The 72089-nt window shown below is 43.4% G+C and overlaps 1 protein-coding gene across 1 annotated transcript; it reads left to right on the top strand.

Annotated features, from left to right (window-relative positions):
- Positions 1-13701: 13701 nt before the first annotated feature.
- Positions 13702-48845, top strand: LOC310945913 (ubiquitin-associated domain-containing protein 1-like; the record flags this gene model as incomplete). Its single annotated transcript, XM_083912174.1, is given in 8 exon segments — positions 13702-13970; positions 16188-16273; positions 22822-22930; positions 46153-46212; positions 46214-46412; positions 46940-47026; positions 47284-47422; positions 48730-48845. Coding segments are annotated over 8 exon segments (1065 nt in total).
- Positions 48846-72089: the final 23244 nt, after the last annotated feature.

The following is a 72089-nucleotide window of genomic DNA, read 5'->3' as shown; positions in this document are numbered from 1 at the left end:
CAGACTCCTCTATAAACTCCTGAATTTCCTCCAGAATCTCTTCTTCAGGCTCGTCTACAAACTCCTGAATTTCCTCCAGAATCTCTTCCTCAGACTCCTCTAGAAACTCCTGAATTTCCTCCAGAATCTCTTCTTCAGGCTCGTCTACAAAATCCTGAATTTCCTCCAGAATCTCTTCTTCAGGCTCATCATCAAACTCCTGACTTTCCTCCAGAATCTCTTCCTCAGGCTCATGTTCAAACTCCTGAATTTCCTCCAGAATCACTTCCTCAGACTCGCCTGCAAACTCCTGAATTTCCTCCAGAATCTCTTCCTCAAACTCGTCTTCAAACTCCTGAATTTCCTCAGTGTCTGGTTCAAAATCCTCAGAATAGACCTCATCACCCTCTTTCAGTGACTCCTCAGCTTTCTCTTGAACCTCCTCTATGATTTCCTCCTCAATCTCCTCTTCGATCTCCTCTTCAATCTCCTCTTCAACAGAATCGTCCTCAGAGGGAGTATTCTGTGGGCACCATGAAAAGCCCATGTAGTGCTGGGAGAAAGCTCCTCCTGATCTAGCTTTGTCCATTTTCTTTTTCTCAAGAAATGACTGCACGTTATTGATATTGTGATTTCAATGTAGCTGAGATAAATCCTAGCCTTTTAGATACCTGCAATTGCTACAACTGTCCTGTGAATGTATGTCTTCAACATGTAGCTAAGAAGGGAACTGTGACATCATACCAGCAGAGAACTGTGACATCATAAATGCAGAGAATGTTCCTTTGTTCTGATTTGACTGACAGATTCCAACACACACACACACACACACACACACACCCCTGCATCCATTACTTTATTTTTTGTTTATTTTTTCATGTATTTATTTTATACTACTACAAATAATAAGAATAATAATACTCATTATTAATACAATTAAAATATTTAATACTTATTTGATGTCTTCACTATATTGGTGCATCTCAATGTAAAAACAATAACAATATTATTGTTTTTATTATTATTATTTTCATCATTATCATTTATTAATTTGATATCCTATACAATGCAACTTTATATTATGTTACGTACATACTATAGTGCCAGCACTACATCATATTAAATCTGATATTCCGTTATACTGCTGAACTATACTATACTATGTTATACTATATTGTCTATTATTTATTATATTATTACATATATTATCATTATAAGATATATATTTCTAATAATACAACAATCCACAACAAAAAGACTGCCAAAACACACTTTAATTTACATTCTCAGTTTATAATTGTATTTCAGTTATATACTTTTATATGTGGTCATTAGAAAATAATACAAAATGTTGGCAAAGAATACAAATTAGTGTTGGCTCTAACAAAACCAGTGAACTGCTTCAATTTCTGATGCTTTTCATTTCATCACTAGATGGCAGCATTGGTCAATGTCACAAGACAATACAGCACTACAACAAAACAATGGAAAGCTGGATCTATAGGCCTATTGTGATGTTTAAAGTTAACTGAAGAAATAAAGGAGGAAGGAAAGCTGCTCGTCTGTCGGCTTTAGTCAATTTGTCCAATTTATATTTTAGCCAGAGGCTAGTAGGGTAAAATCAAAACCAAGCAGATTATTCTGCCCTTGTAATACGTGTGCAGCCTTGTACAGCTAGACAGATAGTTAACACACTATCTACGGAAGAAAAGGATGCTGGAGAAGTATCTTCATTTGAGGATGGCTGTTTCATCTTTTTAGTTCTTTTCTCCTAATTTTTATTTCCTTCAGAACATTGATATTCTTTTTTGTAAGAAGACAAAGATTTAACCGAGTCTCATGGTGGAGTCAACTTTAACTGAAATGTCGCTGTTTTCAGCTGCTTACGTCAGACTAGTCCGTCACTGAAAAGTGTCCCACTTGAGACAAAACCTAAAGCTCCGCAGGGCAGAACACTCCTTGCCTGGTATGCTATTATACCACTTTCATTACCTTTTATTTTTTAAGCATCAATGAACCAAAAACAATAATCAAAGAAGAATAATCAGTGTTATATACCATCTCTGTTCTACATTCAATTGTCCATCAACTAAGAGTCCTTAGACAGAAGAAAAAACAGTTCTGAATGACTTGTATATTTGGCTTATCCTCCACTTTCGGCGTTTGTGGAGAGTCACCAAATATTCCTGTCCATCGTTTCCAAAAGCTGTCTGCTAGACTTTGGACTTGTCTCCACTGATTTTTGTGCAGATTAATTTGACTGAAGTCCCCAGGAGGAGCTGCGACTGAATTGATCTTTTGAGTGAGGATCATCGCAGGTGTCAAAATAGTTTGCATTTCCGGGTCAGTTGTCACCGGAATCAGAGGTCTGGCATTTAAAATGTCCATGACTTCTGCCATCAATGTGGTCAGCACTTCGTGTGTGAAACGGCTTCTGCAGAGCGCAGTAATATTCCATCTAGACTCCGTTGTGCAACTCCTATCAGTATCTTATATGAGAAGAAAGTGGAGGGTTGAAAGTCCATGTACCAACCCTGGTTGTCAAGGTAGCTTTTCAGCTCTGGATCATCGGTGACCCGCAGGTATGCTACAGCTGCGATGGCCTGTGTGGAAGCATCTGCAAAGACACAGAGTGCTCGTCTTTTGGAGAAATAGGAACATACCTTCTCTCGATGAGTCATATTCTTTGGACGACAGCTCTCTGACTAGGGCTTTCCCCTGTACAGTGATCGGAGACACAAAGCCTTTGTAAGGCTTTGAACTGTTGACAGGATGCCTCTTTATGTGAAAGGTTTCTCTTCCCTGGATACTTGGAAACCGAAGGTGTCACTCTGCAAGTTCCAAATCAGCCCAAGGCTCCGTTGCAGTCGCAGTGGATCGGCTCCAAAGTCAAGATCCTTTAAGTCTTTGGCAAGATCATCTAAAGAAAACGATTCCATTACTGTGCTACTATTGGAAGCGATTTTGTGAAGCCTTAGGTTGGACCGTGCAAACATTTCTTGAGTTCTGTGCCAGTGATCAATAGCTTCTTTTTCTGGTCATCTAACACTGAGTATGTCAGAATAGCTTTTTCTGGATGGTATGCAGGGTAGATTTTCACTAGACTTATCATGCAGCAGGATTTGGCCAGATTTTTGTGCATTTGGACGTTTTTACAGGAGTTGTCTCATGTGCTTCTTCCCCCTCGTCTTGTTTCGTTAAAACTTCGGTGTCCCATGTTGCAGGACCTGGATGTAGAGCCGATATGTGAGTGCTGCTACCACATTCTTGGCACATCACTTCTTTTTTACAGTCTCTAGCTCTATGATTGGTCGCTCCACAACACTTGAAGCAGATATTGTTCTCTTTCAGGTAAATTTTATGCTCCTATATAGGCTTACTTCGGAACGTGTGGCACTTCCTCAATGGATGAGGCTTTTTGTGTAAGGGGCACTGACGGTCTGGATTATCCAAGCTCCTTTCATCATAGTCTGTAGGAGTCATCGTCGCTTCATAAGACACTGCAGTCTTTTTCACAGACACCGGAGACTCTCCACTTTATTGAGATTAAAGTTGTTAGCCTGGGGTATCATGCACATATCTTGAAAAGAAAGTGTAGCAGGACGCAGTCATTTGGCCTGTGACATCACGCAGGAGGCGGCCCCAGCCAATTGCGGTGGGTGAAGGCCGCATAAAAGGGGGTGGAGAGTACCTGTCTTCCTCTTGCTTGCCTGGGGCCAGGCCACGTCATTTCCTGGTGTCCGTCACTTCCGCCCCTCTGTTAGCAGAGGCTCGCTTGGGTGTTGCTGCTGGCTGCATGCTGATCACCGCTTGTTTTTTTGTGTGTTTGTTTACAGGTTGTTTTCGTGTAGCGCCGAACTCTCCCCACGCTGTATTGTCCACGACTGCCTGACCGGTATGTAGTAGAGTGACAGTAGCTTCCTCCTTCAGCCACTTGTAAGTTTCTCATGTTTGTTTATTATTGTAGGCTAAAGATGTCTATGTAGAGGCTTAGCGCCGGCTAATCTGACCACTAAACCACTGCTGCTTTGCCTGGTTTGAGCTGTGTGCCTGGCTGGAGCTGCTTGCCTCGCTGGAGCTGCTTTGCCTTTCTTGAAGTTACCGTGTCTCGCCGAACCTCCTTGGCGTTTAGACACCGCTTATTGCTGCAGATCGATCGCTTGCTGTACCACCTTTTGCTGCTGTGCTTGAGCTCCCATTGCCGCCTCGGCCGTCTCGGCCCCCGCCTGCTCTGTTAGGCTTTGACTGTTGGGCTGGCTGGGTGTCTTCGGTGCTGCCCGTCGCTGCCTGGGCGTACCTGTGGTTCAGCAACGCTGTCGCTTCATTTATTTGTGTGTGTGTGTGTGTGTGTGTGTGTGTGTGTGTTCTGTTATCTTGTGTTTGTTTAGTAGTTGTTTGCTGTATGTTCATTATTATAATTTTCTTTTCTTTTGCAACCCATAGATTTGGTTAGTCATTATTTCTTTTTGAGGGTTGTGATTTTGTATATTTTGGGTAAGCAATTTGATTTGCTATTGTGCCTAATTATTGTGTGTATATATTGTAAATTCAAGTTTATTCATTTCTTTTCTTAATAGCTATTATATTGTTTTCTTTGTCCCTAAACTGTTTCTCTGGTGTCCCCCCCCTTTCAGGTGCTGAGCCTACGGTGGTGGATTGGTGTCTGGTGGTGGTGCCCTTCCCTTTTTTTGTGTTGTCTTCACTGGCTGAGTATTCACGTTATCCTTATTTTGCTGCACGTGTGGTGTTCCTGGTATCCCCGTTTTGTTGACCCAATCTTACACTAGTAGGTCTCAGCCCTGATTGGTTTAATTTAATTTCCCCATAGTGAATGATTTCGTTTAACCCTTTTTTTAAATAACAGAATAATAATAAAATAATATTTTTATATCAGTGAACTACTGTCTCTGCCTCATTTTGTTATGGACCTGAATGCCTTCTTATTTCAAGTTAGTTCACTTAAAGTCCCTGGGTGAACCTCCCAGGGTGGCGTTGTCTGGCAACAATTATTTGATGTTCTAAACACCTTTACTGTAAACTAAAATCATCTCCTCGCGCCGCCACAAAAGCAAGAGGTGGGTAAGAGACTTGGTTATCCTCTTTGTACTTTGCTCCTTTGTTAATCCACTTTTCTTGGAAGCTGAAAGGAAGGTTTTTCCACAATAGGATTCACTCTGCGTGATGTATCAATACGCTAAACCTGGTAGGTATCCTTCTGCTTTTGCATATTCCAGTTCAAGTAAGAGGTCTCCAAGTTCTCTTAATTTCATATTGTCTCTATTTGAGATTTGGGGAAATTTTCAAAACTTCTTTAAAAATGCATGTTCAACCGCTTCCGGAGATCCAAATGTCTCTTCTAGTCTTTGCCAAACCATGCTTAGCCCTGCGGATGTGTTGTGGCTGTGTATGGCTCGAATTCTTTTTGCATGTTCTGCGGACTCTGGTCCAAGCCATTTCACTAGCAGATCTAGCTCCTCTTTTGGAGTTAAGACTAGTTTGTTGACAGCGCTGTTAAAGGAAGATTTCCATGCCTAGTAATTTTCTGGATGGTCATCAAACTTCGTTAGACCGGATGTGATGATCTCTCATCGTATGAAGTATTTTGTGATGTCTGGCATGACCTGTAGCTGTCGTGAAGAGTTTTCAGTGTCCCACTTTTGGACTGGGTTAGTTTGGTTCAGGTTAGTTGAATTAGCATATGGATCTATATGTTTGATTTTTTGCGCACACTTGTGAGGGATGTAGTCTGGTGAGTATTGTTTGGTACTCACTGTTTTCCGGAAATTCACATCCTTGTGAGTGTTGGGCAGGTCCGTGTCATTACTCTCATCTCTGCGGTTATCCACATTTTGACTTTCTCTCTACTTTTGGGTTTGCCGGAGGCTCAGGCATCTTGCTGGACACCGCTCTCTGCTCTGATACATCAAGACTGTGCTGCTGCCCATACTCACTAGTTTGCTGTGTTGCATCAAGAGGGGTGAACGGTAGGTCGATGTCTTGATGAGACTGGATGTCTAGATTTTCCAAGGCGGCCACATATATCTGCTTTTGTAGAACGTGCATTTAAGCTTTGAATGCCGCTTCTTCGACCGTGATCGCTGCTTCTTTTTCAGCAAGAGGCTTCAGTGCGTGCGGCTTCAGCTTTTGCCTGGGCCTTGACTGCACCTGAGTTTGCTGATGCCTTACTTGTGCGTCAAGAGGACCTGGTGCTTGTACACTTTGATCTAGTCTTTAAGGACCGTGTTTCTTGTACATTTTGTAGGTCGTCCATCGTTTCAACTGATGGGTTAGTAGCGATTTAGCAGTTGAACAGCTCTGTAATGAACCCGATGTGTGACTGTCCTTACTATTCTGCCCTTGCAATACATGTGCAGCCTTGTACAGCTAGACAGATAGTTAAAACACTATCTACGGAAGAAAAGGATTCTGGAGAAGTTTTTCTTCGTTTGAGGATTGCTGTTTAATCTTTTTAGTTCTTGTCTCCTAATTTTTATTTCTTCCAGAACATTGATGTTCTTTTTTGTAAGAAGACAAAGATTTAACCGAGGCTCGTAGTGGAGTCAACTTTAACTGAAATGTCGCTGTTTTCCATTGCTTACGTCAGACTTGTCAGTCACTGAAAAGTGTCCCACCGGAAACACAACGTAAAGCTCCGCAGGGCAGAACACAGATTCATAATGTGGCAAGGAGGAGGTGAAAAGAAAAGAAAACTAATACTAAGAGCTCGACAACGCCACCCTGGGAATTTCCCCCAGATAATTATTTTCTTACAGAAGGCACACAGGTGCGTAGTTACTTAAAGGCCAGAGATGTGGTTCAAAGTTTTAAAAAGTATTTTATTTTAATATATTCTTAAAAATCAATAAACTCATTCACACAAAAAAAAAACCTAATCAGGGCTGAGGCCGAAGTGGATGGACGAAGGCTAGTGCAGGAGAGGAATCCACCAAAATAAAGAAACAAGCACACGTGGCAGACACACTCTCAGTGATGAAAAACCCACTCCAAGGGACACAGCAAAACAAGACAAGGGAGGATTCCACCACCAGGTCACCAGCAGCTGAAAAGGGAGGAAACAAATTAGTGGGGTTGCACACACACACAAAAAGAAAGAAAACCTAACAAAACAATAACAGACAGACCCCTTACCTAAAATCACAATATATCAATAAACAAGATTTACAACATAGAATTACAAAATAGATTTACATAAACAGAATTCAAAATGAACTCAAACACACACACTCAAAAATAATGAAACAGGATCCAAACACACTCATTCAACATAAGGGGCACCAGTCCCCAGTAAAACAGATAGTCGTGCCCTGCAGCGTGCGGCCGACCAATTGTCCTGTACAAGCCGACGTGGCGACACTTCTGATGACCGCAGGACAGCGCCGTACGGCATGCAGAAGCAGCAAATATGAACGATATGCGGAAAGCAGCAGCGGCCCAAGGAGGTGGCTACAGTTACACCTAATTAAGGAAATCCATCATTAGCATTGGCTAAGTAAGTTAAAATGATGGTTATGCATTAACGTATAGGCTACATACCTTTTTTTAGGAGCACAGACACTCACACACTCACGAGAGAAGGGGGGGAGAAAGGACTCCAGGCAGCCGCCAGCATTTACCTGTGACCACACTAGCATTAGCCACCTAGTAGCATCAACCACAACAGAGAGAGAGAGAGATTACACTTACCACCGCCAAACAATCACAGTGGCGCACACGGATAGGAAGCACAAAGCATCACACGATCGCCCTTCAACACAACACAAATGCCTAAAACATAATGATTGAAATGAGACGAGCAGCGAGGTGAAGCAACGTGCGGCCATACCTGTCGGGCACACATCCGCCGACCCGGAAATGACGCAGATGACAATGGGAGCGCAGAGGACGAACCGGCGGGTGGATTACCCCTTTTGTACTGGCCCACCCCAATGCATAGCGGAAATGAGTGGAAACAATAGTAACCAAATGTAAACAAAAAAAGGCAAGAGCAGAAACAAGACAACATGCTTATCCTGCGACAATAACATAACGCAGTATAGCGTCTACCATTAATTCAATAAAATGACAGTGATATTGAGAACAGCCAAAACTGTATCTCTTGTGTTTTTAGGACAGGAGCTGGTGCAGCAGGCAGCAGCTTTCCCTCGCGGTGGTCCCCCTTCTCACTCCCTCCTTAAGCTTGGAATGGCATTGGGTTATTTGGTTTGTAGTGATTATCTTTCTTTTTTGGCTTGAGTCGTTTTAAGCCTCGCTAAAGCCTAGCTCTGTGCCTGTTATGTTTATCTTTAATGTGATTATTGTGGTTTTTGATTTGACACTTCACTTGTTTTTGGGTTCTTAACTTTGATCATTTATTGCAAATAAACTTGATACTTTTCGAAGTCTGTCTCTCGTTCGCTACATAAATTGTGTAATGAATCTACAGGGCCAAGGGTGTGTTTCTTCAAGTGCAATTCCCCAGGTGGCGTTGTCGAGCAACTTTCCCCCTCTCTCCCCATTCCTCCACACATAGATAGTAGGTTATATTGCATGTCATTGTGCAAGTGCAGCTATTTAATTAGCATAACAGAGCTAACACGTTGTGTTCCAAAATCCTCTGTTGATACAGATGATCAAGGAGCAAACCATACCACTCCTAGTAACACCACTAAACAAATGACCGCAGTGGAGGTTGAAATGACAGAGTTAGCATCCTAATCCTGACAACTAGCCTCCGAGGAGAAGTGAGAGCCAGCGGTTAGCTGTCAGTCGAGAGGCCACGCCCTAATTATTCATAAACTTTGCCCTCCAATAAAATAAAAACTAGCCTTATACAAAAGTAATCACCCCCCTCAGTGTTGTCATGGAGATATCACCTAAACATACGGATTAGAATGTTTTTGTACCAGGCCTTAATTTGGTTTATTTATGCTGTGAAAATGGCCTGTTTAACATGGGGGTCAATGAGAAATTGCTCTATTATGAAACCGGCCCCTAGTGGACACTCAGAGAACTGCATTTTTTTGCCCTTTCTTACTGAATCAACCAGAAAGTCGCTGTTGTGGGGGCTTGATGTAAATACGCCGCCATGTTAGTGATGCAGTAAAATGAGTCTGTTTAAACAGATAAAAGCAATGAAGAAATGATTTAAAGAAATAAGCGTCTACTATGTACAGGCAGAGCAGACAGATGCATTTCAATCAGCTAAGAGACAACATGAACAACAAGTGAGTGACCTGCTGTCAGGATGATTAACAATCAATGAAGCAGTTTTTATCCAGGAAGTTATTATTATTATTTGATGGACTTAGATAAACTTTTGCGTCAAGGCCATTAGGTAAAAGATGTAAGTCTACAGGCGCATAAGATGTTTGATACCTGAAGTATGATTTTGTGAGGGGAAGAATAAATCCTTCTGCTGTGAAGTTAACACCAGCTCGTGTGTGTCTCTGTTATTTTCACTACAGGAAAAATAACTTGTTGCTTTCCCTGAGCGCCAAGTAAGGGAGGTAACAATTTTCGGGGCTCGTCCGGGATTAGCGCCTCCTGGTGGACGGTGCTAATTATTGAAGAACTGCGGGATCCTGAGTTCCTGTTTCTGAGCCAGCGGACTAAGTGACGGACTTCAGGTATCCAGAGATGGCCGCTCTACGAGAACTGCAATGGGATATTCAACAACAAATACATCAGCTTGCCAGCTCTGCCAACACAGGCCTACTCTACAATCTCAGAATAGCATGCCAAGGTGAGGTGGACGAAGAGGTGCCAGGCGTGGAATTGACCAATGTGGAACTCTTTGACTTTATTGTTGACTTTTTGAGAAGTAAACAACTGAGGAGTCTTGAGGACCTAGGGATGGCTTGCCTGCTTGCCTTGCATGACCTCAGTGATGAGCTGCAAGCGACTCAGGGTGCACTCACACTGTCCTTCCGCACCGCGGGCTTTAGGATACTTGTCCCCACTCCCTCTCCCCCCGCGCCCCAGGCCCGTTTGTACTCACACTGCCTGGGCCTCATGCAAATGCTTCTTGCTGTCCATACGTCATCACGCTGTAACACGTCACACGCATGGATTGACGTCATCGCGATGCGTCGCTTTGTTTACAATTCTTTCCATAGACCTCCGAGTTTTTGTGCGTCTTGTCCGACTGTTTTTTGATATTTTCATCGACCAAATCTGCAGTAAACACTCCACCTCCGCCTATTTTCTATGCCCGAACAGGACAACATAAAGGACGTCAGAACCGCCGTAGGCCTCATGCTCGTGCTCGTACACGTGCGCACGCTCGTGCTCGTACATGTGCAAACGGGCTCTACAAAAGCCCACCTCTCTCAGGCCGGCCGTGGACAGCCCGCTGTCCGCAGTTATGCGCAGAGCGGGTGCACTCACACTGGTCAAACCGGTTTTGGCCCGGTGTGGAAGGACAGTGTGAGTGAGCTCTCAGACAACTGATGGACATGATCAAGCACCTAATGAGGAGGACACTGATCTAACACCAGAGCCTGAACCAGTAGTAATGGTACCAGTGATGAGTATGACAGTACCTATACCTGTAGGTGCTGATCAGGTAACTGGTTTGGTAAAATTGACAGATGTTGTTGCATTATTGCCGCGTAGAGAATACAAGATTCATGGTGGTCAAATGTCTGATTTAGATTCTGATTTGAGTTTTAACAATCTGTGTAAACAAATTGATGAAGGGCTAGCTGAAAGGTTCACAGAGTCTGAGATAATTAGAACAGTGCTCAAGATAATTAAGCCTGGTACTTTTAAAGACATGCTCATTACTAAAGATGGCCTAATTGTAAGCGAACTTAAGCGTTTTCTCAGGGCACACCTCAGAGACAAAAGCAGTACAGAATTGTTTTAGGAGCTGAGCAACGCAAAACAATATGACCGAGAAAGCCCACAACAGTTTATGTACAGGCTAATGGGTTTAAAACAACGTGTACTGTTTGCTTCTAAACACAGTGCAGGATGTCAGTATGACAGTAAACTAGTGCAGGGAGTGTTCCTCCATTCACTTTACCAGGGGATGAACGAGAAATGCTCACACATCAGACAAGATATCAAACCACACCTCTCAAACATGAGTATCACTGATGACTTCATTCTAGAGATGATAACACGGTCAGTCAGTGAGGACACAGAAAGACAAAACAACTTAGGACAGACACAAACAAAAAGCAGTCAGTGTAAACGAAGCACAGCAGGACAGGGACAAACAGAATGCTGTCCAGATGCAGGCGGATGTCTGCACGGAATCGTGCTGCAATACATGAGCTGACAGTACAAGTCTCATCTTTAGCCAGAAGTCTAGAGAAAGGTCTCACACCAGTTGCGAGTGTAGCACTAGAAAACACCTGTGCCACACCATCACACCCAAAACAATCAGCTAAGCCAGAAACTGAAAGCAGATGCCAGCAGTGTATTGGACAAAGAAATGACAGCTGCACTCACTGTTTTCAATGTGGACAAGAGGGGCACAGAGCAATTGGTTGTCTCCTGAAAAACAGCTTGTCGGTAAACCGAGCGAGGTCACTGGGGAGGGAGTGACCCGAGCAAGTGAAGAGTCTCTTGTCACCATAAACTCATGTCTTAAAGATAAACAACAACCAGCAACCCAGTCACACGGACAACACCACACAGCAAAAGGGAAACGCGTAGCTAATTTTATTGGTGGTAGATGTATGCTCACTTGTCATCTAAATGGGGTCAAAGTTCAGATGTTGCTGGATAGTGGAGCGCAGGTTAGCATGGTGGGGAAGTCTTGGGTGGATCAAACCCTACCAAATGACAAAATTCAATCCCTTGAAAGCCGACTGTCAGACATCCTACTCCAAATCAAAGCCGCTAATGGGACAGTTGTACCATTTGATGGGTGGATTGAAGTCCTGTTGGAGATAAAAAGTCAAAAACACGGGAGAGTAGCAATTCATGTCCCCATTTTAGTGAGTGGAAGCGTGTGACTAACCCACTCCTGGGTTTTAATGTGATTGAGCAGATCATCATGGAAAACGATGAACAGCCGAATTGTATCGGCATACTGGACTTGCTGTCGGAGGCAATGAGTGTCCGGAAGCATACTGTTTGAAACTCTTGTCTCTGCTCTTAATGAAATGTCATTTCAGGCAGAACCATCAATTCCTGTACTGAAAGTTGGGAAGAAAGGACATTGTTCAAAGCGGCCAAATCTTTGAGGTGAATTGTCGTCTCAGGATGTTGCCAGAGGGAGGGCCCATGTTATTTGAGCCAGCCTGGGAAAGCAGCTTACCAGTTGGATTGGAGCTGTTTTCTGCCCTTGTTGATGTTCCAACCGGTGCTTCAAAAACTGTGAGAGTCCCATTTCAGAATCCCACACAGCACGACATATTCCTACCACCAAAAACAGTATTGGGCTTCATTGAAGAGGTTATGGGCATCAAACCAGTGAGTGTTCTCCCAGCTTCCAAGACACCAACTAACCAGGCTGGTGCTACTCACCTATGCTCAATACAAATAAGTGCCACTGCTGCTGACCATGACAATGGGAACAAAGAAGCCCACATAGTTCCCCGTCAATGGCATCCCCCAGTAGCTTTAGACCACCTTACCGAGTGTGAGCAGGAAGTGTTACGCCAAATTCTTTTTGAAGAATCTAACGTGTTCACTCAAGAGGAGGGGGACATTGGCTGTATTCCTGACTTGAAGTTGAAAATCAACACAATAGATGACAACCCGGGCAGAAAATGTTGTAACTTTATTCCAAAACCCTTGTATAAGAAGGTCAAGGAGTATGTGCAAAATCTTCTGGACAGAGGCTGGGCCAGAAAATCTGTGTCAGCTAATTCCTCCCCAGTGGTGTGCGTGCACAAGAAGGACCACAGCCTGCACTTATGTGTAGACTTTCGTGAGCTCAACCATAACCATACCCGACATCCCTTACCACGGATACAGGATCTGTTGGACAACTTGGGAGGCAACATGTGGTTTTCCATCCTGGATCAGGACAGTGCCTACCATCAGGGTTTTGTAAGTGAGGAATCAAGATACCTAACAGCCTTTAGCAACCTTCTGGGGCTCTATGAATGGGTGCGAAGCCCATTTGGACTGACGAATGCACCAGCGGCATTTCAGCGATGCATGGAGGGAGTATTAGAGGGCATTAGAGATGAGTGCTGTGTACCATATTTGGATGATATACTTTGCTACTCCAAAACTATTGATGAACACGTGGACCACCTCAGACAAGTTCTCTGCCAGATGAGGCAGCACGGATGCCGGATGAGGCATCAAGCTCCGTCCTGCAAAATGTGAGCTCTTTAAGAGGAAGATCCGCTACATTGGGCGTATGGTGTCAGGTGAAGGAATCCAGATAGGTCAGAAGGATCTGGAAGCGGTGATTGCTCTGAAGGAGAAGAAACCCTGCACAGTTGGAGAGGTCCGGACGCTGCTTGGATTTTTAAACTATTACCGGGCATTCATCCAAGAATTTTCACGAATGGCAAGGCCCTTGTTTGAACTCCTCCAGAGCCAAGCAGAGGTGAGTAATACCACCAAAACCCAGAGCAGCAAGGGTAAGGGTCGAGTGAAGAAGAGCGATTAAGGACAACTTTCCTCCCGCACACCTATTATTTGGACTATGGAACATCAGAGTGTGGTATTAAGGTTTGTGGAGATGTTGACTACCCACCCCCCCTATCCTAGCCTGCCCAAACTCTGGTCTTCCATTCGTATTGCACACAGATGCATCAAATGCAGGCCTGGGTGCCTTATTATATCAACGCCAAGGAAAACAAACTGCGTGTCATTGGGTATGGGTCTAGAGCATTAACACCTGCCGAGAGGAACTACCACCTTCACTCTGGTAAACTTGAGTTTCTGGCACTCAAATGGGCCATATGTGACAAATTCCGAGATTATCTGTATTACGCCCCAACCTTCACGGTCTATACAGATAATAGTCCCCCGACCTATATCCTGAGTATCCCAAGGTTAAATGCTGTGGGGCACAGGTGGGTTGGCAAGTAAGCAGATTTTCATTTTGATATCAAGTATAGGCCAGGGAAAATGAACGCAGATGCTGATATGTTGTCCAGGTGGCCATTGAACCTTCAACATCAAATGAGTGAGCATACAGAAATAGTGCCGCCAGAGGTGGTGTCTGCAGTGTGGCAGGGAAGCAAAGCAGTCCAAGACAATGATGTTCCTTGGGTGGCTGCATTGCAGCTGAATTGTGAAGATGAAAATGCTGGGATGCCAGATAGTGTCTCTAATGTCGTACCCAAAGACATCAGGGTTGCTCAATAAGAAGATCCAGCAATCAAAGAAGTTGTGTCCTTGAAACTCAATGTATGGAATCCCAATGAAAGAGCCATGCAGAGAGAGACAAGAAGATTGCTCTATGAGTGGAACAAGCTTAAAGTGGATAATGGGATACTCTACCGCAAAACGGAGCAACACAGACAATTGGTCCTCCCTGAAAAACTAAAACCTGTGGTGCTGAAGAATTCACATGATGACATGGGGCATGTAGGGGCTGACAAGGTGACCCATCTTGCCCGTGAAAGGTTTTATTGGCCCAACAAGACGTCGAGGACTATGTGACAAAGAGATGTGTTTGCATCAAACAAAAACGTCCCAATGTTCCTCAGAAGGTCCCAATGGGATCCATCATGACCAGTGCACAGTTTAAGTTAGTCTGTATTGACTCCTTACACCTGGAGCCAAGTAAGGGAGGGTACGAGTATTTCCTTGTTATAGTCGACCACTTCACGCGCTTTGCTCAGGCGTACCCAATGAAGAACAAATCAGGAAAGACAGGAGCTGAAAAGATATTTCAGGACTTTATCCCTCGTTTTGGGTACCCTGAGAAGCTTCATCACTACCAAGGACCTGAGTTTGAGAATAACCTGTTCCAAAGACTACAACAACTGTCAGGAATTGCTCATTCACGCACAACGCCTTACCATTGTTGTGGAAATGGATTCTTCAATAAAGATCAACAAACAGGATCAGCTTTTTCTCCGTGGTTTATTTTGCCAAAGCATTTTCTTCTGCAGACAAAAATACGTTCATCCCCACATCCTCACAAGTTAGAGTCTAGCAGGGAATGACGATTTGCCAAATATCGCACAGTCTTTTAGTTAGAGGGACAGGACGCCAATAGCCTTGGTTGGGTGACGTCTTTAGACCAAACAAAAACATGCCTTAGACATTACAATTCTGAACATTCTGAACCTCTCTCATCACAAGGTCTCTAACACAGGGTACAGATGCACAAATGTGCCAATATATCATCATGAGTTAGTTATTTGCATTATCCATTAAGAATGTGAGACAGAGGAGACACTGAACTGCATCTGACCTGACAAAACTATGATTATGAATTACAAATATCCAAAATTCCCACAACACCATCCACAGTGCAACCCAGTGGAAAGATTAAACACTCTTTCAAATGCTGCGCACCCTACAAGAGGAAAAGAAGAGTGAATGAAAAGATCATCTGCCTCATATTGTGCATGCCTACAACTGCACGAGGCATGACGCCACCGGATACTCTCCGTTCTTTCTTTTGTATGGTAGAGCACCAAATCTATCTATCGATTTGTTCTTTAGCCCAAGAAGATAGAGTGAGGCCCACAAATATCAGACATTTGCACAGCAGTGGGCAGAAAGGATGCAAGCAGCTTATCAAATCGCTGCTGATAACAGCCACAAGTCTTCAGCTAAAGGCAAGAAACAGTACGACAGAGGTGTGAGAGGTGTTACTCTTCAGCCAAGCGACAGGGTACTGGTGAAAAATCTGTCAGAGAGGGGAGGTCCAGGCAAGCTGCGCTCCTATTGGGAGACAATTGTACATCGTGTGGTGGAAAGATTGGGGGATGGACCAGTTTATAAAATACAGCCAGAGAGAGGAAGCAAGTCCCTGCGTGTACTCCACAGAAACCTGCTCCTGCCAGTGAATGACCTACCTCTTGAAGAAGAATTTCCCTTGGACAAAAAGACAAGACAGAAGAGACAGAGACAACCTGAACAAGACAACAACAGACAGATGGAGATAGTTCTGATGATGAAGAAGAGTATACCTACCATCATGACATCCGGGGCAGATTCCCATGCTATGGACTGGTAAAGCCTCAGCAACAAGGACCTACCATGCCACAACAGGGTCCTCGAAATCCACCTAAGCTCTGTGCAACAGCGAGATAATTCTGTCCTTCTGTCAGGCAAGAAGCTGAGAGTACTGAGGAGGCTCATGATATGCCGAAGTTAGGGGAGAGAGGTCCCGATCAAGTGGAAGAGATTGATGATGGTAGCATAGGAGAAAGAGACAATGTGAGAAGATCCCGGCGAAGAGGAAGACAAACAGAATGATTCACTTACGATAGTCTAGGTCAGCCATCATTCCCGCATTGGAGTGTAGATGTGAACACCCTCTTACCCAGCCAACCACTCACACTGACTCAAGGTTGTGTACCCTTCCCCTACCCCACCCAGTCCCAGCCATACTGCTATTATTTCTACACTTGATTACACTTGATTACACTAGCTAACAAATGTCAGGAGTCATTCCTTTAAGTGGGGGAGGGACCCAAACTGGCTGAAAGTTTGGGTCGATGAAATGCGCTGTTAAACTTAACATCGACATGGAACGTGCACTCGAAGTCTAAATATCAGTTGTGAAACGGATTGATGTGACATTGTCTTTCAAAAGGCTGTTGATGTGTGTGTAAACGGTCTCGTAAAGCTGAGGGAGACTTACATCCGTTAGGTATTTACATTCGGGGGGTTTGGGGGGGCATAGCGTGGCTCCAGGATTAACATTAACCGTCGAACTCTGTGTCTTCCACCACAGAAAGAGGCTGCTCATCAAGTCCAATGAATTCCATAAGCTTTGTTGTTATATCCCTCCACCTTTTACTGTCCCTGCTGTAAGACTCCAGGCGTCTAAACGCTTCACTCACGGTGAGCTGAGTGACGGCTGTCTTTGGGGTTGTTTTGCCCGGGCTTGTTTCTCATACTTGCCGTATTCTGTTGTTTGGCGCGTTCTCAAATGTTGGATGAGGTTAGTTGTGTTAAATTGTCGTTGTTGGTTACCACCTCTTGCAAACAGCAAGTTTAAATCTTTTTGGAAACTGTGAAAAAATTCCAGACCGGAGAACTCATGCTGCAACTGCCAGCCTCATTCATGAGCGCGGAAAAACAGTCGCAGGTAATTTACGTCAGGGGTATAAAATAGCCCACCGATCAACCTGTTTAGGGTCCATATCGGCCGATAACGATTGGCTGCCGATCAATCGGAGCATCCCTACTTCTCACTACTTAATTTGCCCTCCCATGTTCAAACAAACACTGATCACATGCAGCTAGTTTTGCTGTGTAGAGAGAACGACACACAGAATTTGGCCATGCCATTTTCTCAGAGTTGCTAGCCGACTTTAAAGTACTGGAGGATGACGGGATTACAATGGCAGATGAAACTATTGTTAAAGGGACTCTTTACTGCATTGCTGGAGTCAACTTGGGCTCACATTGCATTGCTGGATTTACTGAAAATTTCAGTTTCTCACAATATTTCTGCAGATACTGTCTCATTTCTCAGAAAATTTTATTAAGCATCCAAGGAGACACTGGTCCAGGCAAGGAAGAAGGAAGAGATCCATCTAACCCTTGCCCCTTCATATTCATTTTGTCAAAATAGTTTTTCAAGGGTCGACCGGTAGCTGAGTGGTTAGACCAGTCGCCCCATGTAAAGAGGATGAAGGTCCTTGAGGCTGCGGCCACGGGGTTCGACTTCAATCTGCTGCCCTTTGCTGCATGTCCCCCCCCCCTTTTTTTCTCACCCCATTTCCTGTCCGTCATATATAATAAAGTCTTGAACCCCGAACCCCCCCAAAAAATACCTTTTCAAAAACCACATATTCATCTTGACCAAACACTCTTTAAAGGACTTGCTTTTTTCATTCTGCGGCAGATTGCGCTATTAAAGTTGCGCATTTCATGAGAGAAGTTGTCAGTCTCATTTCTTATAAAGCATAATGTGACCATGTATAGATAGATACTCTAATACAGGGCTATTTAATTGGCGGCCATGGGCCAACTCCGGCCCCCAAGGTCTCTGGGAAAAAGTAGTTCATGGACATAGTGGCCGATGTTGACTGCTGTTCTCTCTAGCATCTCAGCACTACTCTCTCAGCCCGTGAAATACCAGTGCTCTGGGGGACACAACGCTCCGAGTTTCTCTGCACGCTTCCAACTACGCCCTTCTTCGTGGGTTTCTGAATCCTCTTGGCAACAGCTCGCCATGCTCGCCACCCTATTGCTGTTCTTGCAGTAGTTTCAGTCTAGTTAAATCTGTGGTATTTTGTAGAACTTTAACTTTGTATTTTGTTTTTTCCCTGTTTTTTTTTAAGTAACGAAGAGTCATTGAAGATGGATCAAAACTAGCTCTATAATGTTTCCGGTTCGAAGGACCCTGAAAGTAACAGCAAATAGTAATATTTGTCTCGTTTGACAGACACACCACCAAAATATGTTGAAGTATGCGACTAGATAGACTGTAAAAGACCAGGGGGCGAAGGTTAGCCCAGCATTGCAGCCCTTGTTAACCTTTGGGAAGAGCACCGCTAAGCCCTCTCCGCTGATTTCAAGCCTCCATGTCAACGCTTGAAGCAAAGCTAAACCACGCTACAGGGTCCGACCATGCTCAGAAGATAGGCTTCCTCGAGGTAAATGCAAATTTACAAGGCAAGCGCCTGCTAACACTGGAGACCTCCTGTGTGTATTTCTGATCAGAAATCCATGGTGCCTTATCAGACATATCCTCTTTCTCTGGCCTGTCTTTGCCTTATCTCTGTTCCTTGGCCCAGCTACGAACTACTTCTCCACTCTCAGGACCGTTTGGAGGAACCTCAAACTCATTGAAGAGTGAACAAAATGATGTCAATGTCATTAAATGAAGAACCATGTAAGACTTATTTATGTTAGACAAACAGACACTGTCAAAAAGTGAAATCTATCTGTTAACTAATGGAGAAAAGACTTTAGTTTAGTTTAAGTTTATTGCACCCTGACTCTAATTCAAGACCCCCCGCAATTCCTCACAGAAAACTTTGACACTTTTTACGACTCTGAGAAACCTACTGACCTGATCTGATAAGAAGACCTGAGACTCACACTTTAATATGTTCTTAAAGAAAACTATTATAGGAAGTATAAACCGTCTTTATAATGTGTATTTTGTTGATCTGTAAAGAAATTAGTCTTGTTTGAAACGACTCTGGACGTTCTATGATCAAGATTGCCAAAGTTACAGAAATGTGGTGATTTTTAACCTAATCATGTAAGTAATGACATTAAGGATCCACCAAGGATTATATTTTAAGTTTGTCCCAGTCTGTATTGTAGGAGTTTTACACACAATACGTTAGTCAAATCAGAAGGACCTGACAGAGTATATATTGTGTAATTCAAATTCTACAGGAGGCTTTCTGGAGTCAGCAGAGTCTTTTGTAGTTTAGTGCGCCAGCAGGCATTTATTAGCAGGAGGACATCGGATAATAACAGACGTCTGGAGAAATGTTCTATTCTCTTATCTAGAGCATCTGTGTACAACACAGTACCCGTGACCAGAGGCAAGAAGTTTCAGATCTTTATTCTATCTGCTCAAGCATATAAACTTGTTACAAAGGCGTGGTTATGTGTCCGCTTGTGCGTGCATATGTTTATTTCAGAAGTAGCAGTCCTCCAGCCTCCATCTTCCTCCCTGCGCGTCGGAGTATCCTCTGTATAGCAGGAGTCTTCTTCTTTATCTGTGAAGAAAGCACAGCACGTACAGCAATTTCCCTAATGTCAACTAACTTTGCCAGGTGCATATTTGCAACATGGCTAGTTCATTGTCTTTGTGATCTTGACTGACTGACTGTTCCTGTGCTTTTTTCGTGTGTCACCCTTTCTTTTTTTCACAGAAGAAATAGACAGCAGTGGTGATTTAAACATGGATTGAGAACAACAACAGAGCCGAGCTTGGCGAGCTGTTGCCAAGAGGATTCAGAAACCCACAAAGAAGAGTGTAGCAAGAGCGTTGTGGCCACCTTCCTACAAGGAGCGCATGGAGCAAGTCTCCCAGCGTGCTGGTACTTGACGCACTGAGACGGTAGCGCTTAGATGGATACGAGAAAGGACAGCGGTCATGAATTGCTGTTTCACACAGCAATCTACTCAAAGGGCCACTAAATATTCCCTCGGGGGCCAGATCCGGCTGGGGGCCGCCAATTGAATAGCCCTGCTGTATATAATCATTGAGGATTTTATAACACATTATCAAAATATATTTAGACTACTGTCATAGAATGATTATTTTAACATATGAATATATTATTATTTTATGTTATTGTGTCACTGAGAACATTCCCCACAGGATTATTAACTAAGGGCGCACTCACACTGTCCATCCGTACCGGTTGGACCAGCGTGAGTGCAACCATACCGCGCCTAGTTGCGGCACGCTAGTCGGCCACGGACCGTTTGGGAGAGGTGGGTTTTTGTAAAGCACGTTTGCACATGTATGAGCATGAGCGTGCGCACGTGTACGAGCACGGGGCCTATGGCGGTTCTGATGTCATTTTATGTGCGCCTGTTTGGACATAGAAAAAAAGAAGGACGGACCATGAGCGGACATTAAAAACAATGCCGGCGAAAGTTTCATGTCGTTGTGATGCGGAGGTGGAGTGATTACTGCAGATTTGGTCGGATAAAAATAATCCAAAACAGTCGGACAAGACGCACAATAACTCAGAGGTCTATGGAAAGATTTGTAAACAAAGAGACGCATCGCAATGCCGTCAATCAAAGCGTGTGACCTGTTACTGCGTGATGACGTATAGGCAGGCAAGAAGCATTCGCACGAGGCCCAGGCAGTGTGAGTACAAACGGGCCTGGCCCACGAGGGAAGAGGGAGGGGGGGACAAGTACCCTAAAGCACGGGGCACGGTACAGACTGACAGTGTGAGTGCGCCCTAAGAGAAAGCTAATGTTATGCGTTACTGTGTTCATTCACTGTTTAAATTCCTATACATTGCCCAATTTGTTTGAAAACTGATCTCTTGTCTTTACAGACAAAGGAAAGAGGGTGTGTCTCCCACTTTAGGCAGGAAGATGAATGCATCTCATTATTTAGGCCCCAGCTTTGGACTTAAAGATAGCAAGCCCAAGCTGTCTCTACAGATTTCTAGAAGATTTCCTGAGATGATTTTGTTAGACTTCTCACTCCTTCTTAGTCTTGTCTATTGTACAGTCTTTTATTTTGTAACATCTATCTAGTTTTTCTTGTTTTTATTTTTATAATTAACTTTCTGCCTCACTTTCATTAATCAGTCAAACGTCCTCTTAAGTTAGCTTAGTTTATCTTGGCCGAAGAAATCAACCTTTAGTCAACAGCTCAAAGTTACTCTTTTGAAGCTTATATCAAAATCCCGTTTTCACCTAGAGCACGCAAGAAGACACCAACTGACACTCTCATTCATCTAACTCATAGCTGTCAAAGCTGAAGAATCCAGAAAGACTCTTTTTGGCTTAGAGCTTAAGATGTAGGGTTCACAACGAAAGTGACCCTTAACACTGAATATCCATTGCCATGGTGAAGCGTCCCTTATCGAGAGGGTGTCGAATGCCGCTTGATTGGCCTGCACCTGGGAGATACCCAGTGTTCTGCACGTCGGGGAAAATGCTCTGAAGCTGTGAAATACACCTCTTTCCTCTTGGATCCCCCTTCTACAAACCTGAGTTGGTGAGATGACGCTGTTGGTTATTTAATGAGCAGATCTGGTGACCACTGGCCATTTGATATTAAACTTTACTTTCCATAAAGGTGTGATTAGAAATTGCATTTCATAACTTAGCTTTGCCATGCCCATTCGTTTTCTGTGTTATTCTCATGTGTCATTTCATGTCATAATCTATCATGTATATTACGTTTCTAAATATATCTCTTTTTTTGTAGTAAAACCCCCCAAACCCCAGCTGTTTTCTGTGAGCTTTCATTCTGTTTTGCAAAGATTTGAGGTCACTGTTTTACAAGAACAAACGTTTTCAGATTGAGATTGATAGAAATTGATTAATACAATTAATTGATCAATTTAACTGATAAGAGAAACTGATAGAAAAGTATTCTTTTAATTCTTGCAGGTGACTAGGTTTCCATTGGGCTTAGTCAACATTACCTGTCTATTTGGTGGTGGTGGCCCTTTTTGACGAGGAATAATTTATTAGCCTAATTAATACTTAATAAGGTAATTTAATATAATACATGTAGTTCTTTATTCTTATCCTACACACGCTAGCGGCAAGCAATACTAAAATGTTAGCTAGAGTTAGCGACCTTGAGTCCCGGAGTCCGCGAAATAATATCAGGGTGGTCAGTCTACTCGGGTCAGTGGAGGTTGAAGAATTGTTTAGCCAACCTCAGCTCACATTGGGCAAGAGGCGGAGTACAGCCTGGTCAAGTTGGCAGTGTACTACAACACAAACTCATTCACATCCAAGGGCAGAACATTGCCTGTTCTGGACATTGGTTGAGAGTTGATGATAACATGCAAATGCAGAAAAGCCACTGCTGGCTGCTGTGAAGCAGTGTGTGTGAAATATTGTATGTTCTGTCTTTATATACTGTTTTAGTTCATGCCATAAATCTTGACGAGCTGAACTTCATTTAGAATATGTCTTTTATATATCTGAGCCTTATTTGGATATCGATTGTTGCCGGGAAAATAGATCCTGATGTTTATTGTTGTAGATGTTTCACACTTATTGCCAATCTTCTTAGTTTTAGTTCTCTGATCTCTTTGTTTCTGCATCTTGTAGCGATGTTGGATGAAGATGAAGAGGATCGGGTGGATGAAACAGCCCTTCAGCAACTCACAGAGATGGGTTTCCCTGAGAGCAGAGCCATCAAAGCTCTAAGATTGAACCAGTAAGTCTCAGTTTAATAACAACGCACTCACAACTGATGTTGTGCCAAACTATTTTGAATATTTACAGCATTTATCTAGAAAATAAACCTCTTTTCTCATCTTATCCTTTTTTTTCTGCAGCATGTCAATCACCCAGGCAATGGAGTGGCTTATCGAGCATGTAGATGACCCTTCTGTAGACACACCTATACCCGGCCAGGACTCTTCTGCGGCAGCAGGAGCTGCGGCTGCCACACCAGGCCCCTCATCTTCGGCCTCCATTCCTAATCTTCTCCGCAGCCTCTCCAGCCAGTCGAGCACAGAAGAGATCGTCAGGCAGGACGAGCTCACAGAGATCTTCAAGAGGATCCGCAGGAAACGGGAGTTCAGACCAGACTCAAGAGTGGGTGGCTTTATCCTGTCTGAACTTTGATACTTTGACTATTACTTTGTTTTCTGTACCTCATCTCAGAGATTTCCATTGGTCTTTATTTGGTAGGAAGATGCTATTTAACAGCCCATATACAGACAGGTCAGATGCAACTGTGATGACTGAAGGAATTCAGTCTGTAATTTCTTCATCTAGCATACAGCATGCAGGAATGGGAATGATAAGTAGATACAGAGAATACTGAAATGTTTAGTAATAGGTTTTTTTTTTATATAACATTGGTTGTGTTCACACAACCTTCTCACTTCCCTGATTTTAGAGCTCAATGGATGGTTTGTCTTTCTTCCCCCTTCATCTTGTTTTTATCAAAGTAACTGCTTGTAATTGAGAGGCTGGTGGTCCAAGAGCACATTGACATAAACACACATAAACACACACTGACAGAGACAGACACACTTCCAGTAACTATGATAATATCTATAGTAAAATAAATCATGTCTGTCATGACTATATGAATTGAATTGAATTGAATTGAAACAATTGAATTGTTTGTTAAACGTGTTGAAAACAGGATTTTAGACACATTACCTCTCTCTCCATTAACGCCTCTCTCGGTTTAAAGCGGAGAACATTTGTCGTGGAGCTTCTTCAAGAATATTTATTTGACTTTCTTGCCTTTTTCGACGAAAGCTGTACACTAAATTGTTTGTGTATTAGTCATGTTTTTACAAGAAAATTATAAATCAGGCCTGTGTGTTTATGTCAACGTGCTCTTGAATGTCATATTATCATGTTGCGCTCATTTAGCACTTCACTTCACCTCTATGAATATCACTCACTGCAGCACTGAGGAAGTTAAAAGAAGGGTTTGTGTTTCGTCTGAAAAGGCTTTTTAATGGGATGTTAAATGAAGCTGAGCTGAATCAACTTTTATTTGAATGATGAAATGTGCGCTTCATGCTGCGAAGGTGCAAGTATTTTCATACACACAAAGGAAATAATAGAATTTGAGACTTTTCTTTTCTTTTGAGAGCAATGAACATTAATGCTGTCAAACCAAACCAAAATGACACTATATAACCTGCCTTGTCATTAGTTGTACCCATTGAAAAATACCCTGTATTTCTGTGCAATAGCAAGGACTTCTGTCGACCTGTAAAGAAATATGATGGATTTGAGTGTTAGAGATGTATGGACTGCAATGGGTAGTGTGTTCTACAATATTTTTCTTTGCATCAAGTACTTAAAATCTCGAGCAACAAGAAGGCGAGCTTAGCCTCTCCTTGTTGTACCGAGAGTTTAAAATAGTGTGGAGGGAGTTGTGTTTTGCCAAGCTTTTGAGTGTTTTTATTCAATATTTAAAAAGTGGTATCGATGTGACTTTCTGCTCAGGGAGGCTGAGATTGTTTTTCTAAAGCTGTCATGATGGCAAACCTCTGCTCACCCCCTTCTAGTTTGGCATTTGAAAATGGCTTTAACTAATCTGTCTAGGACTTTATGAATAGGAGCACTACAAGACATGGTTTCGTAAATGCAATATTTAAAAATATTTAAATGTTTTTAGAGCAAAGTGTCTGTTTGAACTATGTATTATTACATTATTTATATCAAAGCCAAACTAGTAACTTGTGCTTATTTATAACATTTTTAGCAAACCTCAAAGCTAATCTACAAATGTGAAGAAAAAAAAATAGACGATTCAAATGTTGTTTTTACAAACCACTGTAAAATGTGCTTATGGACTGGTAGGTCTCAGTATGACTTAACGTAGTCCAATGTTTGGATGAAGAAGGATTTCGGCACACGTCTCTGGAAGTCCCTCTGCACACTTTCTGCACTGCAGTGGACCTTCATCCTGGCCACAGTGACCAGTTGTCTCTCCACCTCCATGCTTTGCATTAGTATGCACACAGACAAAACTATGCCATAATATCTTGAAACAAACATTGGGAGATTGTTTAAAGAAAAAAAAGGACCACAGGAAATGCAGACACCTTTCAAAATGGTCAACAGAAAAGAAATAAAATGAACTAAGGCGGAATTGTTGGGTCACAGGTTTTTGTTTCCACTCAGCTTTCATGCAGGACGGTCCCCGATTAACAACCTATGCAATATACTCTCACAGTCTGTTCATTCAGACAGCCTCATGGCTACTGGCATTTAAATCACCATTGCATTAAAGTTATTCTTTGTGGCTGTAATCTTTGGATTGTGTGTCTTTCTTTAAGTTGATGCAAACATTAGAAAAAAAACATTAGACAGGTTCCATGTTTGGCAGTGTACGACTAAATAGAAAATCTGGTAGACATTTGAATCATCCCGCTCTGACTGTAAGGTGGATATGAAACATATTGTGTTATGATAAGCAAGGAGGTTGTTTTTGGAGCGCACAAAGCTCTGGTGTGTGAACTCTCACTCAGCTGCAGGTTTGTATTTTATGTTATTTTATCAGCTGACCTTCAGGAGAGTCGACCACAATATATATAGCCTGCACGCCAGGTGTTGTCAGGATATGAAAGGATTTTGTTTCTATTTGCACTGTTTTGTCATGTTTATAATGTTTACGATTTAAATTTGATTCAAGTGAACTGTTATATATTTGTTTACTACTTTACTACTACTTTTTTATGTATCTCAAGGTTGGCTTACTGAAAGCTACATTTTTATTGAAATGTCAGTTGAGTCTGGAACAAATGGATATTCATCTCAACCCTCAGCCAAAGTATTGTAGCACTTCCTTGCCAATTACAGAAGGAATAAAAGGTCATAGTAAGATTTTGGCAATAGAAAATGGGAATGCTCATCTATAGAACTACATTAGAGAAAAATATCTCACCACTAGGTCCATTTAGTCAATTTAGGTTTCATCATTTCGTTCTGCAAAAAAAAGTCCGACATTTATTCTTGACATTGGAAACATTTTCAACATGAGCAAAAACCTCCATCTGCTAATAAAGTTCATGGGATATGAATAAAAGCTAAAATGACCTTGAGGTAAAATGCTCACTCAACTCTACCTTTCTTACTTTTTTATCCCCAAAGCAATTTCATTCAAAAGCAACTGGACTTGGTTATTTATCTAGGAAGACATTCCAGCTCTCATCTAAGAGGCATCTTCAGTTCATGACCAAGTCCAGTTGCTTTTGACTGAAATTGCTTCAAGGAAAACGATGACCTGGACGAATAAGAACATTCACCTTTCTTACTTTTTTCTGCTTGCATCTTAATTTGGAAATACTTAACAAGCATTTTTGTCTTTTTTTTATTTTTATTTAATGCATTTTATTGACAATGATACTCGATGAGATTGAGGTTTGACAGCCCACAGTCTCTCTCAAGTTGATTTACTACTTCAAGTAGTCAAGACGTTGGGTCTTCACGATCCAGTCAACTCCACTTGACTTGCCTGATTCTCAGACAGTAGCTTAGGACTTGCATCCATGTTTTTGTCCTTTCTCAGCAAACACATACGTCGAAACGAAGTTCGTCCTCTGTATTCAACCCCTCCTAATCACTAGGAGCATTGGGCCAGTGCCTTGGTCAGGGACAGCGACAGGAACATGTTTTTTTGGTGGTGAAAGGATCCTGGATCACCCAGAGGAAACCCACACCACCTTGTGTGTTCCTGTCTACATTTTGAGTCTCATTGTAGATGTTGAATTTTTCTTTGTGGTCTTTTGGTTGTTTCTCAGCATGGACAGACAGGAAACAGGTGTTGTGTGTACAGAAAAATGACAGTTATACTCTGTACTGAGGTGTGCTGAAGTCTGCTCGGGGGTTGCCTTGTGAATAGCTGAGTCTCTCATATCTGATTTGGAGGGCACTGTGAGTTTTGAGCAGCTCATGATACTCAGAATTCATGTCACAATGCCTCCTGCTGAGCTGTGTGTATTCCTGTTGCAGGTGGTATAGAGCCTTTGTGCTCTCATCCTGGGCAGTGGTCTGTTGGTTGAGTCTGAACTCAGTGTCACCGGCGTGCCTGAACTGAACGTTTGACCCTGGCAGCTGTTGTTCCTGAAGCCTTGCGAAGGTTTCCTGAGCTTTCTGCAGAGGCATGGACAATTTCTGCTTTTCCTCCAGTGTTTCGATCTGCTTGGTCAAAGCTTCTTTGAGCTCTGCATGCTGATTCTCTAAAGTGGTCCTTGTTTTTTCAAGACCAGAGGTGAGCTGAGCGACTCTCTGCTGCAACATGGAGTTTGTTGTCTTTTCCAGTTTTAAAGCATCTCTAAGTTCTGCCTGACTTGTCTTGCTCTCTGACTGTTGTTCTCTCAATCCAATTACCATGCGCTGGAGCTTCTCGATGGTACGCTGATTCTCAGAGATGGTATCATTTCTCTGCAACTTCATCTCTTCATGGCGCTCAGAGAGAGAGTGGTATTTAGACTTTACTCTGTCAAGTTCTGTGTTCATAGCATTTAACTTAACTGTGATGTCTGCATTGTACATTCTTAATGTCTGCATGTCATACATCAGAGACTCTCTGGACAAAGATGCTTTTCTCTGTTGGTTTTCTTTAACCATCTGCTCAAAGCGCTTCTTCTCACGTTGGAGGGACGACTTTAAGAGTTTTTCAGTGTGTAGGCTCTTTTCCAAAGCCAGAGTCTTCTCAGAGAGTTCTTTCTCTTGGCTCTTGACCTTCTTAAAGGCTCTTGTGAAGTGAACCTTCTCCACCTTAATGGCCTCCTCGAGTCTGCTTGCCTCTTTGTCTTTCTGAAGCTGTTTTTGATCAAGCTGCCTCTTCAGAGCAGCCTCAAGTTCAACGTCCAGTCTCTTGTTCTCAGAAGCCAGTTGTTTTTTCTCATGAGTCAGATGTTGCAGCTCTTCTGCTTCCTTCTGCTGCTGGGAGACAGCAGCCTCAAAGTCCCTCTGAAGTGAACAGTTTTTAGTTCGTTCCTCTTTGAGGTCTGAGGCCAACTGGTCCACTTTATCCTGCAGGGAGGAAACAATGCTATCCTTGGCTCCAATGCCATTTTGAAGTTGCTGGATATTCAAGTGGAGGGATTCAATTTCTTTGTCTTTTTCCAGACTTTTCACCTGCAGTTCAGTGAGGTGGTCATTTAATGCATTGATTTCAACACATTTCACCTTCTCACGATCTGCCATTTCTTCCCTGTGCCGATGAGAAGACACCTCCAGATCGTTGTGGAACTTCTCGATCAACTTTTTGTTCTCTTCGAGCTCAGCTGAAAGTTTGGTGATTTTGTCTTTCAGCTTTTCTTTGCGGCGCTGATGCTCTTTCTGTGACTTCTTATTGAGATCAGCCACTTGTGCCTCAATTTCAAGACGAATGCTGTTTTTTTCAGCTTGTTCCTTACTCAGAGATTTTGCAAGAGCATCTTTTTCAGTCTGCTCCTTACTCAGAGCCTCTGCAAGAGTGTCTTTTTCACTTCGCTCCTGCTTCAAGGCCTCTTCAAGATCACCCGTGGCTATTCTCTTCTCTACAACATCTTGCTGTAGAAAAGCATTGGCTCTTCTCTCCTTCTCTAGGGCTTCTTGAAGAGAAGCTGTGGTTTTTCTCTCCTCCTTTAAGGCTTCCTGAAGAGCACCTGTGGTTTGTCTCTCCTCTTTAAGAGCCTCATTAAGAGCACCTGAGGTTTGTCTCTCTTCCTTTAGGGCTTCCTGAAGAGCAGCTGTGTCCCTTCTCTCCTCCTCTACTGGAAGACCAGCTGATTTCTTGCGACGACCACCTGATTTCTTGCGACGACCAGCCGATTTCTTACGATTTCCAGCTGATTTCTCAGATGTGTCAGATTCATTGAAATGGGTGTAGAAGTTGTTTTCTCTGCTGTATGCAGAGGACTTCTCCTCAATGTCCTCCAGGATCTTCTCCTCAGGCTCCTCTGCAAACTCCTGAATTTCCTCCAGAATCTCTTCCTCAGACTCCTCTAGAAACTCCTGAATTTCCTCCAGAATCTCTTCTTCAGGCTCGTCTACAAACTCCTGAATGTCCTCCAGAATCTCTTCCTCAGACTCCTCTATAAACTCCTGAATTTCCTCCAGAATCTCTTCCTCAGACTCCTCTATAAACTCCTGAATTTCCTCCAGAATCTCTTCTTCAGGTTCGTCTACAAACTCCTGAATTTCCTCCAGAATCTCTTCCTCAGACTCCTCTAGAAACTCCTGAATTTCCTCCAGAATCTCTTCTTCAGGCTCGTCTACAAAATCCTGAATTTCCTCCAGAATCTCTTCTTCAGGCTCATCATCAAACTCCTGACTTTCCTCCAGAATCTCTTCCTCAGGCTCATGTTCAAACTCCTGAATTTCCTCCAGAATCACTTCCTCAGACTCGCCTGCAAACTCCTGAATTTCCTCCAGAATCTCTTCCTCAAACTCGTCTTCAAACTCCTGAATTTCCTCAGTGTCTGGTTCAAAATCCTCAGAATAGACCTCATCACCCTCTTTCAGTGACTCCTCAGCTTTCTCTTGAACCTCCTCTATGATTTCCTCCTCAATCTCCTCTTCGATCTCCTCTTCAATCTCCTCTTCAACAGAATCGTCCTCAGAGGGAGTATTCTGTGGGCACCATGAAAAGCCCATGTAGTGCTGGGAGAAAGCTCCTCCTGATCTAGCTTTGTCCATTTTCTTTTTCTCAAGAAATGACTGCACGTTTTTGATATTGTGGTTTCAATGTAGCTGAGATAAATCCTAGCCTTTTAGATACCTGCAATTGCTACAACTGTCCTGTGAATGTATGTCTTCAACATGTAGCTAAGAAGGGAACTGTGACATCATACCAGCAGAGAACTGTGACATCATAAATGCAGAGAATGTTCCTTTGTTCTGATTTGACTGACAGATTCCAACACACACACACACACACACACACACACACACACACACCCCTGCATCCATTACTTTATTTTTTGTTTATTTTTTCATGTATTTATTTTATACTACTACAAATAATAAGAATAATAATACTCATTATTAATACAATTAAAATATTTAATACTTATTTGATGTCTTCACTATATTGGTGCATCTCAATGTAAAAACAATAACAATATTATTGTTTTTATTATTATTATTTTCATCATTATCATTTATTAATTTGATATCCTATACAATGCAACTTTATATTATGTTACGTACATACTATAGTGCCAGCACTACATCATATTAAATCTGATATTCCGTTATACTGCTGAACTATACTATACTATGTTATACTATATTGTCTATTATTTATTATATTATTACATATATTATCATTATAAGATATATATTTCTAATAATACAACAATCCACAACAAAAAGACTGCCAAAACACACTTTAATTTACATTCTCAGTTTATAATTGTATTTCAGTTATATACTTTTATATGTGGTCATTAGAAAATAATACAAAATGTTGGCAAAGAATACAAATTAGTGTTGGCTCTAACAAAACCAGTGAACTGCTTCAATTTCTGATGCTTTTCATTTCATCACTAGATGGCAGCATTGGTCAATGTCACAAGACAATACAGTACTACAACAAAACAATGGAAAGCTGGATCTATAGGCCTATTGTGATGTTTAAAGTTAACTGAAGAAATAAAGGAGGAAGGAAAGCTGCTCGTCTGTCGGCTTTAGTCAATTTGTCCAATTTATATTTTAGCCAGAGGCTAGTAGGGTAAAATCAAAACCAAGCAGATTATTCTGCCCTTGTAATACGTGTGCAGCCTTGTACAGCTAGACAGATAGTTAACACACTATCTACGGAAGAAAAGGATGCTGGAGAAGTATCTTCATTTGAGGATGGCTGTTTCATCTTTTTAGTTATTTTCTCCTCATTTTTATTTCCTCCAGAACATTGATATTCTTTTTTGTAAGAAGACAAAGATTTAACCGAGTCTCATGGGGGAGTCAACTTTAACTGAAATGTCGCTGTTTTTAGCTGCTTACGTCAGACTAGTCCGTCACTGAAAAGTGTCCCACTTGAGACAAAACCTAAAGCTCCGCAGGGCAGAACACTCCTTGCCTGGTATGCTATTATACCACTTTCATTACCTTTTATTTTTTAAGCATCAATGAACCAAAAACAATGATCAAAGAAGAATAATCAGTGTTATATACCATCTCTGTTCTACATTCAATTGTCCATCAACTAAGAGTCCTTAGACAGAAGAAAAAACAGTTCTGAATGACTTGTATATTTGGCTTATCCTCTATCCACTTTCGGCGTTTGTGGAGAGTCACCAAATATTCCTGTCCATCGTTTCCAAAAGCTGTCTGCTAGACTTTGGACTTGTCTCCACTGATTTTTGTGCAGATTAATTTGACTGAAGTCCCCAGGAGGAGCTGCGACTGAATTGATCTTTTGAGTGGGGATCATCGCAGGTGTCAAAATAGTTTGCATTTCCGGGTCAGTTGTCACCGGAATCAGAGGTCTGGCATTTAAAATGTCCATGACTTCTGCCATCAATGTGGTTAGAACTTTGTGTGTAAGAGACGGCTTCTGCAGAGCGCAGTAATATTCCATGTAGAATTTGTTGTGCAACTCCTATCAGTCTTTCCCAGGAGTCTCCTATATGAGGAGAACGTGGAGGGTGTAAAGTCCATGTACAACCCTGGTTGTCAAGGTAGCTTTTCAGCTCTGGATCATCGGTGACCCGCAGGTATGCTACAGCTGTGATGGCCTGTGTGGAAGCATCTGCAAAGACACAGAGTGCTCGTCTTTTGGAGAAATAGGAACATACCTTCTCTCGATGCTTAGCTTCTCCAACTCCAGGGAGGATTCTTTCCAAGACTTCCACAAACTTTCTTTATCTGTTGGGAGTGGGTAATCCCAGTCATATTCTTTGGACGACAGCTCTCTGACTAGGGCTTTCCCCTGTACAGTGATCGGAGACACAAAGCCCAGAGGATCATAAAGGCTTTGAACTGTTGACGGGATGCCTCTTTTTGTGGAAGGTGTCACTCTGCAAGTTCCAAATCAGCCCAAGGCTGCAGTCGCAGTGGATCGGCTCCAAAGTCAAGATCCTTTAAGTCTTTGGCAAGATCATCTGAAGAAAATGATTCCATTACTGTGCTACTATTGGAGGCGATGTTGTGAAGCCTTAGGTTGGACCGTGCAAACATTTCTTGAGTTCTGTGCCAGTGATCAATAGCTTCTTTTTCTGGTCATCTAACACTGAGTATGTCAGAATAGCTTTTTCTGGATGGTCTGCAGGGTAGATTTTCACTAGACTTATCATGCAGCAGGATTTGGCCTTTGCATTTTTCCCACTTTATTAAGATTAAAGTTGTTAGCCTGGGGTATCATGCACAAATCTTGAAAAGAAAGCAAAAGGTGGGTAAGAGACTTGGTTATCCTCTTTGTACTTTGCTCCTTTGTTAATCCACTTTACTTGGAAGCTGAAAGGAAGGTCTTTCCACAATAGGATTCACTCTGCGTGATGTATCGAGATACGCTAAACCTGGTAGGTATCCTTCTGCTTTTGCATATTCCAGTTCAAGTAAGAGGTCTCCAAGTTCTCTTAATTTCATATTGTCTCTATTTGAGATTTGGGAAAATCTTTCAAACCTCTTTAAAAGTGCATGTTCGACCGCTTCCGGGGATCCAAATGTCTCTTCTAGTCTTTGCCAAACCATGCTTAGCCCTGTGGATGTGTTGTGGCTGTGTATGGCTCGAATTCTTTTTGCATATTCTGCGGACTCTGGTCCAAGCCATTTCACTAGCAGATCTAGCTCCTCTCTTGGAGTTAAGACTAGTTGGTTGACAGTGCTGTTAAAGGAAGATTTCCATGCCTAGTAATTTTCTGGATGGTCATCAAAACTTTGTTAGACCGGATGTGATGATCTCTCATCGTATGAAGTATTTTGTGATGTCTGGCATGACCTGTAGCTGTCGTGAAGAGTTTTCAGTGTCCCACTTTTGGACTGGGATTGTTTGGTTCAGGTTAGTTGAATTAGCATATGGATCTATATGTTTGATTTTTTGCGCACACTTGTGAGGGATGTAGTCTGGTGAGTATTGTTTGGTACTCACTGTTTTCCGGAAATTCACATCCTTGTGAGTGTTGGGCAGGTCCGTGTCATTACTCTCATCTCTGCGGTTATCCACATTTTGACTGTTTCTCTCTACTGCTGGGTTTGCCGGAGGCTCAGGCATCTTACTGGACACCACTCTCTGCTCTGGTATATCAAGACTGTGCTGCTGCACATACTCACTAGTTTGCTGTGTTGCATCGAGAGGGGTGAACGGTAGGTCGATGTCTTGATGAGACTGGATGTCTAGATTTTCCAAGGCGGCCACATATAGCTCTGCTTTTGTAGAACGTGCATTTAAGCTTTGAATGCCGCTTCTTCGACCGTCATCGCTGCTTCTTTTTCAGCAAGAGGCTTCAGTGCGTGCGGCTTCAGCTTTTGTCTGGGCCTTGACTGCAGCTGAGTTTGCTGATGCCTTACTTGTGCGTCAAGAGGACCTGGGGCTTGTACACTTTGATCTAGCCTTTAAGGACCGTGTTTCTTGTACATTTTGTAGGTCGTTCATCGTTTCAAGTGATGGGTTAGTAGTGATTTAGCAGTTGAACAGCTCTGTAATGAACCCGATGTGTGACTGTCTCCTTACTATTCTGCCCTCGCAATACGTGTGCAGCCTTGTACAGCTAGACAGATAGTTAAAACACTATCTACGGAAGAAAAGGATTCTGGAGAAGTTTTTCTTCGTTTGAGGATTGCTGTTTCATCGTTTTAGTTCTTTTCTCCTCATTTTTATTTCCTCCAGAACATTGATATTCTTTTTTGGAGGAAGACAAAGATTTAACCGAGGCTCGTAGTAGAGACAACTTTAACTGAAATGTCGCTGTTTTCCATTGCTTACGTCAGACTGGTCCGTCACTGAAAAGTGTCCCACCGGAAACACAACCTAAAGCTCCGCAGGGCAGAACACAGATTCATAATGTGGCAAGGAGGAGGTGAAAAGAAAAGAAAACTAATACTAAGAGCTCGGCAACGCCACCCTGGGAATTTCACCCAGAGAATTATTTTCTCACGCAAGGCACACAGGTGCGTAGTTACTTAAAGGCGAGAGACGTGGTTCAAAGTTCAAAAAGTATTTTATTTTAATATATTCTTAAAAATCAATAAACTCATTCACACAAAAAAACAAATCTAATCAGGGCTGAGGCCGAAGTGGATGGACAAAGGCTAGTGCTGGGGAGGAATCCACCAAAATAAAGAAACAAGCACATGTGGCAGACACACTCTCAGTGAAGAAAAACCCACTCCAAGGGACACAGCAAAACAAGACAAGGGAGGATTCCACCACCAGGTCACCAGCAACGCCACCACTGGCCTACAGCAGCTGAAAAGGGAGGAAACAAATTAGTGGGGTTGCACACACACACAAAAAGAAAGAAAACTAACAAAACAATAACAGACAGACCCCTTACCTAAAATCACAATATATCAATAAACAAGATTTACAACATAGAATTACAAAATAGATTTACATAAACAGAATTCAAAATGAACTCAAACACACACACTCAAAAAATAATGAAACAGGATCCATACACGCTCATGCAACATAAGGGGCACCAGTCCCCAGTAAAACAGAAAGTCGTGCCCTGCAGCGTGCGGCCGACCAATTGTCCTGTAAAAGCCGACGTGTCGACACTTCCGATGATGCATAGCGGAAATGAGTGGAAACCATACTAACCAAATGTAAACAAAAAAAGGCAAGAGCAGAAACAAGACAATATGCTTATCCTGCGACAATAACATAACATAATAACGCAGTATAGCGTCTACCATTAATTCAATAAAATGACAGTGATATTGAGAACAGCCAAAACTGTTTCCTTTTGTGTTTTTAGGACAGGAGCTGGTGCAGCGGGCAGCAGCTTTCCCTCGGGGGGGTTCCCCCTTCTCACTCGCTCCTTAAGCTTGGAATGGCACGGGGTGATTTGGTTTGTAGTGATTATCTTTCTTTTGTGGCTTGAGTCGTTTTAAGCCTCGCTAAAGCCTAGCTCTGTGCCTGTTATGTTTATCTTTACTGTGATTATTGTGGTTTTTGATTTGACACTTCACTTGTTTTTGGGTTCTTAACTTTGATCATTTATTGCAAATATACTTGATACTTTTTTTGGAAGTCTGTCTCTCGTTCGCTACATAAATTGTGTAATGAATCTACAGGGCCAAGGGTGTGTTTCTTCGAGTGCAATTCCCCAGGTGGCGTTGTCGAGCAACTTTCCCCCTCTCTCCCCATTCCTCCACTCATAGATAGTAGGTTATATTGCATGTCATTGTGCAAGTGCAGCTATTTAATTAGCATAACAGAGCTAACACGTTGTGTTCCTAAATCCTCTGTTGATACAGATGATCAAGGAGCAAACCATACCACTCCTAGTAACACCACTACACAAATGACCGCAGTTGAGGTTGAAATGACAGAGTTAGCATCCTAATCCTGACAACTAGCCTCCGAGGAGAAGTGAGAGCCAGCGGTTAGCTGTCAGTCGAGAGGCCACGCCCTAATTATTCATAAACTTTGCCCTCCAATAAAATAAAAACTAGCCTTATACAAAGGTAATCACCCCCCTCAGTGTTGTCATGGAGATATCACCTAAACATACCTATTAGAATGTTTTTTTGTACCAGGCCTTAATTTGGTTTAATTATGCTGTGAAAATGGCCTGTTTAACAATGAGAAATTGCTCTATTATGAAACCGGCCCCTAGTGGACACTCAGAGAACTGCATTTTTTTGCCCTTCCTTACTGAATCAACCAGGAAGTTGCTGTTGTGGGGGCTTGATGTAAATACGCCGCCATGTTAGTGATGGAGTAAAATTAGTCTGTTTAAACAGATAAAAGCAATGAAGAAATTATTTAAAGAAATAAGCGTCTACTATGTAGAGGCAGAGCAGACAGATGCATCGAGAGACATCATGAACAACAAGTGAGTGACCAGCTGTCAGGATAATTAACGCCCCCAAACACTAATGGCTGTAAATGTAGCGGACATCAATAAGCTTTAAGCAGCTTTTCCTGCAGCACACAGATACTGAACATTTTTGTCAGGTTATTGAAGTCTGTTGCACTGACTCCACACATTTATTCTGAGATATTCTTTATTGTAATGTAGAGCCTTATAAACAGCTAACTGTATAAATAGGTTAATGGGGAGCAAAAGGCACTCACACCCCTATTTTTTTATTATTATTTTCATTATTCATAAATCATTTTCTATCTCTTATTTCGTCTTTTCTATTTAATGTAATTGCTTCCTCACCTATATAATTGACCTGCAGATAAGCACACACCATTCACGGTTGTACTGACAACATTGCACATCCAGGCCGCTAGGTGGGGCAATGCACTTGGGCAGAGAATAGCATTCCTAGCATGCACAGGGGAAGAATAAATCCTCCTGCCGTGAAGTTAACACCAGTAAACATGTCTTAAAACAAGTGTACATGCAATATTTCAAGAGTTGAAACATGTCACTTATGAGATCGTTTGAAACGAGAAACGTTTGCACTGTAAGACAGATGCTGAGACAGCAAAAACAAGTGCATCTATTATATTTTCTTGATGTGATGGACATGTATGAGGATACAGAGCCGAAAAATGATTATTTGTTTATCTGATTTTTGAGTGTATGTGTATAAGGTCTAAGCAGCCTAACAGATTTATACTGTAATTATACCGTGCATTAAATGAGAATGTGAAGCAATTGTTTCTGCTCCAGCTTAGTGTAGTTGAATGGCCATGTTAACTTTAAGGACTAAAGTCAAGGTCATTAGTTAAAAGATGTAAGTCCACAGGCACATAAGATGTTTGATACCTGAAGTATGATTTTGTGAGGGGAAGAATAAATCCTTCTGCCGTAAAGTTAACACCAGCTTGTGTGTGTCTCTGTTATTTTCACTACAGGAAAAATAACTTGTAGCTTTCCCTGAGCGCCAAGTAAGGGAGGTAACAATTTTGGGGGTGCTGATCAGGTAACTGGTTTGACAGATGTTGCTGCATTATTGCCACGTAGAGAATACAAGATTCATGGTGGTCAAATGTCTGATTTAGATTCTGATTTTAATTTTAACAATCTGTGTAAACAAATTGATGAAGGGCTAGCTGAAAGGTTCACAGAGTCTGAGATAATTAGAACAGTGCTCAAGATAATTAAGCATGGTACCTTTAAAGACATGCTCATTACCAAAGATGGCCTAACTGTAAGCGAACTTAAGCGTTTTCTCAGGGCACACATCAGAGACAAAAGCAATACAGAATTGTTTTAGGAGCTGAGCAACGCAAAACAATATGACCGAGAAAGCCCACAACAGTTTATGTACAGGCTAATGGGTTTAAAACAACGTGTACTGTTTGCTTCTAAACACAGTGCAGGATTTCAGTATGGAAGGAAACTAGTGCAGGGAGTGTTCCTCCATTCACTTTACCAGGGGATGAACGAGAAATGCTCACACATCAGACAAGATATCAAACCACACCTCACAAACATGAGTATCACTGATGACTTCATTCTAGAGATGATAACACGGTCAGTCAGTGAGGACACAGAAAGACAAAACCACTTAGGACAGACACACAAACAAAAAGCAGTCAGTGTAAACGGAGCACAGCAGGACAGGGACAAACAGAATGCTGTCCAGATGGAGGCGGATGCCTGCACGGAATCGTGCTGCAATACATGAGCTGACAGTACAAGTCTCATTTTTAGCCAGAAGTCTAGAGAAAGCTCTCACACCAGTTGCGAGTGTAGCACTAGAAAACACCTGTGCCACACCATCACACCCAAAACAATCAGCTAAGCCAGAAACTGAAGGCAGATGCCAGCAGTGTATTGCACAAGGAAATGAAAGCTGCACTCACTGTTTTCAATGTGGACAAGAGGGGCACAGGGCAACTGGTTGTCTCCTGAAAAACAGCTTGTCGGGAAACCGAGCGAGGTCACTGGGGAGGGAGTGACCCAAGCAAGTGAAGAGTCCCTTGTCACCATAAACTCATGTCTTAAAGATAAACAACAACCAGCAACCCAGTCACACGGACAACACCACACAGCAAAAGGGAAACGCGTAGCTAATTTGATTGGTGGAAGGTGTAGTCACACTTGTCACCTAAATGGGGTCAAAGTTCAGATGTTGCTGGATAGTGGAGCGCAGGTTAGCATGGTGGGGAAGTCTTGGGTGGATCAAACCCTACCAAATGCCAAAATTCAATCCCTTGAAAGCCTACTGTCAGACATCCCACTCCAAATCAAAGCCGCTAATGGGACAGTTGTACCATTTGATGGGTGGATTGAAGTCCTGTTGGAGATAAAAAGTCAAAAACACGGGAGAGTAGCAATTCATGTCCCCATTTTAGTGAGTAGAAGCGTGTGACTAACCCACTCCTGGGTTTTAATATGATTGAGCAGATCATCATGGAAAACGATGAACAGCTGAATTGCATCGGCATACTGGACTTGCTGTCGGAGGCAATGAGTGTCCAGAAGCATACTGTTGAAACTCTTGTCTCTGCTCTTAATGAAATGTCATTTCAGGAAGAACCATCAAATCCTGTACTGAAAGTTGGGAAGAAAGGACTCATTGTTCAAAGCGGCCAAATCTGTGAGGTGAATTGTCGTCTCAGGATGTTGCCAGAGGGAGGGACCATGTTATTTGAGCCAGCCTTGGAAAGCAGCTTACCAGTTGGATTGGGGCTGTTTTCTGCCCTTGTTGATGTTCCAACCGCTGCTTCAAAAACTGTGAGAGTCCCATTTCAGAATCCCACACAGCACGACATATTCCTACCATCAAAAACAGTATTGGGCTTCATTGAAGAGGTTATGGGCATCAAACCATTGAGTGTTCTCCCAGCTTCCCAGACACCAACTAACCAGGCTGGTGCTACTCACCTATGCTCAACACAAATAAGTGCCACTGCTGCTGACCATGACAATGGGAACAAAGAAGCCCACAGCATCCCCCAGTAGCTTTAAACCACCTTACCGAGTGTGAGCAGGAAGTGGTACGCCAAATGCTTTTTGAAGAATCTGACGTGTTCACTCAAGAGGAGGGGGACATTGGCTGTATTCCTGACTTGAAGTGGAAAATCAACACAATAGATGACAACCCGGTCAGAAAATGTTATAACTCTATTCCAAATCCCTTGTATAAGGAGGTCAAGGAGTATGTGCAAAATCTTCTGGACAGAGGCTGGGTCAGAAAATCTGTGTCAGCTAATTCCTCCCCGGTGGTGTGCGTGCACAAGAAAGACCACAGCCTGCGCTTATGTGTAGACTTTCGTGAGCTCAACCGTAAGACCATACCCGACATCCCTTACCACGGATACAGGATCTGTTGGACAACTTGGGAGGCAACATGTGGTTTTCCATCCTGGATCAGGACAGTGCCTACCATCAGGGTTTTCTAAGTGAGGAATCAAGATACCTAACAGCCTTTAGCACCTCTTGGGGGCTCTATGAATGGGTGCGAAGCCCATTTGGACTGAAGAATGCACCAGCGGCATTTCAGCGATGCATATAGGGCATTAGAGATGAGTGCTGTGTACCATATTTGGATGATATACTTTGCTACTCCAAAACTTTTGATGAACACGTGGACCACCTCAGACAAGTTCTCTGCCGGATGAGGCAGCACGGCATCAAGCTCCGTCCTGCAAAATGTGAGCTCTTTAAGAGGAAGATCCGCTACATTGGGTGTATGGTGTCAGGTGAAGGAATCCAGATAGATCAGAAGGATCTGGAAGCAGTGATTGCTCTGAAGGAGAAGAAGCCCTGCACAGTTGGAGAGGTCCGGAGGCTGCTTGGATTTTTAAGCTATTACCGGGCATTCATCCAAGAATTTTCACGATTGGCAAGGCCCTTGTTTGAACTCCTCCAGAGCCAAGCAGAGGTGAGTGATACCACCAAAACCCAGAGCAGCAAGGGTAAGGGTCGAGTGAAGAAGAGCGATAAAGGACAACTTCCCTCCTGCACACCTATTTTTTGGACTATGGAACATCAGAGTGTGGTATTAAGGTTTGTGGAGATGTTGACTACCCCCCCCCCCCCCATCCTAGCCTACCCAAACTGGGTGTCGTATTATATCAACGCCAGGAAAACAAACTGCGTGTCATTGGGTATGGGTCTAGAACATTAACACCTGCCGAGAGGAACTACCACCTTCACTCTGGTAAACTTGAGTTTCTGGCCCTCAAATGGGCCATATGTGACAAATTCCGGGATTATCTGTATTACGCCCCAACCTTCACGGTCTATACAGATTGTAATCCCCTGACCTATATTCTGAGTATCGCAAGGTTAAATGCTGTGGGGCACAGGTGGGTTGGCAAGTTAGCGGATTTTCATTTTGATATCAAGTATAGGCCAGGGAAAATGCACGCAGATGCTGATATGTTGTCCAGGTGGCCATTGAACCTTCAACATCAAATGAGTGAGCATACAGAAATAGTGCCGCCAGAGGTGGTGTCTGCAGTGTGGCAAGGATACAAAGCAGTCCAAGACAATGATGTTCCTTGGGTGGCTGCATTGCAGCTGAATTGTGAAGATGAAAATGCCGGGATGCCAGATAGTGTCTCTAATGTCGTACCCAAAGACATCAGGGTTGCTCAACAAGAAGATCCAGCAGTCAAAGAAGTTGTGTCCTTGAAACTCAATGTATGGAATCCCAATGAAAGAGCCATGCAGAGAGAGACAAGAAGATTGCTCTATGAGTGGAACAAGCTTAAAGTGGATAATGGGATACTCTACCGGAAAACAGAGCAACACAGACAACTGGTCCTTCCTGAAAAACTAAAACCTGTGGTGCTGAATAATTTACATGATGACATGGGGCATGTAGGGGCTGACAAGGTGACCCATCTTGCCCGTGAAAGGTTATTTTGGCCCAACATGCAGCAAGACATCGAGGACTATGTGACAAAGAGATGTGTTTGCATCAAACAAAAACGTCCCAATGTTCCTCAGAAGGCCCCAATGGGATCCATCATGACCAGTGAACCGTTTAAGTTAGTCTGTATTGACTACTTACACCTGGAGCCAAATAAGGGAGAGTACGAGTATATCCTTGTCATAGTCGACCACTTCACACGCTTTGCTCAGGCGTACCCAACGAAGAACAAATCAGGAATGACAGCAGCTGAAAAGATATTTCAGGACTTTATGAGAAGCTTCATCACGACCAATGCCCTGAGTTTGAGAATAACCTGTTCCAAAGACTACAACAACTGTCAGGAATTGCTCATTCACGCACAACGCCTTACCATCCACAGTGCAACCCAGTGGAAAGATTAAACACTTCTTCAAATGCTGCGCACCCTACAAGAGGAAAAGAAGAGTGAATGAAAAGATCATCTGCCTCATATTGTGCATGCCTACAACTGCATGAGGCATGAAGCCACCGGATACTCTCCGTTCTTCCTTTTGTATGGTAGAGCACCACGTCTATCTATCGATTTGTTCTTTAGCCAAAGAAGACAGAGTGAGGCCCGCAACTATCAGACCTTTGCACAGCAGATGACAGAAAGTATGCGAGCAGCTTATCAAATCGCTGCTGATAACAGCCACAAGTCTTCAGCTAAAGGCAAGAAACAGTACGACAGAGGTGTGAGAGGTGTTACTCTTCAGCCAGGTGACAGGGTACTGGTGAAAAATCTGTCAGAGAGGGGAGGTCCAGGCAAGCTGCGCTCCTATTGGGAGACAATTGTACATCGTGTGGTGGAAAGATTGGGAGATGGAACAGTTTATAAAATACAGCCAGAGAGAGGTAGCAAGTCCCTGCATGTACTCCACAGAAACCTGCTCCTGCCAGTGAATGACCTACCTCTTGAAGAAGAATTTCCCTTGGACAAAAAGACAAGACAGAAGAGACGGAGACAACCTGAACAAGACAACAACAGACAAGTAAGAGATAGTTCTGATGATGAAGAAGAGTATACCTACCATCATGACATCCGGGGCAGATTCCCATGCTATGGACTGGTAAAGCCTCAGCAACAATGACCTACCATGCCACAACAGGGTCCTCGAAATACACCTAAGTTCCGTGCAACAGCGAGAGAATTCTGCTATAATTGCTACACTTGATTACACTAAAAAAAAATTGGACAAAGGAAGCTAACAAATGTCAGGAGTCATTCCTTTAAGTGGGGGAGAGACCCAAACTCGCTGAAAGTTTGGGTCGATGAAATGCGCTGTTAAACTTAACATCGACATGGGACGTGCACTCGAAGTCCAAATATCAGTTGTGAAACGAATTGATGTGACATTGTCTTTCAAAAGTCTGTCAATTTGTGTGTAAACGGTCTCGTAAAGCTGAGGGAGACTAACATCCGTTAGATATTTACGTCCGGGGGGCTCCAGGATTAACATCAGCTGTCGACCCCTGTGTCTTCCACCACAGAAAGAGGCTGCTCATAAAGTCCAATGAATTCCATAAGCTTTGTTGTTATATCCCTCCACCTTTTACTGTCCCTGCTGTAAGGCTCCAGGCGTCTAAACGTTTCACTCACGGTGAGCTGAGTGACGGCTGTCTTTGGGGTTTGTTCTTCCCAGGCTTGTTTCTCATACTCGCCGTATTCTGTTGTTGGCGCGTTCTCAAATGTCGGATGACTTTAGTTGTGTTAAATTGTCGTTGTTGGTTACCACCTCTTGCAAACAGCAAGTTTAAATCTTTTTCGGAAACTGTGAAAAAATTCCAGACCGGAGAACTCATGCTGCAACTGCCAGCCTCATTCATGAGCGCAGAAAAACAGTCGCAGGTAATTTGCGTCAGGGGTAAAAAAAAAGCCCACCGATCAACCTGTTTAGGGTCCATATCGGCCAATAACGATTGGCTGCCGATCAATCGGAGCATCCCTACTTCTCACTACTTAATTTGCCCTCCCATGTTCAAACAAACACTGATCACATGCAGCTAGTTTTGCTGTGTAGAGAGAAGGACACACAGAATTTGGCCATGCCATTTTCTCAGAGTTGCTAGCCGGCTTTAAAGTACTGGAGGATGACGGGATTACAATGGCAGATGAAACTGTTGTTAAAGGGACTATTTACTGCATTGCTGGAGTCAACTTGGGCTCACATTGCATTGCTGGATTTACTGAAAATTTCAGTTTCTCACAATATTTCTGCAGATACTGTCTCATTTCTCAGAAAAATTAATTAAGCATCCAAGGAGACACTGGTCCAGGCAAGGAAGAAAAAAGAGATCCATCTAACCCCTGCCCCTTCATATTAATTTTGTCAAAATACTTTATCAAGGGGCGGCCGGTAGCTGAGGGGTTAGACCAGTCGCCCCATGTAAAGAGGCTGAAGGTCCTTGAGGCTGAAGGTCCTTGAGGCTGAAGGTCCTTGAGGCTGCGGCCGCGGGTTCGACTTCGATCTGCTGCCCTTTGCTGCATGCCCCCCCCCCTTTCTTTCTCACCCCATTTCCTGTCTGTCATATATAATAAAGTCTTGAAATCCCCACCCCCCAAAAAACACCTTTTCAAACCCCATATTTATCTTGACCAAACACTCTTTAAAGGACTTGCTCTTTTCATTCTGCGGCAGATTGCGCTATTAAAGTTGCGCTGTTGCGCATTTCATGAGAGAAGTTGTCAGTCTCATTTCTTATAAAGCATAATGTGACCATGTATAGATAGATACTCTAATACAGGGCTATTTAATTGGCGGCCATGGGCCAAATCCGGCCCCCGTGGTCTCTGGGAAAAAGTAGTTCATCGAGATAGTGGCCGATGTTGACTGCTGTCCTCTCTAGCATCTCAGCACTACTGTCTCAGCCCGTGAAATACCAGTGCGCTGGGAGACTTTCTCCACTCGCTCCCTGTAGGCGCACAGCCACAACGCTCTGAGTTTCTCTGCACGCTTCCAACTACAACCTTCTTCGTCGGTTTCTGAATCCTCTTGGCAACAGCTCGCCAATCTTGCCACCCTATTGTTGTTCTTGCAGTCGTTTCAGTCTAGTTAAATCTGTGTAATTTTGTAGAACTTTAACTTTGTATTTAGTTTTTTCCATAGGTTTTTTCAAGTAACGAAAAGTCATTGATGATGGATCAAAACTAGCTCTATGATGTTTCCGGTTCGAAGGACCCTGAAAGTCACAGCAAATAGTAATATTTGTCTCGTTTGACAGACACACCACCAAAATATGTTGACGTATGCGACTAGATAGACTGTAAAAGACCAGGGGGCGAAGGTTAGTCCAGCATGGAAGTCAACGCTTGAAGCAAAGCTAAACCACGTCCATGCCACAGGGTCCGACCACGCTCAGAAGATAGGCTCCCTCGAGGTAAATGCAAATTTACAATGCGAGCGCTTGCTAACACTGGAGACTCTTTTTGGCTTAGAGCTAAAGATTTAGGGTTCACAACGAAAGTGACCCTTGACACTGAATATCCATTGCCATGGTGAAGCGTCCCTTATCGAGAGGGTGTTGAATGCCGCTTGATTGGCCTGCAGCTGGGAGATACCCAGTGTTCTGCACGTCGGGGCAAATGCTCTGAAGCTGTGAAATACACCTCTTACCTCTTGGATCCCCCTTCTACAAACCTGAGTTGGTGAGATGACGCTGTTGGTTATTTAATGAGCAGATCTGGCGACCACTGGCCATTTGATATTAAACTTTACTTTCCATAAAGGTGTGATTAGAAATTGCATTTCATAACTTAGCTTTGCCATGCTCATTCGTTTTCTGTGTTATTCTCATGTGTCATTTCATGTCATAATCTATCATGTATATTACGTTTCTAAATATATCTCTTTTTTGGTAGTAAAACCCCCCAAACCCCAGCTGTTTTCTGTGAGCTTTCATTCTGTTTTGCAAAGATTTGAGGTCACTGTTTTGCAAGAACAAACGTTTTCAGATTGAGATTGATAGAAATTGATTAATACAATTAATTGATCAATTTAACTGATAAGAGAAACTGATAGAAAAGTATTCTTTTAATTCTTGCAGGTGACTAGGTTTCCATTGGGCTTAGTCAACATTACCTGTCTATTTGGTGATGGTGGCCCTTTTTGACGAGGAATAATTAATTAGCCTAATTAATACTTAATAAGGTGATGAATTGATTTAATATTATACATGTAGTTCTTTATTCTTATCCTACACACGCTAGCGGCAAGCAATACTAAAATGTTAGCTAGAGTTAGCGACCTTGAGTCCCGGAGTCCGCGAAAATAATATCAGGGTGGTCAGTCTACCCGGGTCAGTGGAGGTGGAAGAATTGTTTAGCCAACCTCAGCTCACATTGGGCAAGAGGCGGAGTACAGCTTGGTCAAGTTGGCAGTGTACTACAACACAAACTCATTCACATCCAAGGGCAGAACATTGCCTGTTCTGGACATTGGTTGAGAGTTGATGATAACATGCAAATGCAGAAAAGCCACTGCTGGCTGCTGTGAAGCAGCAGTGCAAACCACTCAGCCGCTTCTCTGAATTGATAAAGTACTTAATTTTAATACTAACAAAATTATGTGTGAAATATTGTATGTTCTCATGCCGTAAAGCTTGACGAGCTGAACTTCATTTAGAATATGTCTTTTATATATCTGAGCCTTATTTGGGTATCGATTGTTGCCGGGAAAATAGATCTTGATGTTTATTGTTGTAGATGTTTCACACTTATTGCCAATCTTCTTAGTTTTAGTTCTCTGATCTCTTTGTTTCTGCATCTTGTATTGATTGTTGGATGAAGATGAAAAGGATCGGGTGGATGAAACAGCCCTTCAGCAGCTCACAGAGATGGGTTTCCCTGAAAGCAGAGCCATCAAAGCTCTAAGATTGAACCAGTAAGTCTCAGTTTAATAACAACACACTCACAACTGATGTTGAGCCAAACTATTTTGAATATTAACAGCATAAAATAAACCTTTTTTCTCATCTTATCCTTTTTTTCTGCAGCATGTCAGTCACCCAGGCAATGGAGTGGCTTATTGAGCATGTAGATGACCCCTCTGTAGACACCTATACCCGGCCAGGACTCTTCTGCGGCAGCAGGAGCTGCGGCTGCCACACCAGGCCCCTCCTCTTCGGCCTCCGTTCCTAATCTTCTCCGCAGCCTCTCCAGCCAGTCGAGCACAGAAGAGATCGTCAGGCAGGACGAGCTCACAGAGATCTTCAAGAGGATCCGCAGGAAACGGGAGTTCAGACCAGACTCAAGAGTGGGTGGCTTTATCCTGTCTGAGCTTTGATACTTTGACTATTACTTTGTTTTCTGTAACTCATCTCAGAGATTTCCATTGGTCTTTATTTGGTAGGAAGATGCTATTTAACAGCCCATATACAGACAGGTCAGATGCAACTGTGATGACTGAAGGAATTCAGTCTGTAATTTCTTCATCTAGCATACAGCATGCAGGAATGGGAATGATAAGTAGATACCGAGAATACTGAAATGTTTAGTAATAGGTTTTTTCTTATATTACATTGGTTGTGTTCACACAACCTTCTCACTTCCCTGATTGTAGAGCTCAATGGACCTTATTTTTTCAAAGGAATACTGCTCCACAGTATCTTCAAAAATAGAAAATTGATTAAAAATGCTATCCTCCACTCACCACCATTTAAGAGGTTGCAACACATTGTAGCTACTTCTTCCACTGTGCACAAATTGTGATTTTCCCCAAGACTCCTGTGACTGTGTATGTTCTTATTAAGATAAACATTGTCTGTTTATTTGTTTCTGCAGGCTGTCATTGCATTGATGGAGATGGGGTTTGATGAGAAGGAGGTGGTGGATGCTCTGAGGGTGAATAACAACCAACAGGATGCTGCGGTAAGTTTACAAATCGACAACAGCAGGGTCTGCAAGCGGAGCTAGTCCTGAAAAACTACAGCAGTACCACAGCAATTGGGCTTACTAAATCAATTTTAAGGAATATTCATTAGTTTAAGAACAATAACCCAAGTTGGCCATTGTATAAAAACTATTTAGTGTATGTTGCAGAGGTGTTGTTGCAGAGGATATAAGTGTATTTTCAGAAGCAGAATGGAAAGTCTTTGTTCTAACTGTATTTTTTTTTCATCCTGCAGTGTGAGTGGCTGCTGGGAGACAGGAAACCTTCTCCAGAAGATCTGGACAAAGGCATCGACACCAACAGCCCGCTGTTCCAAGCCATTCTGGAGAATCCAGTGGTCCAGTTGGGTCTAACTAATCCCAAGACCCTGCTAGGTATAGTCTTATAGAATTTAGTGAAAAAGCTGGTACAGTAGGTGATTTTGTAAACGGATACATTTTGTGAAATGATACTTTAAAGGAAATAATATCAAAAACTATTGTTCACATTTTTGTTGTTGTTTGTTAGTGTTTTCTTTTAGTAAATGTTTTGAACTTTACAGACAGTGAGACAGCTGAGCGCACCGCCACACCTGCATTATAGTTCATTTGCTGTGGACCAATGAAAAAAATGATATATCGTTGCACTCTTCACAAACAAACTTTTAGAATTATTATTCAAGACTGTAACTACACCTCGTCTATCAGAAATCATGACAAGCAGATAAACACAGGACAAAAAAAACATATTTTGGACTGTAACTGTGGGATAGTTCCTGTGTGGTCGTCATGCAACTCACTTTTTATTGGGGAACTGCTAAAATAGACAGTAGGACACAAGCTGAACATACCTGTTTTAACACTTACTTTCACAAACAGGCCATGAAAAAAAATGTATTTGAAGCGACTCGATGTTGGCACTTGTCTGTGCTATGTACTTTACATCTGTGTATGCATTGTTACATGGCAGACTTTATAACAAGACAAATTTCCCTAGGACTATTTGACTTTTGAATATTGAAATAGTGAAAAATCTCTTTTCTATACCAAAGTCCTTATTGTGCGTTCCAAGGCCAGTTGCATTTTCATTGGCACTTTCAGTCTAAGACGCCGTGGTGGGGCCATGTCAGGGCCAGTTTACAGGTGAATATAGTCCACCGATAACCCATGGACCATGTAGGGCTAACAGTGGGCTGAGGAAGAGTCAAAAATCTTTGGGTGGGGAGATGGCTGCAGAAGCATCATTTCATCACTGAAGAACCTGGAAAAAAATGGACAGTACTGGTCAAACTAGGGCTCTTCTCATTATCTAGGCAGAAAAGGAATAATCAGTTAAGGCGGATGAGCATTATCTGGGAAACATCATGTTTGTTAATATGGCCTCAGATCCCCCTTTTCCTGTGGTCTCAGTCCAGTTGTGAGGTCTGCACCAGAGTTTGATTGACATCTGTCACACGGTGCACACCCGCCTAACGAACTGGACCAAACGGGCACCGGTGTAAGTTTGAACCAAACCGGTATCCTGTTTTTCCTGTGAGGTGAAGCGTTGGGTGTGAGTACTGCAAATGTGCTACCCCAAACCAAATGAAAGTATCTTGACAGAATAGGAGAGACTGCACTTTTACATTTTATTCTTAAGAGATTTTAAAAGTTGCTGTTTTTGGATTATATTTCTCACCAGCGTGCTTTGTGTTTGTACGCAGCGTTTGAAGACATGCTGGAGAACCCTCTGAACACCACCCAGTGGATGAACGACCCCGAGACCGGCCCTGTCATGCTCCAGATATCCAGAATCTTCCAGACACTCAATCGCACATAGAGCCTCCTGGTGACCCCCTGTGTGACTGTGGCAGCTTGTTTGTGTGTGTGGGTGTGTGTGTGTGTGTGTGTGTGTTCGAAAAAATATTGGGGTGTGTGTGTATTTGAGTGTGGCAGAGACACAAGTATTGTTTTTGCCTTGTAAAGACAAAGCTGGAGGAGTTAAAGTATGAATTGAGATGTTACACATATAACTATTTATAACAGTAAAAACACTTATAGAAAACAAATGTTAACATAAACATTATTACAGTAATAATAAAAAAGAGATTTAGTATGTTGTTTTTACATTTTAATGAGAACAATTTATAGTCATGACAGACATGATTTATTTTATATAATTTCTCCGTGTGCAGAAATGACATCAGACATCAGTTTAATGTTTACACTTCAAAGAAAACTGTTTTTGTATGTTTTGCAATATTTAAATATCAATTACAGTTTTGTCCGACTCTTTAAATTGTGACATTTTACCCGTGGTGAATGTGTGGGATACTTCTGTTAGTGTCATGGTTTGTCTTTCTTCCCCCTTCATCTTGTTTTTATCACAGTAACTGCTTGTAATTGAGAGGCTGGTGGTCAAAGTTGAGTGTTTGTTAAGCGTGTTGAAAACAGGCTTTTAGACACATTACCTCTCTCTCCAATAACGCCTGTGAGGTCACTGTAAGTCGACCGCCTCTCGGTTTAAAGCGGAGAACATTTGTTGTGGAGCTTCTTCAAGAATATTTATTTGACTTTTTGCCTTTTGCGACGAAAGCTGTACACTAAATTGTTTGTGTATTAGTCATGTTTTTACAAGAAAATTAAAAATCAGGCCTGTGTGTTAATGTCAATGTGCTCTTGAATGTCATATTATCATGTTGCGCTCATTTATCACTTCACTTCACCTCTATGAATATCACTCACTGCAGCACTGAGGAAGTTAAAAGGAGGGTTCGTGTTTCTTCTGAAAAGGCTTTTTAGTGGGATGTTAAATGAAGCTGAGCTGAATCAACTTTTATTTGAATGATGAAATGTGCGCTTCATGCTGCGAAGGTGCAAGTATTTTCATACACACAAAGGAAATAATAGAATTTGAGACTTTTCTTTTCTTTTGAGAGCAATGAACATTTATGCTGTCAAACCAAACCAAAATGACACTATATAACCTGCCTTGTCATTAGTTGTACCCATTGAAAAATACCCTGTATTTCTGTGCAATAGCAAGGACTTCTGTCGACCTGTAAAGAAATAGGATGGATTTGAGTGTTAGAGATGTATGGACTGCAATGGGTAGTGTGTTCTACAATATTATCCTTTGCATTTTCTTTGCATCAAGTACTTAAAATCTCCAGCAACAAGAAGGCGAGCTTAGCCTCTCCTTGTTGTAATGAGAGTTTAAAATAATGCGGAGGGAGTTGTGTTTTGCCAAGCTTTTGAGTGTTTTTATTCAATATTTAAAATGTGGTATCGATGTGACTTTCTGCTCAGGGAGGCTGAGATTGTTTTTCTAAAGCTGTCATGATGGCAAACCTCTGCTCACCCCCTTCTAGTTTGGCATTTGAAAATGGCTTTAACTAATCTGTCTAGGACTTTATGAATAGGAGCACCACAAGACATGGTTTTGTAAATGCAATATTTGAAAATATTTAAATGTTTTTAGAGCAAAGTGTCTGTTTGAACTATGTATTATTACATTATTTATATCAAAGCCAAACTAGTAACTTGTGCTTATTTATAACATTTTTAGCAAACCTCAAAGCTAATCTACAAATGTGAAGAAAAAAAAATAGACGATTCAAATGTTGTTTTTACAAACCACTGTAAAATGTGCTTATGGACTGGTAGGTCTCAGTATGACTTAACATAGTCCAATGTTTTGATGAAGAAGGATTTCGGCACACGTCTCTGGAAGCCCCTCTGCACACTTTCTGCACTGCAGTGGACCTTCATCCTGGCCACAGCGACCAGTTGTCTCTCCACCTCCATGCTTTGCGTTAGTATGCACACAGACAAAACTATGCCATAATATCTTGAAACAAACATTGGGAGATTGTTTAAAGAAAAAAAAGGACCACAGGAAATGCAGACACCTTTCAAAATGGTCAACAGAAAAGAAATAAAATGAACTAAGGCGGAATTGTTGGGTCACAGGTTTTTGTTTCCACTCAGCTTTCATGCAGGACGGTCCCCGATTAACAACCTATGCAATATACTCTCACAGTCTGTTCATTCAGACAGCCTCATGGCTACTGGCATTTAAATCACCATTGCATTAAAGTTATTCTTTGTGGCTGTAATCTTTGGATTGTGTGTCTTTCTTTAAGTTGATGCAAACATTAGAAAAAAAACATTAGACAGGTTCCATGTTTGGCAGTGTACGACTAAATAGAAAATCTGGTAGACATTTGAATCATCCCGCTCTGACTGTAAGGTGGATATGAAACATATTGTGTTATGATAAGCAAGGAGGTTGTTTTTGGAGCGCACAAAGCTCTGGTGTGTGAACTCTCACTCAGCTGCAGGTTTGTATTTTATGTTATTTTATCAGCTGACCTTCAGTAGAGTTGACCACAATATATATAGCCTGCACGCCAGGTGTTGTCAGGATATGAAAGGATTTTGTTTCTATTTGCACTGTTTTGTCATGTTTATAATGTTTACGATTTAAATTTGATTCAAGTGAACTGTTATATATTTGTTTTTACCTTTAACTACTTTTTTATGTATCTCAAGGTTGGCTTACTGAAAGCGACATTTTTATTGAAATGTCAGTTGAGTCTGGAACAAATGGATATTCATCTCAACCCTCAGCCAAAGTATTGTAGCACTTCCTTGCCAATTACAGAAGGAATAAAACGTCATAGTAAGATTTTGGCAATAGAAAATGGAAATGCTAATCTATAGAACTACATTAGAGAAAAATATCTCACCACTAGGTCCATTTAGTCAATTTAGGTTTCATCATCTCGTTCTGCAAAAAAAAGTCTGACATTTATTCTTGACATTTGAAACATTTTCAACATGAGCAAAAACCTCCATCTGCTAATAAAGTTCATGGGATATGAATAAAAGCTAAAATGACCTTGAGGTAAAATGCTCACTCAACTTCACCTTTCTTACTTTTTTATCCCCAAAGCAATTTCATTCAAAAGCAACTGGACTTGGTTATTTATCTAGGAAGACATTCCAGCTCTCATCTAAGAGGCATCTTCAGTTCATGACCAAGTCCAGTTGCTTTTGACTGAAATTGCTTCAAGGAAAACGATGACCTGGACGAATAAGAACATTCACCTTTCTTACTTTTTTCTGCTTGCATCTTAATTTGGAAATACTTAACAAGCATTTTTGTCTTTTTTTTATTTTTATTTAATGCATTTTATTGACAATGATACTCGATGAGATTGAGGTTTGACAGCCCACAGTCTCTCTCAAGTTGATTTACTACTTCAAGTAGTCAAGACGTTGGGTCTTCACGATCCAGTCAACTCCACTTGACTTGCCTGATTCTCAGACAGTAGCTTAGGACTTGCATCCATGTTTTTGTCCTTTCTCAGCAAACACATACGTCGAAACGAAGTTCGTCCTCTGTATTCAACCCCTCCTAATCACTAGGAGCATTGGGCCAGTGCCTTGGTCAGGGACAGCGACAGGAACATGTTTTTTTGGTGGTGAAAGGATCCTGGATCACCCAGAGGAAACCCACACCACCTTGTGTGTTCCTGTCTACATTTTGAGTCTCATTGTAGATGTTGAATTTTTCTTTGTGGTCTTTTGGTTGTTTCTCAGCATGGACAGACAGGAAACAGGTGTCGTGTGTACAGAAAAATGACAGTTATACTCTGTACTGAGGTAAGCTGAAGTCTGCTCGGGGGTTGCCTTGTGAATAGCTGAGTCTCTCATATCTGATTTGGAGGGCACTGTGAGTTTTGAGCAGCTCATGATACTCAGAATTCATGTCACAATGCCTCCTGCTGAGCTGTGTGTATTCCTGTTGCAGGTGGTATAGAGCCTTTGTGGACTCATCCTGGGCAGTTGTCTGTTGGTTGAGTCTGAACTCAGTGTCACCGGCGTGCCTGAACTGAACGTTTGACCCTGGCAGCTGTTGTTCCTGAAGCCTTGCGAAGGTTTCCTGAGCTTTCTGCAGAGGCATGGACAATTTCTGCTTTTCCTCCAGTGTTTCGATCTGCTTGGTCAAAGCTTCTTTGAGCTCTGCATGCTGATTCTCTAAAGTGGTCCTTGTTTTTTCAAGACCAGAGGTGAGCTGAGCGACTCTCTGCTGCAACATGGAGTTTGTTGTCTTTTCCAGTTTTAAAGCATCTCTAAGTTCTGCCTGACTTGTCTTGCTCTCTGACTGTTGTTCTCTCAATCCATCTACCATGCGCTGGAGCTTCTCGATGGTACGCTGATTCTCAGAGATGGTATCATTTCTCTGCAACTTCATCTCTTCATGGCGCTCAGAGAGAGAGTGGTATTTAGACTTTACTCTGTCAAGTTCTGTGTTCATAGCATTTAACTTAACTGTGATGTCTGCATTGTACATTCTTAATGTCTGCATGTCATACATCAGAGACTCTCTGGACAAAGATGCTTTTCTCTGTTGGTTTTCTTTAACCATCTGCTCAAAGCGCTTCTTCTCACGTTGGAGGGACGACTTTAAGAGTTTTTCAGTGTGTAGGCTCTTTTCCAAAGCCAGAGTCTTCTCAGAGAGTTCTTTCTCTTGGCTCTTGACCTTCTTAAAGGCTCTTGTGAAGTGAACCTTCTCCACCTTAATGGCCTCCTCGAGTCTGCTTGCCTCTTGGTCTTTCTGAAGCTGTTTTTGATCAAGCTGCCTCTTCAGAGCAGCCTCAAGTTCAACGTCCAGTCTCTTGTTCTCAGAAGCCAGTTGTTTTTTCTCATGAGTCAGATGTTGCAGCTCTTCTGCTTCCTTCTGCTGCTGGGAGACAGCAGCCTCAAAGTCCCTCTGAAGTGAACAGTTTTTAGTTTGTTCCTCTTTGAGGTCTGAGGCCAACTGGTCCACTTTATCCTGCAGGGAGGAAACAATGCTGTCCTTGGCTCCAATGCCATTTTGAAGTTGCTGGATATTCAAGTGGAGGGATTCAATTTCTTTGTCTTTTTCCAGACTTTTCACCTGCAGTTCAGTGAGGTGGTCATTTAATGCATTGATTTCAACACATTTCACCTTCTCACGATCTGCCATTTCTTCCCTGTGCCGATGAGAAGACACCTCCAGATCGTTGTGGAACTTCTCGATCAACTTTTTGTTCTCTTCGAGCTCAGCTGAAAGTTTGGTGATTTTGTCTTTCAGCTTTTCTTTGCGGCGCTGATGCTCTTTCTGTGACTTCTTATTGAGATCAGCCACTTGTGCCTCAATTTCAAGACGAATGCTGTTTTTTTCAGCTTGTTCCTTACTCAGAGATTTTGCAAGAGCATCTTTTTCAGTCTGCTCCTTACTCAGAGCCTCTGCAAGAGTGTCTTTTTCACTTCGCTCCTGCTTCAAGGCCTCTTCAAGATCACCCGTGGCTATTCTCTTCTCTACAACATCTTGCTGTAGAAAAGCATTGGCTCTTCTCTCCTTCTCTAGGGCTTCTTGAAGAGAAGCTGTGGTTTTTCTCTCCTCCTTTAAGGCTTCCTGAAGAGCACCTGTGGTTTGTCTCTCCTCTTTAAGAGCCTCATTAAGAGCACCTGAGGTTTGTCTCTCTTCCTTTAGGGCTTCCTGAAGAGCAGCTGTGTCCCTTCTCTCCTCCTCTACTGGAAGACCAGCTGATTTCTTGCGACGACCACCTGATTTCTTGCGACGACCAGCCGATTTCTTACGATTTCCAGCTGATTTCTCAGATGTGTCAGATTCATTGAAATGGGTGTAGAAGTTGTTTTCTCTGCTGTATGCAGAGGACTTCTCCTCAATGTCCTCCAGGATCTTCTCCTCAGGCTCCTCTGCAAACTCCTGAATTTCCTCCAGAATCTCTTCCTCAGACTCCTCTAGAAACTCCTGAATTTCCTCCAGAATCTCTTCTTCAGGCTCGTCTACAAACTCCTGAATTTCCTCCAGAATCTCTTCCTCAGACTCCTCTATAAACTCCTGAATTTCCTCCAGAATCTCTTCCTCAGACTCCTCTATAAACTCCTGAATTTCCTCCAGAATCTCTTCTTCAGGCTCGTCTACAAACTCCTGAATTTCCTCCAGAATCTCTTCCTCAGACTCCTCTAGAAACTCCTGAATTTCCTCCAGAATCTCTTCTTCAGGCTCGTCTACAAAATCCTGAATTTCCTCCAGAATCTCTTCTTCAGGCTCATCGTCAAACTCCTGACTTTCCTCCAGAATCTCTTCCTCAGGCTCATGTTCAAACTCCTGAATTTCCTCCAGAATCTCTTCCTCAGACTCGCCTGCAAACTCCTGAATTTCCTCCAGAATCTCTTCCTCAAACTCGTCTTCAAACTCCTGAATTTCCTCAGTGTCTGGTTCAAAATCCTCAGAATAGACCTCATCACCGTCTTTCAGTGACTCCTCAGCTTTCTCTTGAACCTCCTCTATGATTTCCTCCTCAATCTCCTCTTCGATCTCCTCTTCAATCTCCTCTTCAACAGAATCGTCCTCAGAGGGAGTATTCTGTGGGCACCACGAAAAGCCCATGTAGTGCTGGGAGAAAGCTCCTCCTGATCTAGCTTTGTCCATTTTCTTTTTCTCAAGAAATGACTGCACGTTATTGATATTGTGATTTCAATGTAGCTGAGATAAATCCTAGCCTTTTAGATACCTGCAATTGCTACAACTGTCCTGTGAATGTATGTCTTCAACATGTAGTTAAGAAGGGAACTGTGACATCATACCAGCAGAGAACTGTGACATCATAAATGCAGAGAATGTTCCTTTGTTCTGATTTGACTGACAGATTCCAACACACACACACACACACACACACACACACACACACCCCTGCATCCATTACTTTATTCTTTGTTTATTTTTTCATGTATTTATTTTATACTACTACAAATAATAAGAATAATAATAATCATTATTAATACAATTAAAATATTTAATACTTATTTGATGTCTTCACTATATTGGTGCATCTCAATGTAAAAACAATAACAATATTATTGTTTTTATTATTATTATTTTCATCATTATCATTTATTAATTTGATATCCTATACAATGCAACTTTATATTATGTTACGTACATACTATAGTGCCAGCACTACATCATATTAAATCTGATATTCCGTTATACTGCTGAACTATACTATACTATGTTATGCTATATTGTCTATTATTTATTATATTATTACATATATTATCATTATAAGATATATATTTCTAATAATACAACAATCCACAACAAAAAGACTGCCAAAACACACTTTAATTTACATTCTCAGTTCATAATTGTATTTCAGTTATATACTTTTATATGTGGTCATTAGAAAATAATACAAAATGTTGGCAAAGAATACAAATTAGTGTTGGCTCTAACAAAACCAGTGAACTGCTTCAATTTCTGATGCTTTTCATTTCATCACTAGATGGCAGCATTGGTCAATGTCACAAGACAATACAGTACTACAACAAAACAATGGAAAGCTGGATCTATAGGCCTATTGTGATGTTTAAAGTTAACTGAAGAAATAAAGGAGGAAGGAAAGCTGCTCGTCTGTCGGCTTTAGTCAATTTGTCCAATCTATATTTTAGCCAGAGGCTAGTAGGGTAAAATCAAAACCAAGCAGATTATTCTGCCCTTGTAATACGTGTGCAGCCTTGTACAGCTAGACAGATAGTTAACACACTATCTACGGAAGAAAAGGATGCTGGAGAAGTATCTTCATTTGAGGATGGCTGTTTCATCTTTTTAGTTATTTTCTCCTCATTTTTATTTCCTCCAGAACATTGATATTCTTTTTTGTAAGAAGACAAAGATTTAACCGAGTCTCATGGGGGAGTCAACTTTAACTGAAATGTCGCTGTTTTCAGCTGCTTACGTCAGACTAGTCCGTCACTGAAAAGTGTCCCACTTGAGACAAAACCTAAAGCTCCGCAGGGCAGAACACTCCTTGCCTGGTATGCTATTATACCACTTTCATTACCTTTTATTTTTTAAGCATCAATGAACCAAAAACAATAATCAAAGAAGAATAATCAGTGTTATATACCATCTCTGTTCTACATTCAATTGTCCATCAACTAAGAGTCCTTAGACAGAAGAAAAAACAGTTCTGAATGACTTGTATATTTGGCTTATCCTCCACTTTCGGCGTTTGTGGAGAGTCACCAAATATTCCTGTCCATCGTTTCCAAAAGCTGTCTGCTAGACTTTGGACTTGTCTCCACTGATTTTTGTGCAGATTAATTTGACTGAAGTCCCCAGGAGGAGCTGCGACTGAATTGATCTTTTGAGTGAGGATCATCGCAGGTGTCAAAATAGTTTGCATTTCCGGGTCAGTTGTCACCGGAATCAGAGGTCTGGCATTTAAAATGTCCATGACTTCTGCCATCAATGTGGTCAGCACTTTGTGTGTGAGACGGCTTCTGCAGAGCGCAGTAATATTCCATCTAGACTCCGTTGTGCAACTCCTATCAGTCTCTTATATGAGAAGAAAGTGGAGGGTTGAAAGTCCATGTACCAACCCTGGTTGTCAAGGTAGCTTTTCAGCTCTGGATCATCGGTGACCCGCAGGTATGCTACAGCTGCGATGGCCTGTGTGGAAGCATCTGCAAAGACACAGAGTGCTCGTCTTTTGGAGAAATAGGAACATACCTTCTCTCGATGAGTCACATTCTTTGGACGACAGCTCTCTGACTAGGGCTTTCCCCTGTACAGTGATCGGAGACACAAAGCCTTTGTAAGGCTTTGAACTGTTGACAGGATGCCTCTTTATGTGAAAGGTTTCTCTTCCCTGGATACTTGGAAACCGAAGGTGTCACTCTGCAAGTTCCAAATCAGCCCAAGGCTCCGTTGCAGTCGCAGTGGATCGGCTCCAAAGTCAAGATCCTTTAAGTCTTTGGCAAGATCATCTAAAGAAAACGATTCCATTACTGTGCTACTATTGGAAGCGATTTTGTGAAGCCTTAGGTTGGACCGTGCAAACATTTCTTGAGTTCTGTGCCAGTGATCAATAGCTTCTTTTTCTGGTCATCTAACACTGAGTATGTCAGAATAGCTTTTTCTGGATGGTATGCAGGGTAGATTTTCACTAGACTTATCATGCAGCAGGATTTGGCCTTTGCATTTCTCCCACAGATTTTTGTGCATTTGGACGTTTTTACAGGAGTTGTCTCATGTGCTTCTTCCCCCTCGTCTTGTTTCGTTAAAACTTCGGTGTCCCATGTTGCAGGACCTGGATTTAGAGCCGATATGTGAGTGCTGCTACCACATTCTTGGCACATCACTTCTTTTTTACAGTCTCTAGCTCTATGATTGGTCGCTCCACAACACTTGAAGCAGATATTGTTCTCTTTCAGGTAAATTTTATGCTCCTATATAGGCTTACTTCGGAACGTGTGGCACTTCCTCAATGGATGAGGCTTTTTGTGTAAGGGGCACTGACGGTCTGGATTATCCAAGCTCCTTTCATCATAGTCTGTAGGAGTCATCGTCGCTTCATAAGACACTGCAGTCTTTTTCACAGACACCGGAGACTCTCCACTTTATTGAGATTAAAGTTGTTAGCCTGGGGTATCATGCACATATCTTGAAAAGAAAGTGTAGCAGGACGCAGTCATTTGGCCTGTGACATCACGCAGGAGGCGGCCCCAGCCAATTGCGGTGGGTGAAGGCCGCATAAAAGGGGGTGGAGAGTACCTGTCTTCCTCTTGCTTGCCTGGGGCCAGGCCACGTCATTTCCTGGTGTCCGTCACTTCCGCCCCTCTGTTAGCAGAGGCTCGCTTGGGTGTTGCTGCTGGCTGCATGCTGATCACCGCTTGTTTTTTTGTGTGTTTGTTTACAGGTTGTTTTCGTGTAGCGCCGAACTCTCCCCACGCTGTATTGTCCGCGACTGCCTGACCGGTATGTAGTAGAGTGACAGTAGCTTCCTCCTTCAGCCACTTGTAAGTTTCTCATGTTTGTTTATTATTGTAGGCTAAAGATGTCTATGTAGAGGCTTAGCGCCGGCTAATCGGACCACTAAACCACTGCTGCTTTGCCTGGTTTGAGCTGTGTGCCTGGCTGGAGCTGCTTGCCTCGCTGGAGCTGCTTTGCCTTGCTGGAGTTACCGTGTCTCGCCGAACCTCCTTGGCGTTTAGACACCGCTTATTGCTGCAGATCGATCGCTTGCTGTACCACCTTTTGCTGCTGTGCTTGAGCTCCCATTGCCGCCTCGGCCGTCTCGGCCCCCGCCTGCTCTGTTAGGCTTTGACTGTTGGGCTGGCTGGGTGTCTTCGGTGCTGCCCGTCGCTGCCTGGGCGTACCTGTGGTTCAGCAACGCTGTCGCTTCATTTATTCGTGTGTGTGCGTGCGTGTGCGCGTGTGCGTGTGCATGTGCGTGTGTGTGTGTGTGTGTGTGTGTGTGGTTTCTGTTATCTTGTGTTTGTTTAGTAGTTGTTTGCTGTATGTTCATTATTATAATTTTCTTTTCTTTTGCAACCCATAGATTTGGTTAGTCATTATTTCTTTTTGAGGGTTGTGATTTTGTATATTTTGGGTAAGCAATTTGATTTGCTATTGTGCCTAATTATTGTGTGTATATATTGTAAATTCAAGTTTATTCATTTATTTTCTTAATAGCTATTATATTGTTTTCTTTGTCCCTAAACTGTTTCTCTGGTGTCCCCCCCCTTTCAGGTGCTGAGCCTACGGTGGTGGATTGGTGTCTGGTGGTGGTGCCCTTCCCTTTTTTTGTGTTGTCTTCACTGGCTGAGTATTCACGTTATCCTTATTTTGCTGCACGTGTGGTGTTCCTGGTATCCCTGTTTTGTTGACCCAATCTTACACTAGTAGGTCTCAGCCCTGATTGGTTTAATTTAATTTCCCCATAGTGAATGATTTCGTTTAACCCTTTTTTTAAATAACAGAATAATAATAAAATAATATTTTTATATCAGTGAACTACTGTCTCTGCCTCATTTTGTTATGGACCTGAATGCCTTCTTATTTCAAGTTAGTTCACTTAAAGTCCCTGGGTGAAACTCCCAGGGTGGCGTTGTCTGGCAACAATTATTTGATGTTCTAAACACCTTAATCAACTAAAATCATCTCCTCGCGCCGCCACAATCTGGCGTCGTCGGCAGGATTACAATTTGAGAGCAGAGACGTGTGTTCTGTTTTGGTTTGTTTTCTCTTTTCTGAAAAATATACATGTCGTGGCTGTGTTATTTCTGTTGTGTCTGACCTGTGTTTCTTTTCTTTCTTCCGAGGCAAAGCAGCAGCTGGTTTTGTGGACCTGTAACAAACCCACTTCCCCTTTTCCTGGTCTCATCCTCACGGTAGGCACAGTCATAGCTGTTGAGGCTTAGCAATGGAGGCAGAAATGCAAGAACTCAGGGATTTAGTTGCTCAGCTAAGAGCAGATAACGATATGCTGAGACAGGAACAGGTTGCGGCCGTGCCTGGCCCTAGTACAGCCCCCTCAGTATCACTTCCTCCCGCTGCGTCCTCCACTGTCAGTACTCCTTCAATGGAGAGGCTGATTTTTGTGCCCCGAGACAGAAAATGTCCCACATTTAGGGGGAAGTCAGGTATAGGGTTAGCTGAGTGGCTGGAGGAGGTGCAAGCTTGTATAAGAGCACGCCACCTGTCTACATCCGATCAGGCATTCTTTTTATTTGACCACCTAGAGGGGGAAGCACGTGAGGAACGTTTAGACCCAGAAAAGATCATTGAGGTACTACAGGAGCTATATGGGTGTGCAGAGTCATATGTAGCTTTACAAGAGGCCTTTTTCTCGCGGCGGCAGCATGAAAGAGAGACTCTGCTAGAGTTTTCACTGGCGTTGATGGGCGTCATGACATCTGTGAAGCAGCGTGCACCCAGTGGCATACCCAATGCAGAGGTTTTGCTACGCGACCAGTTTGTGGAGCACGTGCTGGATGGGTCACTTCGTCGTGAGCTGAAGCAGTTTGTGCGCAGGCAGCCCACTGCTACCTTACTGGAGGCTAGGAGTGAAGCGATCAGGTGGGAACAAGAGGGCTTACCTGGAGGTAGTAGGGGTCGTAGTCATTCTGTCCCTTCTGTCTTCGGTGCTCAGTGTGTGGTCCAGGGCAGTCGTCAGGTAAATGTTGGTCCCCCGCAATCCTCTGAGCTGCGGGAGATGAGGGAAATGTTGAGGTTGCAGCAGGAACAGTTGAACCAACTGACCCAGAGCATTTCTCGTCTGCAGGGCCCTCAGCAACCTAGCCGAACAGCTTTTCGTGGTCCCATTATCTGTATGAGATGTCAGCAACCAGGTCACATCGCCAGGGAGTGTGATGGAGTCCGCGTCCCTGCCCGCACTCAGCCTTCTTTGCCAGCCTCGCAGTCAAGTAGGCTGGCCCACTCCACCCAGTTGCCGGGAAACTAGCACCCGCCGGACTGCAGAGCCACAGTTCGGAGGGGGCAGTTCCTGGCTCAGGTTCAGGTCCAGGTGACGTGGAAGTGTCCAAGCTCATGTCATCTTGTCCTCATTTAAGTGTGACCATGGGAGGGGTCGTGGTCTCTTGCCTGGTAGATACCGGGTCTATGGTGTCGACCATCACCGAGTCTCTTTTCCGCCAGCAGTTTGAGCCCTGGGGCCAAGAGCGGCTCAAATCTTGTCACTGGTTGCAGCTCAGAGCTGCTAATGGTCTTGCCATTCCTTATATTGGCTACCTGGAGTTAGATGTGGAGCTCTGTGGAAAGTTGTTGCCAGCCTGTGGGGTTTTGGTGGTCAAGGACCCCCCTGGTGGTGTATCGTCACAGGTCCCTGGTGTTCTGGGGATGAATATTATCCGCAGGTGCTATGGGGAACTCTTCGGGCAGCATGGCTTGGCCCTGTTTGACCTGCCAGTGGTATCTGAGGCCCCCAAGCTTGTCACGCAGGCCCTCCAGAAGTGCCATGAAGCCAGTGTTTCAGTTAATCAGGGAGCTGGGAAAGTCAAATTACGTGGTAAAAAGGCTTGTCATATCCCAGGTGGTGTGATGATCATTGCAGCCACATGCTCAGAGCAGTACGCTGGCACAACTGCACTGTTTGAGCCACCAGAGTCTGGGCTGCCTGCCGGGCTGCTTGCCTCGCCTGCCTTGGTGTCAGTGGTACGGGGCACCGCCTATATTCCCATCGTAAATGTAGGTTCTTCAAATGTGTTGCTTTATCCCCGTGCCATTGTTGGGACTTTGGACGAGGTACGTGTTGTTAGTTTGCCTGCTGGTGTCACAGAGGTGCCACCTGTGGTGGCTACCGTGTCTTCTCAGTCTGTTTCAGTGCCAGTGCAGGATTCGATAGCAGCTTTGGAGTTGAGTCATTTGCCTGCAGAAGCCCAGGGTAAGGTGAGAGCTCTTTTGGGTCAGTTCAGGTCCATCTTCTCAGCTCATGAGGGGGATTTAGGTTGTACTGACCTGATCTCCCACGAGATCCCGCTCTTGGATGACGTCCCTGTGAGGCAGCGCTACCGCCGAATTCCTCCATCTGAGTATGAGGTCGTTAAAGACCACATTCATCAGTTGCTTGGTGCTCAGGTCATTAGAGAGAGCAGCAGTCCATATGCCTCTCCAATTGTCCTGGTCAAAAAGAAGGACGGCAGTATTCGTATGTGTGTTGACTATCGGCTCCTGAATAGTAAAACCAGGAAGGATGCTTTTCCATTGCCTCACATTGACGAGTCGTTAGATGCCCTAACCGGTGCTCGTTGGTTTTCGACCATGGACCTGGCTAGCGGGTACAACCAGGTCCCTGTGACAGAGTCTGATCGTTCCAAGACAGCCTTTTGTACCCCCTTTGGTCTGTTTGAGTGGAACCGCATGCCCTTCGGGCTTTGCAACGCTCCCAGCACCTTCCAGCGGTTGATGCAGCGGATTTTTGGTGACCAGCAGTGCCAATCCCTGCTGCTCTACCTGGACGACATTGTGGTTTTCTCTTCTACCATCGAGCAACATCTGGAGAGGTTGGGGGTGGTGTTGGGGCGTTTGCAGCACGAAGGGCTAAAGGTGAGACTAAGTAAGTGTGCCTTTTTCCAACAGGAAGTGCGCTACTTGGGGCATGTAATTTCCGATCAAGGTGTCTCCACCGACCCCAGCAAGGTCGAGGCAGTTTCCAGCTGGCCTTCTCCTGCCACTCTCGCAGAGCTGCGCTCCTTCCTCGGTTTCGCCAGCTACTACCGCCGCTTTGTGGAGGGGTTTGTGAAGCTGGCTGCACCCCTGCACAGGCTGGTGGCAGAGCTGGCAGGTCTGAAGTCTAAGCGGGTAGATCAGTCAGTCAGTGGTCGCTGGACCGATGAGTGTCGCTGTAGCTTCGAATCATTGAAAGCTAGTCTTGTCTCTGCACCTGTGCTGGCGTACGCTGACTTCACTCTTCCATTAATTCTGGAGGTGGACACTAGCTATGGAGGTCTTGGAGCAGTGCTGTCGCAGGAACAGGAGGGAAAGGTTCGTCCCATAGCTTACGCGAGCCGTGGTTTGAGGCCCCCTGAGCGCAACATGCGTAATTACAGCTCCATGAAGTTGGAGTTTTTGGCGCTCAAGTGGGCGATGACCGAAAAGTTTAGGGAGTACCTGTTGGGTCAAAAATGTGTTGTTTACACCGACAACAACCCATTGAGTCACCTGTCATCGGCCAAGCTTGGGGCCACCGAACAGCGTTGGGCTGCCCAGCTTGCGTCCTTTGATTTTGACTTAAAGTATCGTTCAGGTCGAAGCAATGGAAACGCTGATGCCCTTTCTCGTCAACACCCTCCTGAGGCACCAGACATGCAGGCCATGGTTCGCGGTACATTGCTTCCTAAACCCTTGCAGCAGGTCCTGCAGGTCGACCAGGTAGAGGCGACACAAGCCACTGTTGCAGCCTTGCCCCATCACCCTCCATCTGACATCGCCATGCTCCAGCACACCGACCCAGTAATCCAGGAAATCATGGTCTTCTGGACACATAACCAGCGTCCCAACCAAGAGGAGCGGAAACGGATGTCCAAGTCGGCCTTGGTGTTGCTCCAGCAGTGGGACCGGTTGGTTGAAAGGAATGGTGTGTTGTATCGCCAGGTTTTCCGGCCAGATGGAGCTGAGCTTGTGTTTCAGTTGTTGTTGCCTGCTGCATTGAAAACGGGTGTGTTGACTGAGGTTCACCAGGGGCATGGTCATCAGGGGGTCGAAAGGACCTTGGAGCTCCTACGCCAACGGTGTTATTGGCCAGGTATGTCTGCTGAGGTGGCACAGTGGTGCCAGGCGTGTGAAAGGTGCCAGGTGGCGAAGGTGAGTCAACCAGCTGCCCGCAGCTTCATGGGACATCTGATGGCTTCTCGAACTAACTAGATCCTCGCTATTGATTTTACTGTTCTAGAGCCCAGCCGTAATGGGGTTGAAGATGTCCTTGTAATGACTGATGTCTTCAGTAAATATACGTGGGCAGTCCCTACCCGTGATCAGCGAGCTACCACTGTAGCTCAGGTTTTGGTGGCTGAGTGGTTTTCGAGATTTGGTGTCCCAGCCCGGATTCACTCAGACCAGGGGCGGAGCTTTGAGGGCTCTCTCATTCAGCAGTTGTGCATTTTGTATGGGATAGAGAAGTCTCGCACTACACCATACCATCCGTCAGGGAACGGGCAATGTGAGCGTTTCAATAGAACACTTCACGATCTGTTACGTACATTGCCTGTGTCCCGAAAGCGTGACTGGAGTTCTTGTCTCCCCCAGGTCCTGTATGCCTATAACACCACCCCGCATCAGGCGACTGGCGAGTCTCCTTTTCTTTTGATGTTTGGCCAGGAGCCAAGACTTCCAGTTGATTTCCTCCTGGGCCAAGTTCAGGATCCTGTTGGTGGCAGTGTCCATGAGTGGGTCCTGGAACACCAAACCCGCTTACAGATGGCTTTCGAGGGAGCTCGTGACCGGTTGAAGGCTGCTGCAGAGCGGCGTAAGCGAAATCATGACCAACATGTCCGTGATGTTCCTCTAAAGGAGGGCCAGTTGGTATGGTTGCGAGACCTTGGTCTTCGGGGACGCCACAAGATCCAGGATCAGTGGGCCTCTGTAATGTATTATGTCTTGAGGGCACCAAGCGAAGGGGGATCGGTCTACACCATTGCCCGTAGGGATGATCCGACCAGAGCCAGACAGGCTCGTTGCTGAAGGCTGTGGTAGGGGTCCATCCTCCAGGTCCCGCTGCTGCTTCTTCCCCACCACCTCCTCCTGAGCAGTCTCAGCCAGAGGATGAGCTGTCAGAGGATGGTGATTGGCTGATCTTGAGGTCTGGAGACCCGTTGCCTACTTCTGTCCGGGCCGAAGCTGTGATCCAGACCCCTCCTCAATTTCTGGTTCCATCTCTTGATTCAGTCCCCTCTGTGCCATCTTCATTGGTGGTTCCTGCTCCGGTTGTCACGGGTGCTTCTCTCCCTGTTGTTGAACGAGATGCTGTCCGGCGGACAGCTAGACCAACTGCAGGTCACCACTCCAATGTCCACCGCCTCCCATGGTTGGCAGGGGGCGCTGAACAAGGAGGTGGAAATCCTTCTGTCCCTGTGTCTAATGCGGTTGCAGCACTATTTAGGCCATGGAGTTAAGTTTGTTTACTTTTGGCTATTCCATCGTCGGGACGACGATTCAATTGCAGGGGGTGGATTGTAGCAGGACGCAGTCATTTGGCTTGTGACATCACGCAGGAGGTGGCCCCAGCCAATTGCGGTGGGTGAAGGCCGCATAAAAGGGGGTGGAGAGTACCTGTCTTCCTCTTGCTTGCCTGGGGCCAGGCCACGTCATTTCCTGGTGTCCGTCACTTCCGCCCCTCTGTTAGCAGAGGCTCGCTTGGGTGTTGCTGCTGGCTGCATGCTGCTCACCGCTTCGTACCGCTCCGTACGCTGCTCGCTGCTGGTAGGTGAGCTTTCTGCCTCCCGTGTCTTCCCCTCTAGCATTGCACGTGTGGCAACCTGTGTTTGTTTACAGGTTGTTTTCGTGTAGCGCCGAACTCTCCCCACGCTGTATTGTCCGCGACTGCCTGACCGGTATGTAGTAGAGTGACAGTAGCTTCCTCCTTCAGCCACTTGTAAGTTTCTCATGTTTGTTTATTATTGTAGGCTAAAAATGTCTATGTAGCGGCTTAGCGCCGGCTAATTTGACCACTAAACCACTGCTGCTTTGCCTGGTTTGAGCTGTGTGCCTGGCTGGAGCTGCTTGCCTCGCTGGAGCTGCTTTGCCTTGCTGGAGTTACCGTGTCTCGCCGAACCTCCTTGGCGTTTAGACACCGCTTATTGCTGCAGATCGATCGCTTGCTGTACCACCTTTTGCTGCTGTGCTTGAGCTCCCATTGCCGCCTCGGCCGTCTCGGCCCCCGTCTGCTCTGTTAGGCTTTGACTGTTGGGCTGGCTGGGTGTCTTCGGTGCTGCCCGTCGCTGCCTGGGCGTACCTGTGGTTCAGCAACGCTGTCGCTTCATTTATTTGTGTGTGTGTGTGTGTGTGTGTGTGTGTGTGTGTGTGTGTGTGTGTGTGTGTGTGTGTGTGTGTGTGTGTGTTCTGTTATCTTGTGTTTGTTTAGTAGTTGTTTGCTGTATGTTCATTATTATAATTTTCTTTTCTTTTGCAACCCATAGATTTGGTTAGTCATTATTTCTTTTTGAGGGTTGTGATTTTGTATATTTTGGGTAAGCAATTTGATTTGCTATTGTGCCTAATTATTGTGTGTATATATTGTAAATTCAAGTTTATTCATTTCTTTTCTTAATAGCTATTATATTGTTTTCTTTGTCCCTAAACTGTTTCTCTGGTGTCCCCCCCCTTTCAGGTGCTGAGCCTACGGTGGTGGATTGGTGTCTGGTGGTGGTGCCCTTCCCTTTTTTTGTGTTGTCTTCACTGGCTGAGTATTCACGTTATCCTTATTTTGCTGCACGTGTGGTGTTCCTGGTATCCCCGTTTTGTTGACCCAATCTTACACTAGTAGGTCTCAGCCCTGATTGGTTTAATTTAATTTCCCCATAGTGAATGATTTCGTTTAACCCTTTTTTAAAATAACAGAATAATAATAAAATAATATTTTTATATCAGTGAACTACTGTCTCTGCCTCATTTTGTTATGGACCTGAATGCCTTCTTATTTCAAGTTAGTTCACTTAAAGTCCCTGGGTGAAACTCCCAGGGTGGCGTTGTCTGGCAACAATTATTTGATGTTCTAAACACCTTTACTGTAAACTAAAATCATCTCCTCGCGCCGCCACAAAAGCAAGAGGTGGGTAAGAGACTTGGTTATCCTCTTTGTACTTTGCTCCTTTGTTAATCCACTTTTCTTGGAAGCTGAAAGGAAGGTTTTTCCACAATAGGATTCACTCTGCGTGATGTATCGATACGCTAAACCTGGTAGGTATCCTTCTGCTTTTGCATATTCCAGTTCAAGTAAGAGGTCTCCAAGTTCTCTTAATTTCATATTGTCTCTATTTGAGATTTGGGGAAATTTTCAAAACTTCTTTAAAAATGCATGTTCAACCGCTTCCGGAGATCCAAATGTCTCTTCTAGTCTTTGCCAAACCATGCTTAGCCCTGCGGATGTGTTGTGGCTGTGTATGGCTCGAATTCTTTTTGCATGTTCTGCGGACTCTGGTCCAAGCCATTTCACTAGCAGATCTAGCTCCTCTTTTGGAGTTAAGACTAGTTTGTTGACAGCGCTGTTAAAGGAAGATTTCCATGCCTAGTAATTTTCTGGATGGTCATCAAACTTCGTTAGACCGGATGTGATGATCTCTCATCGTATGAAGTATTTTGTGATGTCTGGCATGACCTGTAGCTGTCGTGAAGAGTTTTCAGTGTCCCACTTTTGGACTGGGTTAGTTTGGTTCAGGTTAGTTGAATTAGCATATGGATCTATATGTTTGATTTTTTGCGCACACTTGTGAGGGATGTAGTCTGGTGAGTATTGTTTGGTACTCACTGTTTTCCGGAAATTCACATCCTTGTGAGTGTTGGGCAGGTCCGTGTCATTACTCTCATCTCTGCGGTTATCCACATTTTGACTGTTTCTCTCTACTGCTGGGTTTGCCGGAGGCTCAGGCATCTTGCTGGACACCGCTCTCTGCTCTGATACATCAAGACTGTGCTGCTGCCCATACTCACTAGTTTGCTGTGTTGCATCAAGAGGGGTGAACGGTAGGTCGATGTCTTGATGAGACTGGATGTCTAGATTTTCCAAGGCGGCCACATATATCTGCTTTTGTAGAACGTGCATTTAAGCTTTGAATGCCGCTTCTTCGACCGTGATCGCTGCTTCTTTTTCAGCAAGAGGCTTCAGTGCGTGCGGCTTCAGCTTTTGCCTGGGCCTTGACTGCACCTGAGTTTGCTGATGCCTTACTTGTGCGTCAAGAGGACCTGGTGCTTGTACACTTTGATCTAGTCTTTAAGGACCGTGTTTCTTGTACATTTTGTAGGTCGTCCATCGTTTCAACTGATGGGTTAGTAGCGATTTAGCAGTTGAACAGCTCTGTAATGAACCCGATGTGTGACTGTCCTTACTATTCTGCCCTTGCAATACATGTGCAGCCTTGTACAGCTAGACAGATAGTCAAAACACTATCTACGGAAGAAAAGGATTCTGGAGAAGTTTTTCTTCGTTTGAGGATTGCTGTTTAATCTTTTTAGTTCTTGTCTCCTAATTTTTATTTCTTCCAGAACATTGATGTTCTTTTTTGTAAGAAGACAAAGATTTAACCGAGGCTCGTAGTGGAGACAACTTTAACTGAAATGTCGCTGTTTTCCATTGCTTACGTCAGACTTGTCAGTCACTGAAAAGTGTCCCACCGGAAACACAACCTAAAGCTCCGCAGGGCAGAACACAGATTCATAATGTGGCAAGGAGGAGGTGAAAAGAAAAGAAAACTAATACTAAGAGCTCGACAACGCCACCCTGGGAATTTCCCCCAGATAATTATTTTCTTACGCAAGGCACACAGGTGCGTAGTTACTTAAAGGCCAGAGATGTGGTTCAAAGTTTTAAAAAGTATTTTATTTTAATATATTCTTAAAAATCAATAAACTCATTCACACAAAAAAAAAACCTAATCAGGGCTGAGGCCGAAGTGGATGGACGAAGGCTAGTGCAGGAGAGGAATCCACCAAAATAAAGAAACAAGCACACGTGGCAGACACACTCTCAGTGATGAAAAACCCACTCCAAGGGACACAGCAAAACAAGACAAGGGAGGATTCCACCACCAGGTCACCAGCAGCTGAAAAGGGAGGAAACAAATTAGTGGGGTTGCACACACACACAAAAAGAAAGAAAACTAACAAAACAATAACAGACAGACCCCTTACCTAAAATCCCAATATATCAATAAACAAGATTTACAACATAGAATTACAAAATAGATTTACATAAACAGAATTCAAAATGAACTCAAACACACACACTCAAAAATAATGAAACAGGATCCAAACACACTCATTCAACATAAGGGGCACCAGTCCCCAGTAAAACAGATAGTCGTGCCCTGCAGCGTGCGGCCGACCAATTGTCCTGTACAAGCCGACGTGGCGACACTTCTGATGACTGCAGGACAGCGCCGTACGGCATGCAGAAGCAGCAAATATGAACGATATGCGGAAAGCAGCAGCGGCCCAAGGAGGTGGCTACAGTTACACCTAATTAAGGAAATCCATCATTAGCATTGGCTAAGTAAGTTAAAATGATGGTTATGCATTAACGTATAGGCTACATACCCTTTTTTAGGAGCACAGACACTCACACACTCACGAGAGAAGGGGGGGAGAAAGGACTCCAGGCAGCCGCCAGCATTTACCTGTGACCACACTAGCATTGGCCACCTAGTAGCATCAACCACAACAGAGAGAGAGAGAGATTACACTTACCACCGCCAAACAATCACAGTGGCGCACACGGATAGGAAGCACAAAGCATCACACGATCGCCCTTCAACACAACACAAATGCCTAAAACATAATGATTGAAATGAGACGAGCAGCGAGGTGAAGCAACGTGCGGCCATACCTGTCGGGCACACATCCGCCGACCCGGAAATGACGCAGATGACAATGGGAGCGCAGAGGACGAACCGGCGGGTGGATTACCCCTTTTGTACTGGCCCACCCCAATGCATAGCGGAAATGAGTGGAAACAATAGTAACCAAATGTAAACAAAAAAAGGCAAGAGCAGAAACAAGACAACATGCTTATCCTGCGACAATAACATAACGCAGTATAGCGTCTACCATTAATTCAATAAAATGACAGTGATATTGAGAACAGCCAAAACTGTATCTCTTGTGTTTTTAGGACAGGAGCTGGTGCAGCAGGCAGCAGCTTTCCCTCGCGGTGGTCCCCCTTCTCACTCCCTCCTTAAGCTTGGAATGGCATTGGGTTATTTGGTTTGTAGTGATTATCTTTCTTTTGTGGCTTGAGTCGTTTTAAGCCTCGCTAAAGCCTAGCTCTGTGCCTGTTATGTTTATCTTTAATGTGATTATTGTGGTTTTTGATTTGACACTTCACTTGTTTTTGGGTTCTTAACTTTGATCATGTAGGTACTTTGGGTTTAATTGGATCAATAGTGTGACTATCAAATTAAATATTTGATAAGGAAAATTAATAAAGAAAAATTACTAAAAATTAATAACTTCAATTTATTAAAAACGTCACACGGAGAACCAATCAAATATCGTGCCTTGACTCACGTTCAGATTATGAGATTGAGTATTCTCAATAAACTTACCGTTAATCAAGGAAATATTAGTTATCACCAATAATTATCAAAGATAATAATAAAAATGACTCTAGTTAAACCAGAGTTCCTCGGGGCACCATCGTCATAGACGGAGTGATAACTAATATTAAAGTCTCATAAAATATATTAAACTAATAATTAAGGGTTAAACACCGATAAATATAATAGTTTAATTAGTTGAAGGATTTAAGAAGTTCTTTTCTTAGTAGAAGCTGGCTCATTCATCTTTGTGTAATATTAAATAATCAGACATATGGTAAACACAAACATTTATTAACAAATTAATAAATGCAACAAACAAAACACAATAAACTAACTAAAGCTAACAGCAAACGTATGTTTGTGTGTATGTGTGTGTGTGTGCGTGTGTGTGTGTGTGTGAGAGAGAGAGAGACAAAGAGAAGAGGTGGGGGCTCGAAGAAGGTGTGAACATTCTCTTTGTTACACAAAGGCCGGAAGCCTGATCTCTCAGTTCTTATGACAAAGTTACAATGGTATCTAGCCGTTCATAAAGTCCTATAACATGTAGTAATGCCCAGTTGGTGATTAGTTACCGGTCCATGAGATGGGAAATGTTGCGCATTGCTTGATGCCAGTGGCTGGGTGAAGAAAGGAAGCTCCGTGGTGAAGAGGTTCTTGTCTTATTTGTGGCTCTTAGGCAAAAGAGGATTCGGATCGCTCTGTGCTGTGCTCAGTTGAGGATAACCGGTTGGTTAACCTTTGTGGTGATCCCACGCCATAGGCCAGGTCCAGGGCCGAGGGGACAGCTGGAAGCTGGTCTCCTGGAGTTGAGTGATCAGGGAGAAAGAGCGGGAGGAAGATCCGGGAGCAAGATCCAGTAGAAAGAGTCAGTAGAAAGAGTCAGTAGAAAGATTCAGTAGAAAGAGAGCGAGAGATGGGGGGCTCCACTTTATATAGGCCCGGATGATGTCATCACCTGGGGGTCAATTCAGCCAATGAACAGTTTGGGTGCCTTGGAGGATTCACACCTGGGTGTGACCTGTTGTGGGGGTGAAGGCATTTTGAGGTCTTTGTTCCAACAGGCTGTGGGCCTACTGTAATCAAACTGACAGTTCGAGTTAATCCAGAAAATGAACAATCATCTTTGGGCGCCGGTTGCACCTACAATCATTTATTGCAAATAAACTTGATACTTTTCGAAGTCTGTCTCTCGTTCGCTACATAAATTGTGTAATGAATCTACAGGGCCAAGGGTGTGTTTCTTCAAGTGCAATTCCCCAGGTGGCGTTGTCGAGCAACTTTCCCCCTCTCTCCCCATTCCTCCACACATAGATAGTAGGTTATATTGCATGTCATTGTGCAAGTGCAGCTATTTAATTAGCATAACAGAGCTAACACGTTGTGTTCCAAAATCCTCTGTTGATACAGATGATCAAGGAGCAAACCATACCACTCCTAGTAACACCACTAAACAAATGACCGCAGTTGAGGT

Source organism: Echiichthys vipera (assembly GCF_963691815.1).
Source record: "Echiichthys vipera genome assembly, chromosome: 4".
NCBI lineage: Eukaryota > Metazoa > Chordata > Actinopteri > Perciformes > Trachinidae > Echiichthys > Echiichthys vipera.
Note: the sequence above shows the minus strand (reverse complement) of the source record. Positions and strands in the feature narration are given on the sequence as shown.